The 71,057-nt window shown below is 45.6% G+C and overlaps 2 protein-coding genes and 2 long non-coding RNA genes across 4 annotated transcripts in view; 2 read left to right on the top strand and 2 right to left on the bottom strand.

The window, feature by feature from the left end:
- Nucleotides 1-9,953, bottom strand: part of LOC143659132 (cytochrome P450 2B4-like) — a 15,398-nt gene extending 5,445 nt beyond the window's left edge. Inside the window, exons 1-7 of the mRNA XM_077131777.1 lie at nt 9,699-9,953; nt 6,357-6,519; nt 6,069-6,218; nt 4,385-4,545; nt 2,636-2,812; nt 1,994-2,135; nt 406-593 (exon numbers count right to left, since the gene is read on the bottom strand). Of these exons, the coding sequence (XP_076987892.1) occupies nt 406-593; nt 1,994-2,135; nt 2,636-2,812; nt 4,385-4,545; nt 6,069-6,218; nt 6,357-6,519; nt 9,699-9,869 (1,152 nt within the window). The 5' untranslated portion in view covers nt 9,870-9,953. The remainder of the gene's footprint in view (nt 1-405; nt 594-1,993; nt 2,136-2,635; nt 2,813-4,384; nt 4,546-6,068; nt 6,219-6,356; nt 6,520-9,698) is intronic.
- Nucleotides 9,954-10,149: 196 nt separating this feature from the next.
- Nucleotides 10,150-11,389, top strand: LOC143659133 (uncharacterized). Its single transcript, XR_013163433.1, has 3 exons — nt 10,150-10,191; nt 11,007-11,052; nt 11,210-11,389. It is a non-coding gene; the product is annotated as an uncharacterized LOC143659133 (long non-coding RNA).
- A 10,386-nt stretch (nt 11,390-21,775) lies between these two features.
- Nucleotides 21,776-37,648, bottom strand: LOC143659130 (cytochrome P450 2B11-like). Its single transcript, XM_077131776.1, has 9 exons — nt 37,362-37,648; nt 34,009-34,171; nt 33,721-33,870; nt 31,936-32,096; nt 30,145-30,321; nt 29,502-29,643; nt 27,908-28,095; nt 26,009-26,150; nt 21,776-23,123 (listed from the first exon to the last, which is right to left on the bottom strand). The coding sequence occupies exons 1-9, from the start codon at nt 37,530-37,532 to the stop codon at nt 22,942-22,944; spliced, it is 1,476 nt and encodes a 491-aa protein (XP_076987891.1). The 5' UTR covers nt 37,533-37,648; the 3' UTR covers nt 21,776-22,941.
- A 41-nt stretch (nt 37,649-37,689) lies between these two features.
- LOC143659131 (uncharacterized) lies at nt 37,690-42,848 on the top strand. Its single transcript, XR_013163432.1, has 3 exons — nt 37,690-37,787; nt 38,599-39,124; nt 41,836-42,848. It is a non-coding gene; the product is annotated as an uncharacterized LOC143659131 (long non-coding RNA).
- The last annotated feature ends 28,209 nt before the right edge of the window (nt 42,849-71,057 follow it).

Here is a 71,057-nt window from a genome sequence, read left to right as displayed (position 1 = left end):
AATAATATCAACTCTCCTTTTCAACATGAAGAAGTTAGAATGGTCATTGCCCAAATATCCCTAAAGAACGGGAGAAGAATCAAAGGAGGACTTGTAATAGAGAAGATAGGATTTACCAAGTGAGTATGACTACTGAATCACTATATTAATATTTCTTTTAGTCTCCAGTGTATTAGAAGGAAATACCTGAAATGACTTTTTGGCATATATTTCACAATAAAAACTATTTTCAAAAGATAGATCCCCTCAAACCCTTCCCCCACCATCAAAAAAGAAAGAAAGAAAAGAAACACAATAACAACAACAAAACAAGTAAGCCCTACTGTTAAACCAACAAATGGTGGTTTTGGGATTAAGAGATCCCAGGATACCCAAACGGAGATGTGGGAACCTAAATAATCTCACCTTAGGGAAAATGTACCCTCGGAAGTGAGTGTCTTTGGTGACCATGCGGGGCAGGCTGAAGGGGAGGAGGTCAGAGAATCTCTGAATCTCCTGAATAACTGCATCCGTGTATGGCATTTTGGCTCGGTCATCCAGGGCTGGAGGGCGATGTGGGCCAATCACCTGATTGATTTCCTTGTAGACTTTCTCTGCACAAAAAAGAGGAACAGTGAACTCCATTGCAGCATGGGTGTGTTTTATGTAGGCCAGAGAGCCAGGAAAAATCTATAGTCACCTAGGGAGAGTGGTAGAGGGGAAGCAACGGGGACTCTCACTCTTTAAACCTAAGGAATGCTCTGGCTTCCCACCTCATATGCACAAAAGTGTGCACAGCACCGACGCACGCAGTGCTACAATTTTCTTTTTGCATGGGCAGGCACTGGGGAATGAACCCAGATCTCTGGCATGGCAGATGAGAATGTGGCCTGCTGAGCCACTGTCGCCCACCCATAGTGCTACAATTAGAACTCCAGGTGATGAACTTTGATTTATAGGGAACTCATGCTTGACTTTCTCCTGTGAGTAAAGTATTGCTGAGGATTCAAGGTTATCTGTAGAGCTTCAAGTTTTGTCAAAAGCCCCCTCTAAAATGAGGATGAAATAAACTAATATTACTGTGTGTGTTAAAAAATGTAAGGCACTTTGAAAATCCTCAGAAATGTAACAGTGAAATAGATTGATAGATTAATTCATGAACAAGTGGATAAATAAGTGAATAAATACATCAATCAATTAATGCATAGATCAATTCATGAATGGAAAGATTAATAAATGAATGGACACATCAATGAACAGATTGTGTATTTGTACATCAGTAAGTAGATCACTGAATAAATATTAGTAATAAATGATCCATAGGCAAAGAAATTTAATGAACATGATGAATGAATGAATGAATCAGAAAAATAATTAGATGGCTAGATCAATGAAGGAAAAAATAAATAATTAATTAGTGGATGGGTAAATGAAGGAACAGATGGATGAATGAACTAAATGATAGGGGAATAAATCAATGAATTCATGAAAAAACAAACAAGTGAGTTATTAAATGGATAGATGAAAAGAATGGGTGGAGAGATAGACCATTGGATGGAGGATGAATTGAAAGAATGATTGATGGAAGGATTAAGGAATCATGGATGAATGAGCCGATGAATCAGTGACAAATGATTCAAGGTATCACTGTTTCAGAGGACCACCAGGTGAATCGATCAATCCAAATAAATGAATGGAAGGGTAGATCCATCCATCATAGATGAAATCATCAATGATTGTAGAAAGCAATTAGTGAACTTAAGAATGGATGGGTGGATGGATGAGTCAGTCTTTACAAGAGGGAAAAAAACAGTGGGAGAACAAATGGAGAGATTCTTCATTCATCCATCCCTCAACAGGACTGGCTTAGTTGGGGACCAGTCCAAAGCCTGCAGTGGCCCAGGTGTCACAGGCCAGAAAGTCCTCTCTCGTCAGCGCAGACCCCTAACCCCACTTCTGAAGCCCAAAAGGGAGTAGACGGTCCCGGTGGAATTGGCTGCCTGGGCCTGCCCACCTGCGACTTGGGGGTACTTGAGAAAGATCAGGAATCCGTAGCGGATAGTGGTGCTGGTGGTCTCGGTGCCTCCGAAGAAGAGCGAGAGCCCGGTGAGGATGAGGTTGCGGTGGTGGAACTCGCTGTCCGGGTTGGATTTTTCCTGGGCGGAGGCGCGGGGTTCGCATCAGGCAGGCAGGCAGCTGCCAGGGCGCTCCGCTCCTGGCGCGGGGACCCTCACCCTAGCCCGCCCCCTTTTGCTTTTCTCTTCTGAGTACCCAACAGCTTCTCTGTCTCTATCTCAGTCAGTTTTCTCTCTCTTTCGCTGTTTCTATCTTGCCTTCTTTATGGCGAGTTGGTCTTTCTTTGCCTCCCAGCCTCTCTCTGCCCCTATTGGTCTTTTCTCTCATTCCTGGATTTTTGTCCGTTTCTCGGTTTTTCTTCCTCGACCACCCCTCCCCACGCCCCTTCTCTCTCTCTCTTTCTCTCTCTCTCTCTCTTCACTTCCATCTCAGTTTCTCCTTTCTACCTTTTCTTCCTTTCCACCTCTCCCTTCCTTCCCTCCCTATCTCCTCCCCAGCCTCAGTTCTTCCCCACTCACACCCCTCCCTTCTCACCTCCCCCCTTTTCCTCCCCCCGCCCTTCCCCCCTCCCGGGCCCCACTTTGTCCATGCGGAGCAGGTAGGTATCAATTAAGTCCCGGGGAGCGTTAGGGTCCAGGGTCTCCCGGTGCTTCTCCACGGTGTGGCCAATGAAGTCGTTGACTTCCTGCACATTTTTGTGGACTTTCCGGTGTGTACCCGGAAAGTGCTTCAGGAGACTGGAGTAGAGCTCAAACACCTGAGGGAGGGCCAGGGGTTATGAGGTCCTCACCGAGCCAGCGGTCCCGGGGAGTGCCATCTCCGGGCGATGCCGCTGCCCGAGAATTTTTCTGTATCTTTCTCTAGTCCTTGCCTCTCTGTCTCCCACATCCTGTCTCTTCTCTTCTTTGCCTTGACTAGGTAGGATTCTTTGCATCTAAGATTGCTCTCTCTCTCCCTCTCTCTCTGTCTCTCTGTCTCTCTCCCCCCTCTTCTGTTGTTTACTCCCTCCCTTGCAATGTCTGTGTGTGCACGTGTGCGTTCATTTATCTATCTGAGCCCCTCACTCTCTGCTTCTGTCTCCTTTGATCAGTTCTTCTCAACTTTTTCTCTTCCTACATCTTCCTCATCCTGGTGTTTCTTTGTCTCCACCCATCTCTGCCCTATTCTCTGTGTATCTTGGTTTCTTGTTGTATCTGTGACTCTCATCCTGTCCATCCCAGCCTGCTCATCTGTTTCTCCCACACTTCCCTTCCCCTACCTCTCTGGTCTCTCTTGCTGTCATACATCAATAAAATGATGCTAATACAAGATGAACCGACTAACTACTTGGAGACATTTTTTTTGGAACATTTTCCATTGCTTTGTCTGGTGACGAATGGAATGCCTAACTTATTGCAAATAATATTTTTATGTGGAGACGTGCAGAAGATGTACAATTCCTCCTTAATCCTTCCTACTAGAAATAGCCATAGTTAACTCTTTGGAGGCTCTCCTTCCAGACTTTTGTCTCTCTCTGTGGAGCACAGCATTGACATCACCGGTGGCACTTATCAAAAATCCTTGCCCTGATCCCAGACTTCGGGATCCAACCTCCACTAGGAAATCCTGGGAATCCGTATATGGCAATCCTATATGTGAATTTGATCTGTGACTTTGATATACCCCAGGTTAAAAGCTATGCATGTTGCGATACCATTTAATTTTTAAAAACTTAATTTCAGAGGAGAATGTTTTCAGGTGAAGAGACAAAATGAAACTATAACTTTGTATTAAAAGAGGAGCATATTAATTTATACTCCGGGAGAACTAAAAAAAAAAACAAAAAGAAGGAAACGGAGACATGGAAATAATGAAGAAATATGGATTCTTATGTCTCATGGAGTTTCTTCAGGTGAAGGGTTTTGCCTAATGCACAGGAGCAGAGACTCAGAGGAGGAAGGGGTCGGGAGAGTAGAGGCCCTGAAGGTCTAGTTCATCTCTCTCTCTCGCATGCTTTTCAACTTTTTCTCTCAAGCTCTCTCTGTTTTCTATCTTCTCTCTCCCTCTCTCTTCCATGTCTTTTTTTTTGCCTCTTCCTCTCTATTTCTGCCTCGCCCACTGCTCCCTTTTCTTTCTCCTGGTCTCCCAACGCCTGCCTTCCAGTCTCCCCCGCCCCAGCTCCCCATCACCCCATCTCTTTCAAACAGGGGCATATCACTTTCACATATAGGATTGCATCTGCCCTTCTTCCCGCCCTCAGCTGCATTTCTGGGCTCCCAAAGCAGGTCCTTCCATTCCCCACCCTGGCTGTTCACACCCCCCCAACCCCCCACCTCAGCTTTCCCCTGACCTGACTGGAGAAGGAGCTGACGAGCGCGAAGGACTGGTTGAACAAATGCAGCAGCCGCAGGAACTCCGGGTCTTTGTAGGCAAAACGTTCTCCAAAGATGATGGCACAGATGATGTTGGCAGTGATGGCATGGAAGAAGAAGGTAGGGTCCAGGAGGGCTCCTGGGGGAGGAGACAGGTCACAGCACCCAGGCTTGAGGGCCTGGGGAACACTTGGCTGCTGCCCCACCTCTGCCTGGCTGTCCTCTGTCCTCACTAATGATAAAGACGACACTAACAACAGCAGCTAACCCTTCCCGGTAGGCACTCACTACGTGCCAAGGACTTCCCGATTCTTTGATTTAATCCTCATCTCATCCTGTCAGGTGCACCTCTATCGTAATCCCCATTTTACACATGAGCAAATCGGTTGAGCAAGGTTACACAGCTACTAATTGCTGGGGCCAGGACTGAGACCCAGGCATCTGTCCGTGCTGGGTCCCCTCACCCTATGCAGCCTCTCGGATCTCAGCTCTGACTCAGTGAACAAGTAAAGTCCAAGGTGCAGAGGTGGGACCCAGCAAGGCTTCTGTCCATTCCTTGTGCAAATGAAAAGGCTCTGATCTCTCTATCCTTATCTGTCCCTCTTGTCTCCACATCTAGGGCTGTGTGGTCTCCCAGGACTCGTTCTGCATTTCTTCCTTGATACCTGTATGTGACAGGCTCTGCCCTGTCCTGCTGGAGGGAGGGCACCTGGAGACCCAGGAGCATCCGATCCACGCAGCCTCTCTCTCTGCGTCTCACCCTGTCTGTCTTCTCTCATCCCTCAGCAGATCTTCCCCGGAGCCCTGTCTGTCTCTCTCCTTTTTCTCTGTCTGTTTCTCTGCTTTCGTATCTTTCAGCCTCTCTGAGCTATGTTTCTGGCTCCTTTTCTCTGTCCCTACATCCCCATTGCTCCCTTCATCTCCGCCTCTCCTGTCTGTTCTCTTTGCCTCTCGCTCCCCTTCCTGGCCTCTACTTTATTCCTTGCAACCTCTTGAGACATTTTGATAGGGGAGAGGTCAAACACCTGGGACAAATGACATGGAGGTGCTAGCAAAGGACCTTGTTACCAATCTGTCCCAGCTCAACACTCAAGCTCCTCTGGAGAACTGGTAAACAACCAGTATAGGTTGTTGACTTGGCGACCCATCCAGCTGCTCGAAAACAAAACACTTGACTGCCTCTTGCCTCACTGTCAGCTCAACAGTTCACCAAGGAAAGGAAAACACAGTTTGCTTGTTCTCAAAATGTCTGCAGTTTTTACTTTTCTCTTGCCTTTCCTCTATATAAATCCTGTTGTTGCCTTTGATAGATAGAGTGAATCCATGCATTGGTCCCTTGAGTACAAGTAAATTGCATGCTAATAACTAAGTATACCTGTTTCCATTATTCTTTTACACTCTCCTCGGGCCCCCTCCCCAACCCATGTCTCTGACTCTGTGTCTCCTACCTATCTCTCTCTGTCCCAATTCCCCTGTTTCTCTGTCTCTTCTCTACATGCCTGTCTCAGTGTTTCTATCTTTATCTCTACTGCTCTTTCCTGTCCACTGTATGTCTCTCTCTAATGTTGTGCCCCCCACCACACACACACACACACACACACACACGCACACAATTCTGTCCTTCGGGGTTGCTTTCCTATCATCTCTCTGTGTCTGGCTCACCCTGGGATTTGTGCAGCTCCTCCACCAGACACCGAGCTTCCTCCTGGATGCGCTCTTCGATGCTCCGCTTTCCCATCCCAAAGTCCCTCATGGTGGTCAGAGAGAATCTCCGAAGCGCCTTCCAGCGCTCCCCATTGGCAAAGGCCACACCTTGGGGTGGGGGGTGGGGGGAAGGGGTCACAGAGGAGATTGGAAGGAGACTCTGGGCCCCCCTCCACCCCTATCCTTCCCCACCGGTGCCCATCCTCCACCCGCTCCCCTCACCCACAGTGCCTTTGCATGCCTCACCATAGCCCTGGAAGATCTGGTCAACGATAGCAATTGGCGCCCGGCCGGAAAAGTCCTCAGATTGGTCCAGCAGCGCCTCCCGTATGCTGTCTGTCCCACACAGCACGACCACGGGCCTCGGCCCCAGGTACACCGTGAATACATCCCCATATTTCTCTTGGAACTGCCAAGCATACCCATGCACAGGGTTGCTGATTAGTCATTCGGCACCTCTTACCCATACCACTTGCTAAACCATTAAACACTCAACTTATAGGCTAACAATTTAGGCACTGCCCCAAGGGCCTTTACCCCAGGAGGTTACAATTAAAGGACCCCCGCAGGGTCACATGTGATTGGTTGGTGTCCCAACTGGTATAGGTGGTTACATATTTTTAAGACCACCCCTCTTATACTCTTCAGTCTGGCCAGCTCTCCCTGGCATCTTCTGGTGACCCAGCTTTCACCTGCTATCTGCCTCCTTACAACTTCCTCAGAGAACTGTCCTGAGCAGCCTTCTCTGTAGGCATGAAGGAAGGTGATGGGCCACTGATGGTCAGCAAGAAATTTTAAAAATCAAAATATCAGCTCAGCACTTGGCAGCATTCACTGGTGCTGACCATACGTGTGCTCAATCGCCCAGCAATTTCACTCCTGATACAGATCTGATGAAAACATATCAGACCTGTATCTGGGAATGAAATGGCTATGTTCACCAAAGAGTAAAGGATGGTCATTGAGGCCTTATTAATAAAATAAAAAGGTGCTCATTGACACAGATACAGAATAAACAAACAGTGATGCATTCACGCAATGGAATACTATATAGCAATCAAAAGGATAAACTTCTGGCACATACAACCACATGGATGAATCCCCCAGGTATAATGCTGAGCAAGAGAATCCATGTTTCATAATCCGATGTATATGAAATTCAAAACCAGACAAAAGTATATATGGTGTCCGGATAGCACTGTCCCTTGAGGGATAATGACTATAAAGGGATGTGAAGGGAGTTTCGGGGACCGGTGGTACTCTGTTATTAAACCTGCATGTTAGTTCCATGGATGTTTTGGGGTTGTGAAAACTCATCGAGTGGTGTACTTATGCTTTGCACATTTGTTCAGATGAGGATGAAATTCAATAAAAGTTTACTTCAAAATCATAAGAATTCTTGCATTTAACTTAAAAATCTTTCCCTCTGATCTCTGCAAAGCCGAGCCTCTCTGCTTCCATTCTTGCCCCCTTTGCAAACGTTTCACTCACTGAAGCCAGAGTAATCCTATGAGAGAATTGATGAGTTACTCTCCCTAACCTGCTCCAAACCCTGCAGCGCTCCCACTAGCTGAAAATAAAACCTGGAGTCTTCATTATGGTTCCCACAGCCTTATATGACCTGGCCTCATGACCTCTCTGACTTCTTTTCCTTCCCCTACCCCTGGCTCCATCAGATCCGTGCTCCAGATGTTTCCCAAACATGCCAAGCTTGTCTCTGCTTCAGGATTTTTGCAATGGCAACTGCCTCTTTCCGGTGCCTTCCATAGGCATCATTCACTGACCCTGCCCAGTAGCAAATCAAAGGTTGAGTCTTTCCCTGACCGCTCAGTCTAGAGCCACTCCCGCCACCTTCCAAAATATCAGCCTGCTTTGCTTTAATCGTAGCGCCTTTCTACCTAATATTTTCTTGCTTATTTTTGCTTTCATGCATCTGTCTCTCCCAGAGGAACTTCCGTGAGCCTACCGACATTGTCCCATGAAGCCTTGCCAATGCTAGAATGTTCTCTGGTCCATAGAAGGCACTTGTTAAATTATTGTTGAATCACACAATAAATGAAAGAGAGGATCGAGATAGCTGCTATTTAATGAGCACTCACTGTACACCAGTCTCTATGCAATACCCCATTTAACCTCACAACACGTGAGAGCTATTTGCGCTTATAGTCACCATTTCATTTTGCAGAAGGGGAAAATGAGATTCAGTAAGAGTGAACCTGGAACCAGAGCCCATGTCTGTCGAACTCCAAAAGAGGGCTTGTCAGAGAATGGAGATGGCCAGTGCCACCCTTCTCAACTTGGCCCATCAACTGTCTCCTTCTTTCCCTCCCACTTCCTTTTCTCTCTTTTTCTCACTCTCTCAATAATCAATGATAATGGGGGTTTTTGATGCCTAGAGAAGCCCTGGATCCCTACAGGGTCCATGTAGGAGCTTTAGGGAGTCTGTGATCCCACAAAATTATATTCAGATATGTGCATATTGGGGGAAGAGAATTTAAATCAAATTCTCAAAAGATTTAGCACCCCAGATTTGTTAAACAGTTTTAGTCTATGAGGACATTAGCGGAACAGACCCCTCCATCCCCCGACCGGGTCCGAGCTCCACCTCCTGCAGGTCAAGCAACCTGGGCAAGTGTCCTCCCCAGGTGAGCCTCACTGCCCTTGTCCCCATCATGAGGACAGCACCTCACCCAGCCCACGGGGCCCTCGTAAACAAGATCTGACGAGCTGCCACCACCTTGGAGGCGAATCCTAGCTACCCAAAGCTGGGTGAAAATAGCCAAGCCTGGCAATACACTGAAAACAGCTAAAACTAATGAATGTGCACATGGGGCACCCACATATGTGATAAAGTGTTCTCTATAAAAGGCAAAGGGATGGTAAGCCCAAGACTCAGGAACAGGGTCCCCGTGGTGGGGGAGGGACTGCAGATGCGTGCAGCAGTTGGAAGGTACAGCTGTGTACTGGTTCTCCTGTTGGGTCATGGGTTTGTGGGTGTTGGATTACACTAATAATAAAGAAATCAATTTTAAATGAAATGGTGCACAGAAAACAGTGTCATCGCCTATGGCAGTGCATCATGTTTATCGTTGATAACCACCTGCTTCTGAGCTTCTGGCCTTCCCTTCCCTGCCTGCTCCCCCACTTTTTTCCCCCGACCACCACTCTGGCACTGGCATGGGCCAGGCTTTGCCTTCTCCTGCTGGCAGGGAAATCTAGTTAATTGATTCTTCATCTCCTCCTCTTTTTCTCTCTCTGCCAGCAGCAAGCAGGCACCAGGGGACTTGGGCACACAAGAACACAGAGGGTGGCAGAAGGGAGTGAAATTCTATACCTGCGATCCCCACCCAGATATTACGCCACCGGTCCGGGCCCCAAGGGCAATACCCACATACTTCCAGTTGAGCAAAACTTCCAATGGAGCAGAAATGCAACCCACCCTCCAGGCCTCAGCTCCCAGGCCCTTCCTCCCCAACCTTCGCCCACCCCAGCCCTGAGCCTGCAAGGCTGCCCCACTCTTTCTAGTGAGTGGTCCCCAAATAGGGGGCAGGGGTGCCCACCCTCTGACCCCGTCGGTCTCGGGCTCACCCTCAGGAAGGATCTGTGCAGACCTCTTCTGTCCATCTGCAGAAGGTTCCCCAAGAAGGGCAGGGGACGGGGCCCTGGCGGGAGGTGGCCCTTGGCCTTGGGGTGGCCCCTGGCCAGGAGAAGCAAGAAGCCTGTAAGGACAGCAAGAAAGAGCAGGACGCTGAGCTCCATGGTCCCACCTTGACCGTCTTCCACTCCCCTGCAGCCTTGAGCTACACCTTTTATGCTTGGTCTGCCTCATCACCCACTTATGTAACCTCATCCATTCCCCCGCCTCCTCTCTCATCATTTACAGGGAGGGTGAACTTGGGCAAGAAGTGCGGAGGGACCCACACTTCCTGCTTGGACAGAGCTGGCAACTTGTCTTCTTACTCACCCTCCCTGTGCTTTGGCACAGGTTCCAATGTCCACGTGGGTGCTGTGTGGGTGCGTGGGATGTGGGCATGGCCGAGCGTGCTCTCATCCGCTTGGTTTGGGCTGCGCTTGTGTGACTGTGTGTCCATGTTTGCTCACTTCTGCGTGTGTGCTTGTGTGGTTTTTGTATGTGAAGAGGTATTTGTATGCTAGTGATCAACGAAAGGAAGTGGTAAGGGGTATGGAAAAGAATAGGAGAAACAAAGGCTAAAATATGTTGGGTAGATGGCAGCATTAGCAGCCAAAGAGAGGGAGGGGTAAGGGATATGATGTGTATGAGTTTTCTTTTTTCTTTTAATTTCTTTTTCTGAATTGATGTAAATGTTCTAAGAAACGGTCATGGTGATGATATTGTGAGTTTTTGATATATGCTAAGAATGGAATGATCATATGGTAAGAATGTGTGGGTCTGTATGTTTTACATTCAAAAAAAATTTTTTAATTGTAAAAATAAAAGAGGTATTTGTAGGTATGCCAATAATGTGCTGATATGTGTTTATGTGTCTGAGCCTGAGTGTGCCCATGTGTGCTTCTTGCATGTGTGTGGGCTCACACGCATTTGCAGTGACTGCACGTGGGAAGGTGTGTTTGGACCTGCGTGATGGCCGTGGTGGTTGTGCAGTCTGCCGTCTCGGGGCGAGTCTGGATCCGTGTGCGTGTGCGTGTGCATGCTGCTTGCAGCTGTGTGGGCGTTCCTCCGTGCTCATGTGGCTTCACATGGGAGGGTGCGTGTGTGTGTGATTCTGTAGTGGTGTGTTGGTTCCCGTGTGCGAGTCTGCATGTGCTTGGGTTTCTGCTTGTGTGCGCGCATACCTTCTCACCTGGTCTTTTGCCGCCCTGAGGTGCTCTTTGCCTCTGGCGTCAGCTTTCACTACCCCTCCCCCCACCCCCTAGGAGTGTCTCGGGCACGGCTGAGGGCCAAGGGCCGAGAAGGTGAGAGGTGAGAGACTCGGAGGTGGAGGGGGTGCCTCTCGGGCTCTCCCCTCTCTGGCTCTGTCTTCCCAGTACAGGACTATTTCCTTGGCCCTGTCTCACAATCTGTGTGTCTCTCTCTCACTGCCTGCATTTGCCTCAGTGCCTCTGCTTTCCCCCTTCAGACTCTGAGCTCCAGGGACAGAGATTGAGTCCAGGTTGAATTGACACCCACCGGGCTGGAGTCTGCCTTCATCATCACTGGGATGCAGCACCCACCCAGCCTTGGCAGGGACCAGTTCATATTTGCTGGATATTTAAATGAATGCGCCCAGGTCTGCCTTTCTCTGCCCGGGTCTACCTTTTGATCCCCTCTGTTCTCTCCTTTAAGGGACTGGGGATGGGCCGTAGCTTTTGTGCAATGTTAAGTAACTGCTTGCTGGACCCAAGACACTGACCTCAGGCAACTGGGACCCCTGGTATTCCTTTGACCCAAAGAGAGGGGACAGAGGAGCCTATGCTTTTTAAGGGGTGGAGCCTGCACTTCCTGACCTTGGAGAAGTGCCACCACGGACATTCTTGACCCCTATGTCTGGCTCCAGCTGTGTGATTTAGGATTGAATTGCATCCTTATTACAGCCTGACAACTCACCAATGTGAGAAGCATGAAGTCTTTACATAGAGCACTCATTTAATCCTCACCCGTTGAGGTAAGTGTGGTTATCATCCCCATTTTACAGTGGATGAAAATGAGACACAGAGAGGTTGAGCAGTTTGTGCAAGGTCACACAGTGGGTTAGAGCTCCATGTCAAATGCAGTAAGCATTTGTCATATGAGGCTATTAAGCTCTCCAGATGTGGCTAGAAAAACTAATGGACTAGATGTTTACTTTCTTTATTTTTAAATAACTTTTTATTGTAATGACATATATTCAAGTCAAAATATCTCATTTTTACTACTTTCAGTGTACAATTCAGAGGCGTTAATTAGCCACAATAGTCTGCTACCATCACCACCATCCATGACCCAAACTTCTCATCTCCTCAGCAGAAACGGCACCCTTAGGCAATAACTCCCCATTTCGCTCATCCCGGTCTCTGCTAAATTGTAATCTACTTTCTATCTCCATTAATTTGCTCATTCTAGGTATTTCATATCAGTGTCTTGCGTCTGGCTCATTTCATTCAACATGGTGTCTTCCAGATTCATCAATGTTAAAGCATGTAACAGAATTTCGCTCCTTTTACTACTACTTTCCTTCGATTTTAACTAATTTAAATGCAAAGATTGAAACATAATTCCATTATTGAAAACCCTTCAAGGATGTTGGGGGCAACTTGAGTATGTGAATCTACCTTTACAGGTGTAAGTTTTGTGAAATCTCAATTCAGATCAAAAGTTTCTGAGGGAAATTTAGTGTCCTGATGGAGAGGAGCTATGAGTATAAAATACACCCTGGATTTCAAAGATTTAGTCTGAAAAAAAAAGCGATGATGCAGAAACGTAAAGCAATGCAGAGGCAGGTGGAAACCAAGAGCTGGACAAGGGGATGTAGATATAGAGACAGGGGCAGAGGCAGGGACGGGGTAAGAGTCACAGAGAGGGAGAGGGTAGGAGAGCAAGCGAGTAAGGCACAGGCCCAAAGGCGTGGGGACAGAGGCCGGGAGGGGGACACGCTGCCCACCCGGTCCCTGCAGCCGAGGAGCCCACGACTGCCAACCCAGAGCGTCGTGATCCTGAGGTGCAGGTGGGACCCGCACCTGGGAAAGTACTTGTTTTTATACAAGAAGGTGTGTTTGGGCTATTATTAGTTTTTCTTTTAAACCGCTTTACTGAGGTGTCATTAACATGAAGTAAACTGTGTCATACTGAGAGTGGACGATTTGATAAATTTGACACACGAAATACCCATGAAGCTGTCACCACCTCAAGATAACGAATAGATCCACCATACGCAAAGGCTTCCTCGGCCTTTTAGTAGTATCTCTCTCCCCCTCCCCTCACCCCCTCCCCAGGCAACCGCGGATCTGCTATTGTCACTAGGGATTAGGTGGCATTTTCTAGAATTCTGTACAAATGGAATCGCACAGGATGGACTCTTCCTTTTTCTGCCTTCTGTCATTCGCATAACTCTTTTGAGGTTTTTCGCGTTGTTGCCTGTTTCAATAGCCCATTCCTTTACACATCTGAATATTCCCCTGCATAGATGCACCACAGTTTAACATTCACCTTTTAGGTGGTTTCCAGTTTGAGGCTATTACAAATGAAGCTGCTGGGAGTGTTTATGTGCAAGTCTTTGCGTGGGCACATCCTCTAGTTCATCTTGGGTAAATAATCTGGGTGTCAATAGCTGGGTGATAATGTAGATACATGTTGTTTCTTTGTAAGAAATTGCCAAACTTTTCCAAAATTGTTCTACAGTTTTACATTGTGTGGAAGTTCCAGTTGCTCCATATTCTCACCAGCCCTTGGAATAGCCAGTCTTTTATAAATCTAGCCATTCTGATAGGTATATAGTGGTGTCTCTTTCTGGGTTTTTTTTTGGTTTTGGAAACAGGCAGGCTCTGGGACTCAAACCCGGGTCTCCCACATGACAGGCAAGAATCCTACCACTGAGCCACCGTTGCACTGCCCCGTCATTGTGGTTTTAAATTGCATTTTTATGATGGCTAATTATGCTGAGCATCTTTTTGTGTGCTCGTTTTCCATATGTATCCTTCTTTAGTGAAGAGTCTGTTCAAATCATTTGTCAATGTTTTTCAATTAGGGTTGTTCATTTTCTTTTAATTGAGTTTTAAAAGTTCTTTACAAACAAAAGAATGTCATTACTGCAGTGTGCTGAAAATAGATGGTAATTAATATTTTTAATTTTCAACTTATGTGTGAGACTAAAGCAAAAAATGTTTCTTTGGTACAAATTTATATTTTGGCTAGTGCATCTCCTATTATAACTTATGTAGATAGTTGGTTGAGCACCTTAAATACATGGAACTTTCGGTAGGATGTGAGATTTTGTTGTTTTGTCCAGGTGATGCCTTGATGAATCCCAGAGTGATCTGATCAGTGAGTGGAAAAGTATTTGCAAAGTCCCCTTCAGGGAATGGTGAGAATGAGGGAAAACTCAACTTCCCCAAGTTGAATTCTTGATATTCTCATAAGCAGTATGGACAACCAAAGCTATAGGCTGAGCCCTCAGTCTTGGGGTTTGTTCATATGAAACTTAACCACACTGCAGATAGGTCAAGCCTACTTAAAATTAGGCCTAAGAGTCACCCCTGAGAGAACCTCTTTTGTTGCTCAGATGTGGCCTCTCTCTCCAGTCAACACAGCAAGCAAACTCACCACCCTCGCCCTGTCTACATTGGACATGACTCCCAAGGGTGTGGATCTTCCTGGCAACATGGGACAGAAATCCCAGCATGAGCTGAGATTCAGCATCAAGGGATTGAGAAAAACCCTAGAATGAGTTGGGAATCAGCATCAAGGGATTGAGAAAACCTTCTCGACCAAAAGGGGAAAGAGTGAAATGAGACAAAGTGGCAATGACTGAGAGATTCCAAACAGAGTCACGACGTTATCCTGGAGGTTATTCTTATGCATTAAGTAGATATCACCTTGTTATTCAAGATATAATGGAGAGGCTGGAGGGAACTGCCTGAAAATGTAGAGCTGTGTTCCAGTAGCCATGTTTCTTGATGATGATTGAACAATGATATAGCTTTCACAATGTGACTGTGTGATTGTGAAAACCTTGTGTCTGATGCTCCTTTTCTTTACCTTGTCAACAGACGAGTAGAACATATGGAATAAAAATAAATAATAGGGGGAACAAATTTTAAAATAAATTTAGTTTCAAATGCTAGTTATCAATGAAAGGGAGGGGTATGGGGTAGGTATGTATAATTTATTTTCTGTTTTCGTTTTATTTCTTTTTCTGAATATATGCAAATGTTCCAAGAAATTATCGTGATGATGAATATGCAACTATGTGATGATATTCTGAATTACTGATTATATATATAGAATGGAATGATCAAAATAGGAATGTTTGCGTTTATATGGTGTTTTTTAGTATTAAACATATATATATATATATATATATATATATATATATATATATATATATATATATATATATATATATATATAAAATTAAAAAAAAATAAACATGTAGTGGAGAGGCTGGAGGGAACTGCCTGAAAATGTACAGCCCTGTTCCAGTAGCCATGTTTCTTGAAGATGATTGTATAATGATATAGATTTCACAATGTGAGGGTGTGATTATGAAAACCTTGTGTCTGATGCTCCTTTTATCTACTTATCAAAAGATGAGTAAAACGTATGGAACAAAAATAAATAATAGGGGCAACAAATGTTAAAATAAATTTAGAGTGAAATGCTGGTTCTTGGTGAGGGGTAATGCTACCTCTTTCCTGGTAGAGGAGTGGGGAGACGGAGGGAGGGTGGGGGCCGGTATGGGGAGGCTTGGGCCCGTGGCTCTTTTTTCAATCCGCAAGGAAGAGCAACATATACGTATTTAAGCAATGCATACAGCGTACCCAAACATACCACCTCAGTGTCAGTACCGTGTTCATCGCTCTCTTTCCCACCCCACCCCCACCCCCACCCCAATCCAGCCTGGCCCTCGCCTTGTCCATTCCGGGTAGGAAGGAATCGATGAAGTCTGAGGTGGGGGGCCGGGGTCCATGGTATTCCGGGGCCTCTCAATGTTCTCAGTGACAAAACCTTTCAGCTCTTGAATATGTGTGTGCAAACATGTACTTCAATAGTTTTCAAATACTTGAAAAAAGTATTTCAAGATGCCAGAGACGAGCTCAAACACCTAAGGAAGCAGGGAAGGTCCTAGAACCTGTTCTAGCCTCTTTGGGCCAGGGCAGGGGGCCCAGGGCTTCCACTGTGGGTGTTGAGGTTGGGCACTGTGCAATGGAGCAACATCTCACGGGGCCCAATCACCCTGTGGCCTTAGGGACCGAGCCTCCCAGCTGAGCTTACACACACCACACACACTAACACACACTCACACACACACAGTGGTACATGCACCGCTGCGCCCTGTCCCAAGTCACATGCTTACATCTGCTGAGGGTCCTCCCGGTTCATCTGCACACAGGGGTGCAGTGTGTGCTCAGCTGGTGGCGTGTGGACCCAGGGATCCAGAGATGTGTGTGTGTACGTATGTGTGTGTGTGTGTGTGTGTGTGTGTAAAAAATAAAAGTGAGAGTGGATTTGTTATGTAACCAGGACTTGAAATACTTCCCCGTACAGAACTATTCAGATTGAGCAATGGTAAACTAATCTAAACAATGTTTTTCCTTGAGGAAGGGCACCCGATTTCTAATTTGCACAAAGGCACCATGTACCAGCAGCCTGTGGGGGTTACTGACCCCAGAAGCAAGGAAGAGACTAAAGTAAGCTCCTTCCCTTCCAGAAACGGAACTGTCCAGACATTCAGGTGTCCACGCTCAGGACCCGAAGACCTTGTCTCTTCCGAGGGGCAAACCACCCCCATTCCTGACCCACTGTAGATTCTTTGGCTCATCGGGCTATAGAAAGAGCTGAGGATGACGAAGATTTGGTTCGGTACATTCAGCAGCCTTAAGAACTTAGGGTCCTCGTAGTTAAAGCTCCCACCAAGACGGTGGAGCAGATGACGTTGGCAGCAGTGGAGTGAAAGAGAAGTGTGAGGGCCAAATATGCCCCTGGGGAGGAGAGGCCTGTCATGGGGGGCTGGGGGGGGAGGTCCTGTGGTGTCCTTTGGAGTGACCCTGACCTGGCTGCTGCCAACTTATCTTGTTTTGCTGGTTTCTCTGTCCCGCAGGTCTTTCATGAGGCCACTGTATCCCAGCTTTTCTCTCTGGGCGTCTCCTTCACTAAGTCTCTTGTGTTTTGTTGGGTTTGTGACTTGGTCGGATATTCTTTGTGCCTGGCTCTCTCTTTGATTCTGAGTCCCTTCTTTTCATTATTGCCTCTCTCTTTATGCCCCCAACTGTTCTGTAAACCCCTGTCTTCTGTCTTACTGACACTTTCTCTCTTCCCCGGGCTTTACGTTTTTATTTCATCTTCTTCTTGATGTTTCTGCTTCTGGATCTCCTTTAGCAGTGTCCTCGGTTCTTTCTCTGCCTTACTTTTTCTGTTTCTCCTTTTTCTGTCTCCCTATCTGCTTTCTCTGCCTCTCCCTCCCTCCCAGTCTCTCTCTTTATCTGCTTCATTCTCTATCTCTTTTTCTGTCTGTCTCTCCTCTCTCTCTCTCCCTGAATGTGTTTCTTCATCTCCTTATCTCTGTCTCTGTGTCTACCTCTGTCAGTCATGTTCTCTCTCCCTCTCTCTGTCCCCATCTCACCTGCCCTCCTCCAGCCCCCTGCCCCAGCCCCAAGCCCTCTCCCCATCAGGCTCACACTGGGATTTCCACAGCTCCTCCACCAGACACTGAGCCTCCTCCTGATACACTCTTGGTCTCCTCTTCTCCATCCCAAAGCCCATCATGGTGGGCAGCGAGAACTGCCGGTGGACTTTCCAAGACTTTCCATTGGTGAAGACCACACCGGTTGGGACGGTGTGGGAGGGGGTGGCATGCAGGGAAGGTTGGGAGGATGCCTTGGAGGCTCCCTCGTTCTCCCCGCGGTCCCCACACAGTCCTTCACTCACCAGACCCCTGGAAGATTAGGTCAGGCATGATGGCATGCCCTCGACCTGACAGAATCTCAGTCTGACCCACCAGGGCCTCCCGCACCACCTGGTTCCCGCATAGGAGGACGACCGGCCGGGGCCCCAGGTGGGTGGTGAACACATCCGCACATTTTTCCCCCAGCTGTGTGGGCAAGGCCCAGGTGTCAGTCTCTAACACAAGAGATGGGTCATCCGCTCTCACACCTGGATCACACCTTCCGGTTTAGCCCAAACCTGGCGGGCTGCAGCCCCATCAGGAAGGAATGGGGACTTGCACCCCGTGGCTTCTGCCAAGCCCTCCACCCCACGCCCGAGGCCCAAGGATTCTATCACTCAGCTTGTGTAAGAACCCTCCCACCTCTGAACTTAAAGAAACGCAGGAGCTCTCCAAATCCGACCTTCAGCACCTCCAGCCTCCTCCCAGGACCTCAACTCAAAGCCTCAAGTCTATCGGAATTTCTCTCTCCCTTCCATCTGCCCTCCATCCTATCTCATAAGAATTCCAGAGGCTTCATTAAGCTAGCGCATGGCCGGAGGACGCGAGCTCCAAGCTTCGATGTGAGGTCCCACCCCAAGGTTGACCTGGACCCACCTGCCATCTCTGAGCTCTGCTCCCCATTCACCCACCTCCTGCCTTTCCACACCCTTCCCTGCCCTCCGACCTCTCCTCCCACCCTCCTCACCTCATATCACCATCTGGAAGGATTTGGGCAAGCCCTTGGGGTCTATTTGCAAAACGTTTCCCAGATGGCAGAGGCTGGGGCCCAGTAGAGCAGTGGTCCTGGGATTGGGCAGCAAGAGGTCAATGACAGCAAAGAGGAGTGAGAAGTCCAAGAGTGCTCGGTGCCCATGGTACCTGCTTCCATTTCGTTGTCCCTTTTAAAAGGCAATTGCTCTGGCGCTTCCGGAGAAGATGGCGGCTTAGTAAGACGCGCGGGTCTTAGTTCCTCCTCCAGAAAAGCAACTAAAGAAACAGAAACAATACAAAACAGCTCCCAGAGCCACGACAGAGACCAAAAAGACAGCGTACCCCATTCTGGAACGGCTGAATGGGCAGGGAGAATCCACTGCGGTGAGATACCCAAGGGGCGCGCGTTTTCCCGGCCGGGCCGGCTGGCGACTGGGGTCCCCTCCACGCACGTGGCTACCTGGTCTGACTGGGAACGTTGGATAGTGGGGCCCTCCCGCCACACTTGGCGTCTTGGGCCAGCTGGGCAATTTGGACCGGCACTCCCCCAAGCCGCGGTGGCCGGCGACCCCCACCCCCTCCACGCGCGGTTTCCCGGGCCGACTGCGAGATTCGGATTGGCAAGTTAAAGGAGCCACAGCATCTTTTACTGGTGGGCCCCGCAGACAGACGAGCGCCACGAGCTCCACCTACTGGGCAGGAAAAGAAAAACAGAGCCCAGAGATTTCACAGAAAAAGCTTTCAACCAACCGGGTCCCACACCCAAGGAAATCTGATCAAATGCCCAGACACCAGCAGAAAATAATGGATGACGCTCGGAAAACTGAAGATATGGCCCAGTCAAAGGAACAAACCAATAGTTCAAATGAGATACAGGAGCTGAGACAACTAATGCTGAATATACGAACAGAAATGGAAAAACTCTTCAAAAACCAAATCAATAAATTGAGGGAGGACATGAAGAAGACATGGGCTGAACAAAAAGAAGAAATAGAAAATCTGAAAAAACAAATCACAGAACTTATGGGAGTGAAGGACAAAGAAGAAAAAATGGAAAAAACAATGGATACCTACAATGGTAGATCTAAAGAGACAGAAGCTACAATTAGTGAACTGGAGGATGGAACATCTGAATTCCAAAAAGAAACAGAAACTATAGGGAAAAGAATGGAAAAACTTGAGCAGGGGATCAGGGAACTGAATGACAATATGAAGCGCACAAATATACGTGTTGTGGGTGTCCCAGAAGGAGAAGAGAAGGGAAAAGGAGGAGAAAAACTAATGGAAGAAATTATCACTGAAAATTTCCCTACTTTTATGAAAGACCTAAATTTACAGATCCAAGAAGTGCAGCGCACCCCAAAGAGAATAGACCCAAATAGGCGTTCTCCAAGACACTTACTAGTTAGAATGTCAGAGGTCAAAGAGAAAGAGAGGATCTTGAAAGCAGCAAGAGAAAAACAATCCATCACATACAAGGGAAACCCAATAAGACTATGTGTAGATTTCTCAGCAGAAACCATGGAAGCTAGAAGACAGTGGGATGATATATTTAAATTACTAAAAGAGAAGAACTGCCAACCAAGACTTCTATATCCAGCAAAATTGTCCTTCAAAAACGAAGGAGAAATTAAAACATTTATAGACAAAAAGTCACTGAGAGAATTTGTGACCAAGAGACCAGCTCTGCAAGAAATACTAAAGGGAGCACTAGAGTCATATGCGAAAAGACAGAAGAGAGAGGTATGGAATAAAGTGTAGAAAGAAGGAAAATCAGATATGATATATATAATACAAAAGCCAAAATGGTAGAGGAAAATATTATCCAAACAGTAATAACACTAAAAGTTAATGGACTGAATTTCCCAATCAAAAGACATAGAATGGCAGAATGGATTATGACCCAGCAATACCACTGCTAGGTATCTACTCAAAGGACTTAAGGGCAAAGACACAGACGGACATTTGCACACCAGTGTTTATAGCAGCATTATCTACAATTGCAAAGAGATGGAAACAGCCAAAATGTCCATCAACAGACGAGTGGCTAAACAAACTGTGGCGTATACCTACGATGGAATATTATGCAGCTTTAAGACAGACTAAACTTATGAAGCATGTAATAACATGGATGGACCTAGAGAACATTATGCTGAGTGAGTCTAGCCAAAAACTAAAGGACAAATACTGTATGGTCCCACTGATGTGAACCGACATTCGAGAATCAACTTGGGATATATCATTGGTAACAGAGACCAGCAGGAGTTAGAAACAGGGTAAGATAATGGGTAACTGGAGCTGAAGGGATACAGACTGTGCAACAGGACTAGATACAAAAACTCAAAAATGGACAGCACAATAATACCTAAGTGTGATGTAACTATGTTGGAACACTGAATGAAGCTGCACCTGAAATATGGTTTTTTGTTTGTTTGTTTCTTTTGTTTTTATTATTTTTATTTTTCCTTTTTTTATACATATGTATTTTTTATTATTATAGTTATTTTAATTCTCTTCTCTATATTAACATTCTATATCTTTTTCTGCTGTTTTGCTAGTTCTTTTCCTAAATCGATGCAAATGTACTAAGAAATGATGATCATACATCTATGTGATGATACTAAGAATTACTGAGTGCATGTGTAGAATGGAATGATTTCTAAATGTTGTGTTAATTTCTTTTCTTTTTTTTGATTAATAAAAAAAAATTAAAAAAAAAAAAGGCAATTGCTCTGTCCATTGTTTCGTTTCTGTAATGGGTAGGGGAGGCTGTGCCAGGCAGCTACCTTGGTAGAGCTCCTGGGAACTCTCCAGAGGCCACCAGTTGTGCTGTCAGTGTGGCAGGTACTGTAGCGGTCAGAAAGCCGGTTACCCATTGACCACTGGGATAGCAAAAGATATCTTAGTGGGCAAGGCCGTTGAACAGAGAGCACCTCCTTCCAGGAAGGGCTGCAATGCCAGCTGGTGAAAGGTGTGGAGGTGTGGTTGGGTAATTCTCCTTCAAAAGTGGCTCTCGGCCAGGTCAGGGGGTGTCATTGCAACATGAGGGATCAAGAGGAGCTGGCGGGCAGATTTTGGGGGCATTCTGTGCCCACTGGGCGTGAGAAGAGCGTGAGATATAGAGAAGACAAGGTCTGATGGGGAGGCCTAGCTCCATTTTGGGGGGATGGGAGGTATTGGAATAGCCATTCATTCATTCATTCATTCCTCGGCAGATATTCTGAACACCTGCCATGTGTGTCACATCTCAATCCATGTACTCACATGAACGAGACAATGGGTTGGTCTTCATGAAGCTGGTTCAAGGTGAGCCAGAGGGTCTCTGGGGAAGATCCCAGGGGACCCAATAATAAGTGGGTCACACTCAAAGTGGCATGGATTTCAGGCCAGTGGTGTCAGGCTTTGGGTATTTATTTGACTCTCAGGGACTCTAGAGGGAAATCTATCAGGGAGGCCAGTTTAGAATCACAACTCAGGGGGCACGGGCTGAAGAGGCCTTTTCATAGAAGAAAGAAGCAGGTGAAAGGCAGCTAAGAGTGCAGATAAGGGAGGATTGTTGCTGATCTTGGGGTGTACAACGTGGATGCACCTCGAAAACATCCTGCTAAGCGAAAGAAGCCAGGCACCAAAGGTCGCATATTGACTGAGTCCATTTATATGAACTATCCAAGCATGTAAATCCATAGAGACCAAAAGCAAGTTGGTGGCTGCCAGGGGCTGCGGGCAAGGGGAAATAAAGACGAATTGCTTAATGACTACGGGGTTTTACTTGGGGTTGATAAAAATGTTTGGGACTAGGTAGCACAACATCACGAATGCAGTAAATGCTACTGAGATTTACACTTGAAAATGCTCAATTTCGTTATGTGAATTTCATCTCAATTTTTCAAAAGGAGTCAAGAAGCTGTGGTGAAGAGCTTTGGTGCTAGAATCGAACAGGTTTAAATCTTGCTTCTCCACTCGCTAGTCATGGGATCTTGGATAATGACTGCCACTGCCCGCTCTCTGTTTCACTCATCTGTAAATTGGGTATGATCATTTTACCCACTGCCTGGGGGTACTGGAAGAAGGAGTCAAGTGGGATTATGAATGCAGAGCCCTTTGGCACAGATCTGGAGCAGAAGGAGTTGAAATATAAAGGTTGGGGTTCTGTGCAAAGAGCGAGGTCGTTCAACATGAACTATGGCCTTGGAGGTGGAACTGCAGAGAGGCCAAGCCGAGTTTTCCCTTTTAGGTGCCAGTTTCTTTATCTATACCAAGGAAGGTGTTGGACTGTCTATGAGGTTGCTTACAAATTTTGAATTTCTACTTCTAGGGGGAAGAAAACAACCTCTTAGAGTCCAGAAGAACTGCAGCATGATGGAAGGAGGTGAGACTGCAGAAAGGACATCCCACTGGAGGTTGCAACCAAGGAGGAGAAAGATACTGGCTTACAGCAGGTCTCTCAGAAGCTGGAAGACTCGGAGAGATCAGGGACTATTAACTACAGGATGGAGACACTAAATGATGCTGGAAGCCTTGGATTCCTTCCCTTGCCCCCCTCAGCGGGTCAGGAAGCGGAGCTTGTAGACTGGGGGCAGTTTGCCCACCCCACACTCCCGAGGTGTCAGGTCAATGTCCTCAGGAGCCACAGGGGAGGCCACAGAGAAGTGCTGGAGAATGGTGGTGAAGAAAAGGAACAGTTCCATGCGGGCGATACCTTCTCCAAGACAATTCCGCTTCCCTGCAGGGAGAGGAGGAGGAATCACCAAGGCCACATATTTGATGGAGCTGGCCCTTGAACCTGCACTTCCTGGTGCATTTTAAGGGGTTTCCCGAACCCTCTGAAAAGGACAACAAATCTTTAGGTGGATGGAACAGGTACACTTTTCCAGGAGAGCATTTTTAGTTTCTATTTGATTCCCAAATGGGTCAGTGGTCCCTTGAGTATAAGAAACCACTTCTGCTTTAGTGTGTGTTTGTCTGTCTTTCTCCATGTGTGTAGGTATGTATATGTTTCAGACCTAACCTCTTTAAGACTCTTCATCGCTACTATGTGGCTAGTGGTACTCATTTCACAGGGTTGTTGGGAGGCTGGAGGAGTTGATATTTGTCCAAAGTCTTAGAATAATGCCAGACCCATATTCAGAACCCTGTAGGTGTAGCTGTTGCTTTGTGTTTACTTCTGACTCTGTGTATGGCCTGTTTCCCCGGTGCTGTGTGTGTGTCCCCGTCTCTGGATTGTCTTGTTCCCACCTGAGAACGCTGAGCTTCAAAAGTTATGGTAAAAAAATTGTACATGAAATTGCGAATGGGGGTGGTTCGCACGAGGCCAGGGTCCACGGCTTCCGTGGGCCTCTTGGAGGTATAAAGAGCTCCCAGGAGTTTATAAACCATAGCTCAGACAGACATGAGGACAGAGGGAGCTGGAAAATGAGCCTAGAGTCAGAGAGCCTCTCCCTTTGTTTCAGTGGTTCTTCATTTGCTAACTGATGACCTTCGCAGAGTCATTTCAAGGACGGGCTTTCAGGAATTTCCAAGGCCTTTCAAGTTGGTGTCTGCATGGAAGGATCTGGGAGGAGGTACACAGGTACACTTTTCTTTTTGGCAGGTTCTTCAAAAAGATCCTAGAAAGGGACGGTCTCCAGGCCGCAGCTGCAATGTAACCCAGCTTTCCCCAGGACAGCGAAGGCCTCTGACCTCCCAGCATGCTTTCCCCATCCCTGAGGCTGTCCATTGGCCACCCTTTGGTCCCCCTTTGCCTCCAACATCTTTCACTTGCTTTATCTTTCTTTCTGCCCGTGGCATCTGTCTCTCAGTCTTTTTCTTTGTCTATATCTGTCAGGCCCTCTCTGTTTCTCTTCTCACTTCAGCTTTCTTCTTCCACCATATTTAACTCCCTATCTTTCTTTGGCTCTCTCATTCCCAACTCCACTTCACCCCATCTCTCATTTCCAGGACCCTCTACAGGTCTCTTGTTCTCATTCCCTCTCTGTCTCTTTTTCTCTACTTATGTCACCTTTTATAACTCTTATTCCGCCTTTCTTCCTCTCCCTCCTTCTCCCTTTCTTCTCTCCCTTCCTCTCTGTCCTCTGCCTCTCTCTCTCTTTCCCTCCTCCTCTCTTTCTCTCTCTGTGTGTCTCATTCTTCATGAGAAAGGAAGACCATCCACCTCACCCCAAGAAACAAGTCCCCAGTCTTGAGTTTCATCAGAGACTGCAGTGACCCGGGGGCCTGACCCAGCCTATGGCCATGCCTGGTGCTGTGGCCGCTTCTCTCATTTCATCTCATTTCATATGAGGCGTCATATGGACTCTGTCTCTTTCTGCCTTTACCTTGCTCTGCTCTGCCTCTTTGCAACTCTCTCTGTTTTCTCACCCTGTCTTTTCCTATCCGTATTTCTCCATGTCACCTCTCTCTAAACTTAGGATGGGACTATGACATCCCATCGCCCTACATGCACCCCAACTCTTCCCTGAAGATGAAATGAGAGAAGCGGCCACAGCACCAGGCATGGCCAAAGGCTGGGCCAGGACCCCAGGTCACTGCAGTCTCTGATGAAACTCAAGACTGATGACTTGTTTCTTGGGGTGGGACGGATGGTCTTCCTTTCTCCCCAAAATTGAGGACCCTGGACATGGGGCCTTTCTCTGGGTGGGGCCAAAGACAAAGACTGACTTGTCTGACAGAGACAAGTCAGAGAAGTAAAGGCTTTCTCCGGCTCCCCAGTGACCTCAGAATGAATCCAAACCTCTCCCCACCACCTTCCAGGCTTTGCCCTGCTGAGTTCTTCACTCTTATCCCCTTATGTCACCTGCACTCCACGCTAAATGGATTTCTTATAGCTTCTTAAATCAGCTATGACGTCTGTTCCTTCAGGCCTCCAAACTTGCTGATCTTTGGGCCCAGAATGCTCTTTCCAGAGGCTGGTTGGTATTTGCCCATGTGGTCTTATCTTAGAAGCCAATTCCTCAGATAAAGCTTTCCTCACCAATGCCCCAAGATTAGTCAGTCCTCCCGTTCGGTGCTCCTGTAGTCCCTGTCCAACATTTCTCATAGTCAGGAATAAGTACTAGTAATAATAAATGTCACTGACAAGCTCTTACCTTGTACTGGATGGTTCTGAGAATGTGGCAGGTATTAATTCATTTAATTAAAGAGTTATGTGGTAACTATCTGGTGAATGCCCATCTCCCCCGCTGGACTGTGACCTCCTCCGGGTGGGGGACTGGGTCTCTTGTGATTTGTCCGACACTTGGACTTCAGCCCCCAACAGACCCCTGGGCTCAGAGAGGTACTCAATTGCGTTTTTTGTCTGTTTTTTTTTTAACAGAAATACACTGAGGTTGGAAAGGTTAAAATACTTTCCCAAGGTGCTGCTTACCAGGATGTACCTTGGGATATTTGGAAGAGGTAAAAATACTTCCCCAAAGTCCTGCTTACCAGGATGTACCTTTGGGATATGATTACACTGTTCAAGTCCCCTTGCAGAGTCGTAGTGAAGAGGGAAGGCGATAATGCAGAGAATGCAACTGCCATATACAAAGTGCTCAAGAAAGGAGACTGTCGTTGAGCAGGGGATCGGATTTGCACTGTGGTGTCTGGGGAAAGGGGGTGAGTCCGGCTTACCTAAGGAGAAGGGAAAGAAAGCTTCATTCTTCTTCAGGGCTCCATTGGCATCCAGGAAGTGTTCGGGGTAGAAGTCATCTGGTTTTTCAAAGTAGCGTGGATCATGGAGGGCAGAGCTCAGGATGGGGTACACTTCAGTGCCCTGAGGGAGGGTCATGAGAAACGCATCAAAAGATGTACCTCCCAAGCTGATACCTCCTATGTACGGAATTGTTAATGAGGTTGAACTTAATTGTTGGGGAATGAATAGAAGTGATGGTGGTTTCTTAGTGGGATTTTAAGTAATAGTGCCATGTTGAAGGTGAATATGATTGAAAGGGGTTGTTTAGAGCACCACAAATATAAATAAGTTCTTGAATGAACTACTTCAGAGGTATGATACTTGTACAAAGAGTTAATAGAGGGGTATATGGGGCCACTGCATGCTCTGGTCTGTATTTAATAGGAATACAGCCCTATGACCACAACCATACTAGGGGCAAATAATTGGGGGCGGAAGGGAACAGTTAAGGGAGTTTGGGATTTTCGCTTTGGTGTGTGTGTGTCTATCTGTTCTCTTTCTATTTGGAGAAATGGAAATTCTTTAAAATTGACGGTGATGATGATTTTACAACTAAGTGAGGATACTGTGAGACACTGATTGTTTATTTGGGATAGAATGTATGCTGTATGAACACATCTCTACAGAATCTTCAGATTCAAAATAAATGAATAGGGCAGGCCACGGTGGCTCAGTGGCAGAGTTCTCGCCTGCCATGCCAGGGACCTGGGTTTGGTTCCTGGTGCCTGCTCATGCAAAGTATAAAAATAAAAAATAAATGAATAAAGAGAAAGAGTCGAGTGTAAGAGAAAATGTGCAGAGAGAGGTAGACCTGTTCAATACTGAAGGGCAGCAGAATGGTGCAGCCCCTCTGGAGAGTAATGCAGCAGATCTACAGAAAGCTAGATATATGGTTGCCGTATGATTCAGCATTCCTGTTACAAGGAATATTCTCAGGAAAATTGAAACCAGGGACTAGAATAGACACTTGCCCACTGATGTTTATGGTGGCACTTTCACCGATGGATGCAGGTGGCCAAAGGGTACATCCACTGAGGAGCTGAAAGCAAACCTTGGTGTATACATACAATGCAATATTGTGCAGCTAAAGAAAGGAAGGAAGTCTATGAGGCATGAAACAAGGTGAAAGAACCCTGAGGACAGTAGGTTGAACAAAATAAGCCAGAAACAAAAGGATAGATATTGTATAATCTCATGTAGAAAATACTTCTAAGAATACTAGGCCTTAGATTGCAAGCTGTTATAGCAGTCATATTTATTGCTGAGTTTTAAGTCTTATTTCTAAATTCGGAGATGCTGTGCTCAATGTGTAAACCTGGTATTTTCCTGGAACTTTAGCTACCTGTGTGGCAACTAAGGCTCAGAGTTAGAGTTCTGCAGTTCTGAAAGTCAGCATTACTCCATACAGCAACTGTTAAAGAAGCCCCATACCCGATAATATCAACTCTCCTTTTCAACATGAAGAAGTTAGAATGGTCATTGCCCAAACATCCCTAAAGAATGGGAGAAGAATCAAAGGAGGACTTGTAATAGAGAAGATAGGATTTAACAAGTGAGTATGACTACTGAATCACTATATTAATATTTCTTTAAGTCTCCAGTGTATTAGAAGGAAATACCTGAAATGGCTTTTTGGCATATATTTCACAATAAAAACTATTTTCAAAGGGAATAGCCCCTCAAACCCTTCCCCCACCATCCAAAAAAACAGAAAGAAAAAAAAAACAATAACAACAACAAAACAAGAGAGCCCTACTGTTAAACCAACACATGGTGGTTTGGGGATTAAGAGAACCCAGGATACCCAAACAGAGATGTGGGAACCTAAACAATCTCACCTTGGGGAAAAAGTACCCTCGGAAGTGAGTGTCTTTGGTGACCATGCGGGGCAGGCTGAAGGGGAGGAGGTCAGAGAATCTCTGAATCTCCTGAATGACTGCATCCGTGTATGGCATTTTGGCTCGGTCATCCAGGGCTGGAGGGCGATGTGGGCCAATCACCTGATTGATTTCCTTGTAGACTTTCTCTGCACAAAAAAGAGGAACAGTGAACTCCATTGCAGCAGGCGTGTGTTTTATGCAGGCCAGAGAGCCAGGAAAAATCCATAGTCACCTAGGGAGAGTGGTAGAGGGGAAGCAACGGGGACTCTCACTCTTTAAACCTAAGGAATGCTTTGGTTTCCCTCCTCATATGCACAAAAGTGCACACAACACAGAGCACACACAGTGCTACAATTCTTTTCTTTTTGCATGGGCAGGCACTGGGGAATGAACCCAGATCTCTGGCATGGCAGATGAGAATGTGCCCTGCTGAGCCACTGTCGCCCACCCATAGTGCTACAATTAGAACTCTAGGTGATGAACTTTTGATTTAGAGGGAACTCATGCTTGACTTTCTCCTGTGAGTAAAATATTGCTGAGGATTCAAGATTATCTGCAGAGCTTCAAGTTTTGTCAAAAGCCCCCTCTAAGATGAGTATGAAATAAACTAATATTATTGTGTGTGTTAAAAAATGTAAGGCACTTCGATAAATATTCAGAAATATAACAGTGAAATAGACTGATAGATTAATTCATGAACAACTGGATAAATAAGTGAATAAATACATCAATCAATTAACGCATAGATCAATTCATGAATGGAAAGATTAATAAATGAATGGACACATCAATGAACAGATCATGTATTTGTACATCAGTAAGTAGATCACTGAATAAATATAAGTAATAAATGATCCATAGCCAAAGAAATTTAATGAACATGATGAATGAATGAATGAATCAGAAAAATAATTAGATGGCTAGATTAATGAAGGAAAAAATAAATAATTAATTAGTGGATGGGTAAACGAAGGAACAGATGGATGAATGAACTAAATGATAGAGGAATAAATCAATGAATTCATGAAAAAACAAACAAGTGAGTTATTAAATGGATAGATGAAAAGAATGGGTGGAGAGATAGACCATTGGATGGAGGATGCATTGAAAGAATGATTGATGGAAGGATTAAGGAATCATGGATGAATGAGCCGATGAATCAGTGACAAATGATTCAAGGTGTCACTGATTCAGAGGACCACCAGGTGAATCGATCAATCGAAATAAATGAATGGAAGGGTAGATCCATCCATCATAGATGAAGTCATCAATGATTGTAGAAAGCAATTAGTGAACTTAAGGATGGATGGGTGGATGGATGAGTCAGTCTTTACAAGAGGGAAAAAAACAGTGGGAGAACAAATGGAGAGATTCTTCATTCATCCATCCCTCAACAGGACTGGCTTAGTTGGGGACCAGTCCAAAGCCTGCAGTGGCCCAGGTGTCACAGGACAGAAAGTCCTCTCTCGTCCGCGCAGACCCCTAACCCCACTTCTGAAGCCCAAAAGGGAGTAGACGGTCCCGGTGGAATTGGCTGCCTGGGCCTGCCCACCTGCGACTTGGGGGTACTTGAGAAAGATCAGGAATCCGTAGCGGATAGTGGTGCTGGTGGTCTCGGTGCCTCCGAAGAAGAGCGAGAGCCCGGTGAGGATGAGGTTGCGGTGGTGGAACTCGCTGTCCGGGTTGGATTTTTCCTGGGCGGAGGCGCGGGGTTCGCATCAGGCAGGCGGACAGCTGCCTGGGCGCTCCGCTCCTGGCGCGGGGCCCTCACCCTAGCCCGTCCCCTTTTGCTTTTCTCTTCTGGGTATCCAACAGCTTCTCTGTCTCTATCTCAGTCCGTTTTCCCTCTCTTTCGCTGTTTCTATCTTGCCTTCTTTATGGCGAGTTGGTCTTTCTTTGCCTCCCAGCCTCTCTCTGCCCCTATTGGTCTTTTCTCTCATTCCTGGATTTTTGTCCGTTTCTCGGTTTTTCTTCCTCGACCACCCCTCCCCACGCCCCTTCTCTCTCTCTCTTTCTCTCTCTCTCTCTCTCTTCACTTCCATCTCAGTTTCTCCTTTCTACCTTTTCTTCCTTTCCACCTCTCCCTTCCTTCCCTCCCTATCTCCTCCCCAGCCTCAGTTCTTCCCCACTCACACCCCTCCCTTCTCACCTCCCCCCTTTTCCTCCCCCCGCCCTTCCCCCCTCCCGGGCCCCACTTTGTCCATGCGGAGCAGGTAGGTATCAATTAAGTCCCGGGGAGCGTTAGGGTCCAGGGTCTCCCGGTGCTTCTCCACGGTGTGGCCAATGAAGTCGTTGACTTCCTGCAGGTTTTTGTGGACTTTCCGGTGTGTACCCGGAAAGTGCTTCAGGAGACTGGAGTAGAGCTCGAACACCTGAGGGAGGGCCAGGGGCTGTGAGGTCTTCACCGAGCCAGCGGTCCCGGGGAGTGCCGCCTCCGGGCGATGCCGCCGCCCAGAATTTTTCTGTATCTTTCTCTAGTCCTTTCCTCTCTGTCTCCCACATCCTGTCTCTTCTCTTCTTTGACTTGACTAGGATTCTTTGCATCCAAGATTGCTCTCTCTCTCTCTCTCTCTCTCTCTCTCTCTCTCTCTCTCTCTCTCTCTCTCTCTCTCTCCCTCCCTCCCCCTTCTGTTGTTTACTCCCTCCCTTGCAATGTCTGTGTGTGCATGTGTGCGTTCATTTATCTATCTGAGCCCCTCACTCTCTGCTTCTGTCTCCTTTGATCAGTTCTTCTCAACTTTTTCTCTTCCTGCATCTTCCTCATCCTGGTGTTTCTTTGTCTCCACCCCTGTCTCTGCCCTATTCTCTGTGTATCTTGGTTTCTTGTTGTATCTGTGACTCTCATCCTGTCCATCCCAGCCTGCTCATCTGTTTCTCCCACACTTCCCTTCCCCTACCTCTCTGGTCTCTCTTGCTGTCAGACATCAATAAAATGATGCTAATACAAGATGAACCGACTAACTACTTGGAGACATTTTTTTTTGGAACATTTTCCATTGCTTTGTCTGGTGACGAATGGAATGCCTAACTTATTGCAAATAATATTTTTATGCGGAGACATGTAGAAGATGTACAATTCCTCCTTAATCCTTCCTACTAGAAATAGCCATAGTTAACTGTTTGACGGCTCTCCTTCCAGACTTTTCTCTCTCTCTGTGGAGCAAAGCATTGACATCACCCGTGGCACTTATCAAAATTCCTTGCCCTGATCCCAGACTTCGGGATCCAACCTGCACTAAGAAATCCTGGGAATCTGTATATGGCAATCCTATATGTGAATTTGATATGTGACTTTGATATACCCCTGGTTAAAAGCTATACATGTTGCGATACCATTTAATTTCTAAAAACTTAATTTCAAAGGAGAATGTTTCCAGGTGAGGAGACAAAGAGAAACTATAATTTTGTATGAAAAGAGGAGCATATTAATTTATATTCTGGGAGAACTAAAAGAAAAACAGAAAGAAAGAAATGGAGACATGGAAATAATGAAAAAATATGGATTCTTATTTGTATGTCTCATGGAGTTTCTTCAGGTGAAGGGTTTTGCCTAATGCACAGGAGCAAAGACTCAGAGGAGGAAGGGGTCAGGAGAGTAGAGACCCTGAAGGTCTAGTTTATCTCTCTCTCTCTCTCTCTCTCGCATTCTTTTCAACTTTTTCTCTCAAGCTCTCTCTGTTTTCTATCTTCTCTCTCCCTCTCTCTTCCATGTCTTTTTTTTTTGCCTCTTCCTCTCTATTTCTGCCTCGCCCACTGCTCCCTTTTCTTTCTCCTGGTCTCCCAACGCCTGCCTTCCAGTCTCTCCTTCCCCAGCTCCCCATCACCCCATCTCTTTCAACCAGGGGCATATCACTTTCACATATAGGATTGCATCTGCCCTTCTTCCCGCCCTCAGCTGCGTTTCTGGGCTCCCAAAGCAGGTCCTTCCATTCCCCACCCTGGCTGTTCACCACTCCCCCAACCCCCCACCTCAGCTTTCCCCTGACCTGACTGGAGAAGGAGCTGACGAGCGCGAAGGACTGGTTGAACAAATGCAGCAGCCGCAGGAACTCCGGGTCTTTGTAGGCAAAACGTTCTCCAAAGATGATGGCACAGATGATGTTGGCAGTGATGGCATGGAAGAAGAAGGTAGGGTCCAGGAGGGCTCCTGGGGGAGGAGACAGGTCACAGCACCCAGGCTTGAGGACCTGGGGAACACTTGGCTGCTGCCCCACCTCTGCCTGGCTGTCCTCTGTCCTCACTAATGATAAAGATGACAATAACAACCGCAGCTAACCCTTCCCGGTAGGCACTCACTATGTGCCAAGGACCTCCCGATTCTTTGATTTAATCCTCACCTCATCCTGTCAGGTGCACCTCTATCGTAATCCCCATTTTACACATGAGCAAATCGGTTGAGCAAGGTTACACAGCTACTAATTGCTGGGGCCAGGACTGAGACCCAGGCATCTGTCCATGCTGGGTCCCCTCACCCTATGCAGCCTCTCGGGTCTCAGCTCTGACTCAGTGAACAAGTAAAGTCCAAGGTGCAGAGGTGGGACCCAGCAAGGCTTCTGTCCATTCCTTGTGCAAATGAAAAGGCTCTGATCTCTCTATCCTTATCTGTCCCTCTTGTCTCCACCTCTAGGGTTGTGTGGTCTCCCAGGACTCGTTCTGCATTTCTTCCTTGATGCCTGTATGCGACAGGCTCTGCCCTGTCCTGCTGGAGGGAGGGCACCTGGAGACCCAGGAGCATCCGATCCACGCAGCCTCTCTCTCTGCGTCTCACCCTGTCTGTCTTCTCTCATCCCTCAGCAGATCTTCCCCGGAGCCCTGTCTGTCTCTCTCCTATTTCTCTGTCTGTTTCTCTGCATTCGTATCTTTCAGCCTCTCTGAGCCACTTCCACGACCTCTCTCTGTCTCTGCATTTGTTTCTCTCTGTCTTTGCCTTGGCCTCCAGCTTCTCTGTCCATGCTACTCTGCTTGTTTACCCCTATGTTTCTGGCTCCTTTTCTCTGTCCCTACATCCCCATTGCTCCCTTCATCTCCGCCTCTCCTGTCCGTTCTCTTTGCCTCTCGCTCCCTTTCCTGGCCTCTACTTTATTCCTTGCAACCTCTTGAGGCATTTTGATAAGGGAGAGGGCAAAGACCTGGTACAAATGACATGGAGGTGCTGGCAAAGGACCTTGTCACCAATCTGTCCCAGCTCAACACTCAAGCTCCTCTGGAGAACTGGTAAACAACCAGTATAGGTTGTTGACTTGGCGACCCATCCAGCTGCCCGAAAACAAAACACTTGACTGCCTCTTGCCTCACTGTCAGCTCTACAGTTCACCAAGGAAAGGAAAACACAGTTTGCATGTTCTCAAAATGTCTGCAGATTTTCCTTTTCTCTTGCCTTTCCTCTATATAAATCCTATTGTTACCTTTGATAGATAGAATGAATCCATGCATTGGTTACCCTTGAGTACAAGTAAATTGCATGCTAATAACTAAGTATACCTGTTTCCATTATTCTTTTACACTCTCCTCAGACCCCCCCACCCCATATCTCTGACTCTGTGTGTCTCCTACCTATCTCTCTCTGTCCCAATTCCGCTGTTTCTCTGTCTCTTCTCTATCTGGTGGTCTTTGTGTCTCTATCTTTATATCTACTGCTCTTTCCTGTCCACCGTATATCTCTCTCTAAGGTTATGCCCCCCACCACACACACACACACACACACACACACACACGCACACAATTCTGTCTCTCGGGGTTGCTTTCCTATCATCTCTCTGTGTCTGGCTCACCCTGGGATTTGCGCAGCTCCTCCACCAGACACCGAGCTTCCTCCTGGATGCGCTCTTCGATGCTCCGCTTTCCCATCCCAAAGTCCCTCATGGTGGTCAGAGAGAATCTCCGAAGCTCCTTCCAGCGCTCCCCATTGGCAAAGGCCACACCTTGGGGTGGGGGGTGGGTGGGAGGGGTCACAGAGGAGATTGGAAGGAAACACTGGGTCCCCCTCCACCCCTATCCTTCCCCACCGGTGCCCATCCTCCACCCACTCCCCCCACCCACAGTGCCTTTGCATGCCTCACCATATCCCTGGAAGGTTTGGTCAAAGGTAGCAATTGGCGCCCGGCCGGAAAAGTTCTCAGATTGGTCCAGCAGCGCCTCCCGTATGCTGTCTGTTCCACACAGCACGACCACGGGCCTCGGCCCCAGGTACACCGTGAATACATCCCCATATTTCTCTTGGAACTGCCAAGCATACCCATGCACAGGGTTGCTGATTAGTCATTAGGCACCTCTTACCCATACCACTTGCTAAACCATTCAACACTAAACTTATAGGCTAACAATTTAGGTACTGCCCCAAGGCCCTTTACCCCAGGAGCCTACAATTAAAGGACCCAGGCAGGTTCACATGTGATTGGTTGGTGTCCCAACTGGTATAGGTGGTTACATATTTCTAAGACCACCCCTCTTATACTCTTCAGTCTGGCCAGCTCTCATTGGCATCCTCGTGGTGACACAACTTTAACCTGCTATCTGCTTCCTTACAACTTCCTCAGAGAACTGCCCTGAGCAGCCTTCTCTATAGGCATGAAGGAAGGTGATGGGCCACTGATGGTCATCAAGCAATTTTAAAAATCAAAATATCAGCTCAGCACTTGGCAGCATTTACGGGTGCTGACCGTATGTGTGCTCAATGGCCCAGCAATTTCACTCCTGATACAGATCTGACGAAAACATATCAGGCCTATAACTGGGAATGAAATTGCTATGTTCACCAAAGAGTAAAGGATGGACATTGAGGCCTTATTAATAAAATAATAAGGTGCTCATCGACACAGATACAGAATAAACAAATAGTGATGCATTCACTCAATGGAATACTATACAGCAATGAAAAGGATAAACTTCTGGCACATACAACCACATGGATGAATTTCACAGGTATAATGTTGAGCCTGAGAATCCATGTTTCATAATCCTATGTATATGAAATCCAAAACCATAGAAAAGTATATATGGTGTCCGGATAGCACTGTCCCTTGAGGGATAATGACTAGGAAGGGATGCGAAGGGGACTTCGGGGACAGGTGATACTCTGTTATCTAGTCTGCATGTTAATTGTATGGATGTTTTAGGTTTGTGAAAACTCATTGAGTGGTGTACTTATGCTTTGCACATTTGTTCAGGTGAGGATGAAATTCAATAAAAGTTTACTTCAAAATCATAAGAATTCTTGCATTTAACTTAAAAATCTTTCCCTCTGATCTCTGCAAAGCCGGGCATCTCTGCTTCCATTCTTGCCCCCTTTGCAAACGTTTCACTCACTGAAGCCAGAGTAATCCTATGAGAGAATTGATGAGTTACTCTCCCTCACCTGCTCCAAACCCTCCAGTGTTCCCACTGAGCTGAACATAAAACCTGGTGTCTTCATTATGGTTCCCACACCTTATATGACCTGGCCTCATGACCTCTCTGACTTCTTTTCCTTCCCCTACCCCTGGCTCCATCAGATCTATGCTCCAGATGTTTCCCAAACATGCCAAGCTTGTCTCTGCTTCAGGATTTTTGCAATGGCAACTGCCTCTTTCTGGTGCCTTCAATAGGCATCATTCACTGACCCTGACCAGTAGCAAATCAAAGGTTGAGTCTTTCCCTGACCACTCAGTCTAGAGCCACTCCCGCCACCTTCCAAAATGTCATCCTGCTTTCTTTGAACCATAACTCTTTTCTACCTAATATTTTCTTGCTTATTTTTGCGTTAATGCGTCTGTCTTTCCCAGAGGAACTTCCATGAGCCTACTGACATTGTCCCATGATGCCTTGCCAATGCTAGAATGTTCTCTGGCTCGTAGAAGGCACTTGTTAAATTATTGTTGAATCAAAGAAGAAATGAAAGAGAGGATCAAGATAGCTGCTATTTAATGAGCACTTACTATAAACCAGTCTCTATGCAATACCCCATTTAACCTCACAACACGTGAAAGGCATTTGTGCTTATTGTCACAATTTCATTTTGCAGAAGGGGAAACTGAGATTCAGTAAGAGTTAACCTGGAACCAGATCCCATGTCTGTCGAACTCCAAAAAAGGGCTTATCAGGGGATGGAGATGGCCAGTGCCACCCTTCTCAACTTGGCCCATCAACTGTCTCCTTCTTTCCCTCCCACTCCCTTTTCTCTCTCTTTCTCCCTTTCTCTCTCTCTCAATAATCAATGATAATGAGGGGGGGGGGGTTGATGCCTAGAGAAACCCTGCTTCCCTACAGGGTCCATGGAAGAACTTTAGGGAGTGTGTGATCCCTCAAAATTATATTCAGAAATGTGCATATTGGGGGAAGAGAATTTAAATCAAGTTCTCAAATAATTTAGCATCCCAGATTTGTGAAACAGCTTTAGTCTATGAAGACATTAGCGGAACAGACCCTTCCATCCACCCACCGGGTCCCAGCTCCATCTTCTGCAGGCCAAGCAACCCTGGGCAAGTGTCCTCCCCAGGTGAGCCTCACTGCCCTTGTCCCCATGATGGGGCAGCACCTCACCCAGCCCACGGGGCCCTCGTAAACAAGATCTGACGAGCTACCACCACCTTGGAGGCAAATCCTAGCTACCCAAAGCTGGGTAAAAATAGCGAAGCCTGACAATACACTGAAAACAGCTAAAATTAATGAATGTGCACATGGGGCACCCACATATGTGATAAAGTGTTGTCTATAAAAGGCAAAGGGGTGGTAAGCCAAAGACTCAGGAGCAGGGTCACCATGGCGGGGGAGGGACTGAAGACACGTGCAGCAGTTGGAAGGTACAGCTGTGTACTGGTTCTCCTGTTGGGTCATGGGTTTGTGGGTGTTGGATTATACTAACAATAAAGAAATCAATTTTAAACGAAATGGTGCACAGAAAACAATGTCATCGCCTATGGCAGTGCATCATGTTTATCGTTGATAACCACCTGCTTCTGAGCTTCTGGCCTTCCCTTCCCTGCCTGCTCCCCCACTTTTGCCCCCGACCACCACTCTGGCACTGGCATAGGCCACGCTTTGCCTTCTGTTGCTGGCAGGGAAATCTAGTTAATTGATTGTTCCTTCTCCTCCTCTTTTTCTCTCTCTGCCAACAGCAGGCAGGCACCAGGGTCTTGAACACACAAGAACACAGAGGGTGGCAGAAGGGAGTGAAATTCTATACCTGTGGCCCCCACCCAGATATTATACCACAGGTCCGGCCCCAAGGGCAATGCCCACATACTTCCAGTTGAGCAAAACTTCCAATGGAGCAGAAATGCAACCCACCCTCCAGGCCTCAGCTCCCAGGCCCTGCTCCCCAACCTTCACCCACCCCAGCCCTGAGCCTGCAAGGCTGCCCCACTCTTTCTAGTGAGTGGTCCCCAAATAGGGGGCAGGGGTGCCCACCCTCTGACCCCGTCGGTCTCGGGCTCACCCTCAGGAAGGATCTGTGCAGACCTCTTCTGTCCATCTGCAGAAGGTTCCCCAAGAAAGGCAGGGGACGGGGCCCTGGCGGGAGGTGGCCCGTGGCCTTGGGGTGGCCCCTGGTCAGGAGAAGCAAGAAGCCTGTAAGGACAGCAAGAAAGAGCAGGACGCTGAGCTCCATGGTCCCACCTTGACCGTCTTCCACTCCCCTGCAGCCTTGAGCTGGACCTTTTATGCTTGGTCTGCCTCATCACCCACTTATGTAACCTCATCCATTCCCCCGCCTCCTCTCTCATCATTTACAGGGAGGGTGAACTTGGGAGAGTAGTGCTGAGGGACCTATGTTTCCTGCTTGGACGGAGCTGGCAACCTGTCTTCTCACTCACCCTCCCTGTGCTTTGGCACAGGTGGCAAAGTCCACGTGGGTGCTGTGCGGGTGCGTGGGATGTGGGCATGGCCGAGCGTGCTCTCATCCGCTTGGTTTGGGCTGCGCTTGTGTGACTGTGTGTCCATGCTTGCTCGCTTCTGTGTGTGTGCTTGTGTGGTTTTTGTATGTGAAGAGGTATTTGTATGCTAGTGATCAACGAAAGGAAGTGGTAAGGGGTATGGAAAAGAATAGGGGAAACAAAGGCTAAAATATGTTGGGTAGATGGCAGTATTAGCAGCCAAAGAGAGGGAGGCCTAAGGGGTATGGTATGCATGGGTTTTCTTCTTTCTTTTAATTTCTTTTTCTGAATTGATGCAAATGTTCTAAGAAACGGTCATGGTGATTATATTGTGAGTTTCTGATTATATACTAAGAATGGAATGATCATACGGTAAGAATGTGTGGGTCTGTATGGTTTATATTCAAAAAAAATTTTTTTTAATTGTAAAAATAAAATAGGTATGTAGGTATGCCAATAATGTCCTGATATGTGTTTATGTGTCTGACCCTGAGTGTGCCCGTGTGTGCTTCTTGCATGTGTGTGGGCTCACACGCATTTGCAGTGATTGCAAGTGGAAAGGTGTGTTTGGACCTGCGTGATGGCCGTGGTGGTTGTGCAGTCTGCCGTCCTCGGGGCGAGTCTGGATGCGTGTGTGTGTGCGTGTGCGTGCTGCTTGCAGCGGTGTGGGCACTCCTCCGTGCTCATGTGGCTTCACATGGGAAGGTGCGTGTGTGTGTGCTCCTTGGCCCTGTCTCACAATCTGTGTGTCTCTCTCTCACTGCCTGCATCTACCTCAGTGCCTCTGCTTTCCCCCTTCAGACTCTGAGCTCCAGGGACAGAGACTGAGTCCAGTTTGAATTGACACCCACCGGGCTGGAGTCTGCCTTCATCATCACTGGGATGTGGCACCCACTCACCCTTGGCAGGGACCAGTTCATATTTGCTGGATATTTAAATGAATGCACCTAGGTCTGCCTTTCTCTGCCCAGGTCTGCCTTTTGATCCCCTCTGTTCTCTCCTTTAAGGGACTGGGGATGGGCAGTAGCTTTTGTGCAATGTTAAGTAACCCCCTTGCTGGACCCACGACACTGACCCCAGGCAACTGGGACCCCTGGTATTCCTTTGACCCAAAGAGAGGGGACAGAGGAGCCTATGCTCTTTAAGGGGTGGAGCCTGCACTTCCTGACCTTGGAGAAGTGCCACCGTGGACTTTCTTGACCCCTATGTCTGGCTCCAGCTGTGTGATTTAGGATTGATTTGCATCCTTATTCCAGCCTGACAACTCACCAATATGGGAAGCATGAAGTCTTTACATACAGCACTCATTTAATCCTCACCCACTGAGGTAAGTGTGGTTATCATCCCCATTTTACAGTGAATGAAAATGAGGCACAGAGAGGTTGAGCAGTTTGTGCAAGGTCACACAGTGGGTTAGAGCTCCATGTCAAATGCAGTAACCATTTGTAATATGAGGCTATTAAGCTCTCCAGATGTGGCTAGAGAAACTAATGAACTAAATGTTTACTTTCCTTTAATGTTTTAAACTTTTTATTGTAATAACATATATTCAACTCAAAATATCCCATTTTTACCACTTCCAGTGTACAATCCAGAGGCATAATTATATGCACAATAGTCTGCTACCATCACCACCATCCGTGACCCAAACTTCTCATCTCCTCAACAGAAACGGCACCCTTAGGCAATAACTCCCCATTTCATCATCCCGGTCTCTGCTAAATCGTAATCTACTTTCTATCTCTATTAATTTGCTTATTCTAGGTATTTCATATCAGTGTCTTGCGTCTGGCTCATTTCATTCAACATGGTGTCTTCCAGATTCATCAATGTTAAAGCATGTAACAGAATTTCACTCCTTTTGCTACTACTTTTCTTTGATTTTAACTAATTTAAATGCAAAGGTTGAAACATAATTCCATTATTGAAAAGCCTTCAAGGATGTTGGGGGCAACTTGAGTATGTGAATCTACCTTTACAGGTGTAAGTTTTGTGAAATCTCAATTCAGATCAAAAGTTTCTGAGGGAAATTTAGTGTCCTGATGGAGAGGAGCTATGAGTATAAAATACACCCTGGATTTCAAAGATTTAGTCTGAAAAAGAAAGTGATGATGCAGAAACGTAAAGCAAACCAGAGGCAGGTGGAAACCAAGAGGTGGACAAGGGGATGTAGATATAGAGACAGGGGCAGAGGCAGGGACGGGGCAAGAGTCACAGAGAGGGAGAGGGCAGGAGAGTAAGCGAGTAAGGCACAGGCCCAAAGGCGCGGGGATAGAGGCCGGGAGGGGGACACGCTGCCCACCCGGTCCCTGCTGCCGAGGAGCCCACGCCTGCCAACCCAGAGCGTCGTGATCCTGAGGTGCAGGTGGGACCCGCACCTGGGAAAGTACTTGTTTTTATACATGACGGTGTGTTTGGGCTATTATTAGTTTTTCTTTTAAACAGCTTTACTCAGGTGTAATTGACATGAAGTAAACTGTGCCATACTGAGAGTGGACGATTTGGTCAATTTGACACCTGAAATACCCATGAAGCTGTCACCACCTCAAGATAACGAATAGATCCACCATACCCAAAGGCTTCCTTGGCCCTTTAGTAGTTCCTCTCTCCCCCTCCCCTCACCCCCTCCCCAGGCAACCGCGGATCTGCTATTGTCACTAGGGATTAGGTGGCATTTTCTAGAATTCTGTACAAATGGAATCGCACAGGATGGACTCTTCCTTTTTCTGCCTTTTGTCATTCACATAATTCTTTTGAGGTTTTTCATGTTGTTGCCTGTTTCAATAGCCCATTCCTTTACATTTCTGAATATTCCCCTGCATAGATGCACCACAGTTTAACATTCACCTTTTAGGTGTTTTCCACTTTGAGGCTATTACAAATGAAACTGCTGGGAGTGTTTATGTGCAAGTTTTTGTGTGGACATATCCTCTCATTTATCTTGGGTAAATAATCTGGTCATCAATAGTTGGGTCACAATGTAGGTACATGTTGTTTCTTTGTAAGAAACTGCCAAACTTTTCCAAAATGGTTCTACAGTTTAACACTGTGTGGAAGTTCCAATTGCTCCATATTCTCACCAGCCCTTGGAATATCCAGTCCTTTATGAATCTAGCCATTCTGATAGGTATATAGTGATGTCTCATTGTGTTTTTTTGTTGGTTTTGGAAACCTGCGGCTCTGGGACTCGAACCCGGGTCTCCCACATGGCAGGCAAGAATTCTACCACTGAGCCCCTGTTGCACTGCCCCATCATTGCGGTTTTAAATTGCATTTTCATGATGACTAATTATGCTGAGCATCTTTTTGTGTGCTCATTTTCCATATGTATTCTTCTTTAGGGAAGTGTCTATTCAAATCATCTGTCAATGTTTTTCAATTGGGTTGTTCATTTTCTTTTAATTGAGTTTTAAAAGTTCTTTACGCTGAGACTTAGCATCAAGGAATTGAGAAAACCTTCTCCACCAAAAAGGGGAAGAGTGAAATAAGACAAAGTGTCAATGGCTGAGAGATTCCAAACAGAATGGAGAGGTTATCCTGGAGGTTATTCTTATGCATTAAGTAGATATCATCTTGTTAATCAAGATTTAATGGAGAGGCTGGAGGGAACTGCCTGAAAATGTAGAGCTGCGTTCCAGTAGCCATGTTTCTTGATGATGATTGAACAATGATATAGCTTTTACAATGTGACTGTGTGATTGTGAAAACCTTGTGTTTGATGCTCCTTTTATCTACCTTGTCAACAAACGAGAACATATGGAATAAAAATAAATAATAGGGGAAACAAATGCTAAAATAAAAAAAAAGTTCTTTACGAACAAAAGAATGTCATTACTGCAGTGTGCTGAAAATAGATGGTAATTGATATTTTAAAATTTCAACTTATGTGTGAGACTAAAGCAAAAAAAAAACGTTTATTTGGTACAAATTTATTTTTTGACTACTGTATCTCCTAATATAACTTATGTAAATAGTTGGTTGAACTCCTTAAGTACATGGAACTTTGGGTAGGTAATGAGATTTTGTTGGTTTGTCCAGGTGATGCCCTGATGAATCCCAGAGTGATTTGATCAGTGAGTGGAAAAGTATTTGCGAAGTCCCCTTCGGGGAATGGTGAGAATGGGGGAAAACTCATCTTCTTCAGGTTGAATTCTTGATATTCTCACAAGCAGTGTGGACAACCAAAGCTATAGGCTGAGCCCTCAGTCTTGGGGTTTGTTCATATGAAATTTAACCACACAGGGAATAGGTCAAACCTACTTAAAATTAGGCCTAAGAGTCACCCCCAAGAGAACCTCTTTTGTTGCTCAAATGTGGCCTCTCTGTCCAGCCAACACAGCAAGCAAACTCAACACCCTTCCCCTGTCTACGTGGGACATGACTCCCAGGGGTGTGGATCTTCCTGGCAACATGGGACAGAAATCCCAGAATGAGCTGAGATTCAGCATCGAGGGATTGATAAAAACCCTAGAATGAGCTGAGACCCAGCATCAAAGGATTGAGAAAACCTTCTCGACCAAAAGGGGAAAGAGTGAAATGAGACAAAGCAGCAATGGCTGAGAGATTACAAACAGAGTTCAGAGGTTATCCTGGAAGTTATTCTTACGTATTAAATAGATATCACCTGTTATTCAAGATGTAATGGAGAGGCTGGAGGGAACTGCCTGAAAATGTAGAGCTGTGTTCCAGTAGCCATGTTTCTTGAAGATGATTGTATAATGATACAGCTTTCACAATGTGACTGTGTGATTGTGAAAACTTTGTGTCTGATGCTCCTTTTGTCTACCTTGTGGACAGATAAGTAGAACATATGGAATAAAACTAAATAATAGGGGGAGCAAATGTTAAAATAAATTTAGTTTGAAATGCTAGTGATCAATGAAAGGGAGGGGTAAGGGGTTTGGTATGTAAAATTTTTTTTTCTGTTTTTGTTTTTTTTCTGTTGTCTTTTTTTTATTTCTTTTTCTGAATTGATGCAAATATTCTGGGAAATGATCATGATGATGAATATGCAACTATGTGATGATATTGTGAATTGCTGAATGTATGTGTTGGGAATGTTTGTGTTTCTTCTTGTAATTTTTTTTAATTAATAAAAAATTAAAACAAAGAAATACATAGAAAAAAAGTTCTTTACATATTCTGTACACAAGTCCTTTGTAAGACATGTGATTTACAAATATTTTCCCCCAGTCTATGGCCTGTGTTTTTTTTTTCCCTTAACAGTACCTTTTGAAGAGCAAACATCTTTGATTATGGTGAAGTTCAAGCTATTTTTTAATGCAATGTGCTTTTAGTCTCATAGCTAAAAAAATATTTGTCCAACCCAAGGTCAGAAAAGTTTGTTGCTATATCTTCTTCTAGAAGGTTATTAGCTTGAGTTTTTACACTTTGGTCTATGATCCATTTTGAGTTAACTTTTGTACGAGGTGATAGGTAAGAGTCAAAGTTGCTTCTTGGCATATGAATATCCAATTTTTCCAGCACTATTTATTGAAAATACTATTTCTCCACTGAATTGCCTTTGCGCTTTTGTTAAAAATTAATTGAACATATATGTGGGTTGATTTCTGGAGTCTCCATTATGTTCCATTGATCTATTCACTCATCTTGATCCCAACACTATATTTCCTTGATTACTACAGATTTACAATAACCCTGGAGATCTGGTAGTGTCACTCATACAGCTTTGGTCTTCTATTTCAAAGTTTTGGTCATTATTTGAGAGTTTTTTTGCATTTCTATATGAATTGTAGATTCAATTTGTCAATTTCTTCCCCCAAAAAAGCCTGCTAGGATTTTGACTGGGATTGCTCTGAATCAATAGAGAACTGACATCTTAACTATATGCATCTTCTGACTCTTAAGAATAATATCTCTCTTCATTTATTTAGGTCTTTGTGGTAGGCAGAATAATGGTCCCTTAAAAATGTCCACATCCTCATCCCCAGAACCTGTGAATATGTTGGGTCACATGGCAAAGGAGAATTAAGGTTGCTGATCAGCAAAATTCAAGATAGGGAGGTTATCCTAAATTATCCAGGTGGGCCGGATGTAATCAAAATGGTCCTTAACAGTGAAAGAGAAGGGTCAAAGGGAGAAGTGACTATGGAAGAATGGCCAGAGAGATAAGTGTTGATGGCTTCAAACTCGAAGAAAGGGGCCCACGAACCAAGGAATGCAGGCATCCTCCAAAAGTTGGAAAAGGCAAGGAAACAGATGATCCCCTAGAGCCTCCAGGAAGAATGCAAGCCCTGCTGACACTTTGATTTTAGTGAATTAAGATTCATGTCATGAGAATTGAAGTTAAGAACACAGGTAATCAAAAGATAGAAATAGGGTAGAGACTGGGCAATTGTGATGAAGGAATACAAATTGTGCAATAGACTGATGGTAAAAATTCAGAAACAGATAGCACAATACCACCTCATTGGAGCACAATAATATAAGTACATTGAATGAAGCTGAATGTGAGTATGATAGAGGGAAAAGGGCTGGGGGCACATATGAAATGAGAAGGAAAGTTAGAAGATAAAGACTGAGATGGTAAACCTTAGAAATGCCTAGAGTGGACAATGATTAAATGTATAAATTAAAAAAAAATTTTTTTTGCATGAGGGAGAACAAATGACTGTCAACATGGCAGGGTATTGAAAATAGATGGCATATGGAAAAAAGTACAATCAATGCAAGTCAGGGTCTATAGTCAACAGTAACACTGTAATGTGCTTCAAATGAATGTACCAAAGGTATTATGCCAAAAATAAATGTCAACAGGCAGGGGGCATGGGAGAGGGGTTTGGATTTTTTGTGGAAGAAAAGGAAATGTCTTCAGATAGAGTATGGTGGTGAAGGCATGTCTATACACTTAGGCTGGATTGTATGATGTGTGAATAAAATGGCTTTAAAATGAACCAAGAGAAACAAGTGTTAGAAAAATAAGGAAAAAGAGGTGTACCTATTCTCTGTCGGTAGGGAAATGAGAGGTGCAGCCCCATGGAGGGCAGTGGTTCCACAGGAGGTGAGGGGTGGGTTTGCTTTATGATCCTGAAACCCCATTGCTCAGTATATACCTGGAGAAACTGAGTGCGGGACAAGAACGGACATTTCCACACTGGTGTTTATGGTGGCAGCATTCTCAATCCACAATGAATGGAGGTGGCCTATTGTTGTTTGCTACCTGCCGGAATGCAACACACCAGAGACGACTTGGCTTTTAATAAAAGGGAATTTATTTCATTAGTTCTTCAGAGGAAAGGCAGCTAACTTTCCACTGAGGTTCTTGCTTATGTGGGAAGGTACAGGGTGATCTCTGCTGGCCTTCTCTCCAGGCCTCTGGATTCCAACAGCCTTCCCCAGGGTCATTTCTTTCTGCATCTCCAAAGGCCTGATCAGAGCTGCGAGTGCTGAGATGAGGTGTGCTGAGTTGCTTGAGCTGTGCTACATTGAGCTCTCTCATTTAAGCACCAGCCGATTAACTCAAACATCATTCATTGCAGCAGGCATGTCTCCTAGCCGACTGCAGATGTAATCAGCAACAGATGAGGTTCATGTACCATTGGCTCATGGCCACAGCAACAGAACTAAGCACCTTCACCTGGCCAAGTTGACACCTGAATCTAATTACCACATGGCCTAAGGGTACAATGATGAGGCATAGAAGGGGAACTACGGTGTATACATACAATGGACTGCTGAGGTGTGGCATGAAGGAATGAAGTTGTGAGGCATGCATCTAGGTGAATGAAACTTAAGAGCTATATGTTAACTGAAATGTCAGGAACAAAAAGACAAATATTATCGTACCTCAATCATATGGACTAACTATAATATAAATATTTGGTGGAGTAAGGTAGAGAGCCTGGGTTATCAGGTTGGGGCCTATTGTAAAGGATCCAAAACTATAAGCTCTTACAGCAGTCACATATATTCAGGAGGTGTAACTGTTAATCCTAAATTCTGAGATACTGAGCTGTCTGTATAGAACATGGCTGTTCCCAGAAACCTCAGGTATTTATGTGACACCTGAGACTCAGTGTTCGAGCTCTGAAACTATGAAAGTCAGCAGTATCCCATAGAGGAATTGTTTAAAAAGTTGAAAAAGTGATCAGGCATCGAATAGAGATATGAATAAAGCTGGATGGACAGGACTAAGGTATATCAGAAGACTGGGTAAAGAATAATATCATCCATATTTTAAAACTTCAACTTCCATTTGAGAGTAAAAGGAGAGATGTTTATCGGGTGCAAAATTTATATTTTGGTAGTGCATTTCCTAATTTAACTTGTATGGTCAGTTTAGTTGATGCCATAAGTACATGGAATCTTGAATAGGGTGTGAGACTTTGTTGGTTGGTCCAGATTAGTGTGATGCCCTGATACATTCCAGAGTAATTTGGACGGAGGGCAAAAAAGTATTTGCAAAGTCCCCTTGGGAGACTGGAGGAAATATTCAACTTCCCCATTTGGAGAATTTCTGATATTCTTGCAAGCAGTGGGGACACCAAATCAATAGGCTGAGCCCTTGATCTTGGGGTTCACCCCTATGAAGCTTATACCAGCAAAGGATCAGCTAAGCCTACTTAAAATTGGGCCTAAGAGTCACCCCCAGAGAACCTCATTTGTTGCTCAGATGTGGACTTTCTCTCTAAACCAGCTTGGCAGATGAACTCACTGCCTTCTCCCAGGGGTGTAAATCATCCTGACAATGTGGGGCAGAAATCCCAGGGTAAGCTGGGACCCAGCATCAAGGGATTGAGAAAGTTTTCTTGACCAAAAGGGGGAAGAAAGAAATGAGACAAAATCAAGTGTCAGTGACAGAGATTTCAAACCGATTCAAGAGGTTATCCCGGAGGTTATTCTTATGCGTTATATAGATATTCCTTTTTAGTTTATGGTGTATTGGAGTGGCTAAACCAAAGTGCTTGAAACTATTGAGTTGTGTTCCAGTAGCCTCGATTCTTGAAGACTATTGTATAATGATATAATGTTTATAATGAAAAGAAAAGATCCATGTCATACTTCAGACCTACAGAACTGTAAGATAAATGTTTAAGTCACTCTATTTGTGGAAGTTTGTTACAGCAGCAGAAGAAAATAAATACAGTCTTCCTTAATTTCTCTCAGCATCATTTTGTCATTTTCAGTGTACAAACCTTTGACATATTTTGTCAGACTCATCCCTAAGTACTTCATATTTTTGAAGACAGCAACATTCCTTTTTAATTTCAATTGCTGATTGGTCATTGCTGGTTGTCATAGTTTTCCATGCCGCTGTAAGAGATACCACACAATGGGTTGGCTTAAACGATGAAAATTTATTGTCTCATGGTTTCAGGGGATGGAAGGCTTCTTACTTCCTGGAGACTTTAGCATTCTGGCAGGCTGGCAGTCCTTGGGTTCCCTGGCTTTCCTGTTGCATCATGATGCTCTCTCCTTTCTCTTCTGGGTTCCATTGACTCCGAGCTTCAGCATCTCCCCATGACACTCTCTTTGTTGTTGTTGTTGATGCTGGTTTGCTATTCTTTTTCTAACTTTTTATTGTATAGTATAACATATATACAAAGCAAAGAAATAAAAAAGCAATAGTTTTCAAAGCACTTTTCAAAAAGTAGTTACAAACAAGGTTTGATTTGGTTTTCTAGTATTTTGTTGAGGGTTTGTGTAATTATATCAGAAGAGATATTGCTCTCTATTTTCTTGTTATGTCTTTGGCTTGCTATCACAGCAAAACTGAACTTATAAAATGTATAGGGAGGTTACCTCTTATTTTATCTTTTGAGGAAGTTTGATGCTAATTATTCTTAAAATTATTTAATGGAATCAGCAGTGAATCCACCTGGTCCTGGGATTTATTTATCAAAACTTTTTCTTTCTTTTTCAAATTTAATCATGTACTTATTGCAAATATATTCACATTTTCAATTTCTTAATAATCTGAGTAATATTCTGTATGTTTCTGAGAATTGGTCCATTTAATTTTGGTTATCTAATTTGCTGACCTGCAATTACATATGGTATTCTCTTAAAATTGTTATTTCTGTGTGTCAGTGGCAATGTCCCCACTTTTGCTGCTGATTTTAGTAACTCGAGTTTTCATTTTTTTTCTCTTGCCATTCTACCAAAAATATTTGTCAATTTTGTCAAGTAACAGAATTGTTTTTGTTGATTCTGCTTTCCTTCTATTTTCTATTTTGCTTATCTTTCCTCTAGTATTTTTTTACTTCTGTATGTTTTATTTTAATTGTGTACATACTTTCTCTTGTTCCTTGCAGCATAATGTTAGGATATTGCATTTCAAAATTTCTTGTTTTTCAGTGAATTTATTTGAAGCTATAAAATTTCCTCTGAGACCTTCTTTTCTGCATCATAGCTTACTGATATGTGGCATTTTCATTTCAGATTTCCTAAAATATTTTCTCATAGTTCTTTGTTCTCTTCTTTAACTAATTGATTGTAAAGAGTCTTTGTTTAGTTTCCACATATTTGTGAGTTTTTCAGTTCTTATTTTTTTATTGGTTTCTAATTTCATTCCATTGGGTTGAAATATGTTTTGTATGATGTCAGTCTTTTTAAATACATTGTGCTTTGTTTAGTGGCCTAATGTATGGTCTATTTGGGGGATCATCCTACCTGTAATTGAGCACAGGTCTTATTCTTCTCCTTTGGTGCAGAGTGCTCTTCAAGTACTCTCTTTTCTCATTAATCACTTTCTACTTGTTCTATATATTAATGGAAGTGGGATACCAGTGCCTTCATGTATAATCATAGAACTGTCTATTTCTACCTTTAATATTACCAGTTTTGGGGTTATGTATCCTGGTGCTCTGTGTCATGTTCACCTAATTTTATAATTGTTACATCTTCTTGATGAATTAATGCTTTATTGTAATGTTGTCCTACTTATGCCATAACTTTTTTTGTCTTAAATTCTAATTTGTAAGATATTGTAGACAATCCATGTCTTTTTCTGTTACCATTTTGGTATTATGATTTCTGAATCATGTAAGAATAAAAAAGAGTTACAACTACAAAGTAAAAAAAAAAAAAGTAGTTACAAGACAAATCCCGGAGTTTGTCATGGGCTATGATACACCCTCTCAGATTTTTTCCTTCTAGCTGCTCCAGAATATAGGAGGCTAGAAGGCTTAAATACTTTTTTATCACCACAATCAACTTTTTTCCTTCTTTTTTGTGAAAAATAACCATATATACAAAAAAGCAAGAAATTTCAAAGCACAGCACCACAATTAGTTGTAGAACATATTTCAGACTTTGGCATGGGTTACAATTCCACAATTTTAGGTTTTTACTTCTAGCTGCTCTAGATACCGGAGACTAAAAGAGACACCAATTTGATGATTCAGCAATCATATTCATTTGTTAAATCCTGTCTTCGCTGTATAACTCCACCATCACCTTTGAACTTTCTATCCCTCTCTTTAGAGGTGTTTGGACTATGGCCATTCTAACTTATTCAGTCCTGCCCGGGTACCATGGAAGCAACAATTCCATCCTGACCAAAAGGGGGAAAAGAAGTGTAATTAATAAAGTATCAGTGGCAGAGAGAGTTCAAGTAGAGTCGAGAGGCTACTCCGGAGGTTGCTCTTATGCAAGCTTCAGGTAAACCTTGCTACCTATCATAACCTGCCAACCCCCAGACTATTCCAGCCAATCCTAAAGAACGACTAGGACAATATATAAGATTCCACAAGGGTTCCTTGCAGTAGAGTAACTTTCCAGAAACCTACAATCTCCAGAGGGCTCCCTGGTCCAGATAAGTCTTGAAACCTAGAGGGCCCAGCCTCTCCATAACATGAGATAATTCCATCTCTCTACCCCATATTAGTGACAGACCCTTCCAATATGAAAAAATTAGAATGGCCATAGCCTGCGGCTTTCTCTTTATAAGCTTTTGGTAATAGGAATAAAGATCCATCCTGGTTCAGTTGGCCAGAACTTCACATCTTCTAAAGGTTCTGTTTACAATGGATTCACACCTATAGAAATGGATTAAGATTAAGCACATGTTTTTATCTGGGGTACATAACTCAATCTGCCACACTAGTACATAAAATATAATTGATGTTATATATCAATCCTGTATCCTGCATCCTTGTTACATTCACTTATTAATTCTAGTAGATTTTTTGTAGATTCCTTCAGATTTTCTACCTAGACAGTTATGTCATCTGTGAATAAAAGAGTTGTACTTCTTAGTTTCAATTCTGGATGCTTTTTATTCCTTTTCCTTGCTTTATTGCACAAGCCACAACCTGCAGCACAATGTTGAATAGAAATGGTAGGACAAACATCTTGACTTGTTCCCAATCTTAGAGGGAAAGGTCTCAATCTTTCATCCTTAAGTATGATGTTAGCTGGAGGTTTTTTGTATACACCTTTTATCAGATTGAGGAAGTTTCCTTTTATTCCTAGTTTGCTGATAATTTTCCATCAGAAATGGTTGTTGGATTTTTGTCAGATGCTTTCTATGTGTCTATTGCAATAACCATATGAAGAGCAAATTACTTTAATTGATTATCAAATGTTCAACCATCCTAGCATTCTTGGGTAAACCCACCTTGGTAATGAGGGTAAACCATGGAATTTGACCCATGCTGTATTATCCTTTTATATATTATTGGATTTGATTCCCTAAAATTTTGTTTAGAATTGTTACATCTATCTTCATGAGGGTATCGGTCTGTAGTTTTCTTCCCACAATGTGTTTGTCTGCTTTGGGTATTAGCGCAATAGTAGATTCAAAGAATAATAGGAAATTATGCTCCTCATCAAATTTCTGCAAAAGTTTATGTAGAATAGCTAATGTTTCTTTCTTAGACATTTGATACGATTCACAAATGAAGCCATATAGGCCTGAAGTTTTCTTTGTAGGAAAGTTTGTAGCTACAAATTCAATTTCGTTAATAACTATGGGGTGGTTAGGTGATTTATTTCTCCTTTAGTGAGCTTTGGTGATTTGCATCCTTTGGGAATTTGTTCATTTCATCTAGGTTGCTGAATTTGTTGGTAATATGTTCACAATAGTTACTTATTAACCTGTAATATCTATAGAATCTATACTGAGGACACCTCTCTTTTCCTGAGATTGGCAAAATGTATCCTTCTCTTCTTTTCCTGATCAATATGGCTAAAGGTTTATCCATTTTATTGATTGTTATGTCCTCTTGACAAATCAACCTTTCATCATTATAAAAGTCTTTATCCCTGGTAAGATTTTTTCTCTAAATTCTACTTTTTCTGATATTAAAATAATGATATTAAGTCTTCTTCTAATAAAAATAAAAGGATTTTTTTCATCCTTTTATTTTTAGCTTATTGGTGTCTTTGTATTTAACTTGGTCATTAGGCAGGGCTATATCTGTCTGCATTGTGATATGCTTAGTGATCTTCTGCTGTCTTCATCGCATGTAGATATCTTGATTGATTGATTTTGGGAGTTGATTTCTTTCAGTGTTTAAGGCCTTGTGTTTGAGGGATGGTTGTACAGCAGGGAGCAGGGCACGGGGTGGGACACTCAATGTGGTGATTTGCTTCTGGGCAGGTATGGGCGCAGGTTGGGGATGTTACACTGATGCTTGTAAATGTGGGTGACCAGTGGCCAGGGAGGATGTAGCTGTGCGGGTGCACCGATCTGGGGGATGTAACCCTGGTGTGCACTGGTCTAAGACACGGGGCCCTTTGTGCACATGTGTAGAGCTGTGGCAGCAGGTCAGTGTTACACCTTCATGGATTGGGGGCAGATGTGACCCAGCTGTGCATGTCAGCACTTTCTCAGAGCTGGGAAGTGAGGCTGAGGGCCGTGCACATGTGCAGTTCTAGGACTGCTGTAAAGTGTGGTTCCCAGAGCTGAATGACTTGATTGGGGGCCAAGTGCATGGGTGGGCCTGGGAGTGCCATAAATGGATGCACTGAGCTCAGGGAGGATGGGGTGAGGAGAGGGTAGCCTAAGTATGGAGGGTAGTGCCTGCAAACTTTATGCACTGGTAACAGCCTGCAGCAAACAGGAAGGGGAAGGTATCCTTGGGAGGGGTGCAGGAGTTGGGGGTTGGGCTGCACTTGGGGTGGGGGTGGGGGGCAGGTACGTGCACTGGGTGCTGGTGGGGTGGGGGCACCTGGAGCATGGGAAATGGGAGCCGGTGATGGGGTTCAGGTGTGTGGGGTGTGGGGTGAGTCACTGGTCAAGAGGCTGTGCCATGAGGGTAGCGCACCCAAGGAACGTGGCCTGGCTTACTTCCTAGTCCCGTGTACCCATCAGTGCAGTCCCGTTTGCTCCACCACTCTGTGCCTCTGCATGAGACTCCAGTCCTCTGCCTCTCAGTTCCTCAGCCTCTGCAACCAGGGCTGCCACAGGCGGTGCAGAAGGCTCTCCCAGGTCAGCCGCACTCCCAAATTACTGCCTCAGTCGCCCTCCTGTCCCTTCTCTAACTTTTCTGTGAAGCAGGGCTGATTTCAAGCTGCTCTAGTTGGCCATCTTCCCCTCTTAGATCTGTGTGTTTGTATTTAAAGTGTGTTTTCTGTAGCAACATATAGTCTTATTTTTTTTTTATAATCCAATCTATCAGTCTCTGTCTTTTCATTTGGATATTTAGACAATTTACATTTAATGTAATTATTGATTGCCTTAGTTTGCCAGGCTACTATGTCAAATGCCACACAATGAGTTGGCTTAACAATAGGAATTTATTGGCTCATGGTTTGGAAGGTCCGAAATCAAGGCACCAGCAAGGCCATGTTTTCTCCCTAAAGTCTGTTGTGTTCCGATGCTGCTGCAATCCTTGGTGTACCTTAGCATCTCTGCCTCCCACTGCATGACAGTCTCTCTCTCTCCCCTTCTGTCTACTCCTCTCTGCTGACTTCCGCATCTTGCTGCTCCCCGTGACTTTCTTTTTATAAGTAATGTGGGTTAAGAGCCACCATGATTCACTTGGCCACAACTTAACTACATATAACATCTTCAAAATGTCCTATTTGCAGATAATTTCACACCTGCGAGAACATGAATTAAGATTAAGAACATACCTTTTGTTGGGGTACATCATTCAGTCTACCACATTAATGTTATGAGGCGTGAATCTAGCAACGTACTTGTCCTATCTGTTCTCCGTTCCCTTTTTCCTCCATTTATGACTACTTTGGGATTAATTAACTATGTTTATGATGCCATTCTATCTCCTGTCTTGCAAGCTATCACTGTTGTCTTGTTTTGTTGCGGTAGCTTTAGGGTTCATAGTACCCACCTTTAACTTATCACAGTCCACCTTCAACTGATATCATAGCACTTTGGGTGCAGTATCAGATCCTAATTACAGTATATCACTGACCTTTAGAATATTATTGTCATACATTTTGCTATATGCTATAAACGCCAAACTACATTGTCATTATTCTTGCTGTGAACCCCAAAATACATTGTCATTATTTTTGTTTAATCAGTCAATTATCCTTTTAAAAGGTTTAAATAACAGGATGGGGATGGGTTGGGAATCTGATCTACTTATCCATATAGTTACTGTATCTGGTGCTCTCCATTCCTTTGGGTAGATCCACATTTCTATCTGGTATAATTTTCCTTCTGCCTGAAAGACTCAACATTTCTTGTACTGCAGTTCTGCTCGTGACAAAGTCTTAAACTTGTATACATCTGTAAATGTCTTTATTTTTGCCTATGTGTTTGCAAGACACTTTTGCTATATAGAGTATTTGAGATGGATAGATTTATTTCAATATTTTAAAGATGCTGCTCCACTACCTTCTTACCTGCTATTGCCTTTACCTTTATTTTGCTGTACGTGGGCCTTTTAATTCTACCTGCTTTTTTTTTCTTTAATATTTTTGTTGTAAAACCTTAACAAACATGCAAACATTCCATACATGGTGTGCAATCAATGGCTCACAATATCATCACATAGTTATGTATGTATCACCATGATCATTTCTTTGAACATTTGCATCACTCCAGCAAAAGAAAGAAAAAAGAAAAAGCTCATACATCCCATACCCCTTACCTTCCCTCTCATTGACCACTAGTATTTCCATCTACCCAATTTATTTTAACCTTTGACACCCCTATTATTTATTTTATCCATGTTTTTTACTCATCTGTCCATACCCTAGATAAAAAAAAGCATCAGACGCAAGAGTTTCACAATCACGCAGTCACATTGTAAAATATCCTTACACAATCATCCTCAAGAATCTAGGCTACTGGAACACAACTCAGCAGTTTCAGAAACTTCCATCTAGCCACTCCAATGCACCATAAACTAAAAAAGGATAGATGATATGTCCTGGTGTAGTTTTTCATGTTTCTTATACTTATTTTTCCTTGAAATTAAATGATTTTAATCAAATTTGGAAACTTTTTCAGTCATTATTTCTTCAAATATTTTTTTTCTGTCTGTCCCCACCTCTCTCTCCTATTTTTGGGGGGATTCCAATTACACATGCGTTAGACCACCTGATGCTATCCCAAAGCTCACTGATGCTCTGTTTTTGTTTTCGCTTTTTTTAATTCTCATTTTGAATGGCTTCTATTGCTTTGACTTCATATTCTTTTCTTCAGCAAGGTCTAATCTGTCATCAATTCCTTCCAGTGTATTTTTCATCTCACTTCTTGTAGTTTTCATATCTAGAAGTTTGGTTTGAGTCTTTTTTTATATTCATCTTATCTCTACTCAGGTTTTTGAACATATGGAATGCAGTTATAGTAACTGTTTTAATGTCTTTGTTGACTAATTCTAACATCTGCGTCAGTTTTGGATCAGTTCATACTAACTGACTTTTTTCTCCTATTATGGGTCATATTTTCTGCTTCTAAAAAAATTATTAGATTTCTTGTTAGATTACAGACACTGTAAAATTTACCTTGTTAGGTACTGGATGTTTGTATGCTTGCAAATATTCTTGAACTTTGTTCTGGAATGCAATTAAATCACTTGGGAAGTTTGACCCTTTCAGGTCTTGTATTTCGTTTTGCTCAGTGGGTCCTGAGCCGTGTTCAGGTTTAGGGCTACTCAAGACCTTCCTGAGTCTCAATGCCACTGAGTTAGGAACTTTTTTCAGTCTAGCTAGGGGGATAAAAGCACTCTCCTGGCCCTGTGTGAGCAACTGACACTATTTCCTCTAATTCTTCTAGATGCTTCTTTCCTCAGCCCCAGGTGATTCCTAACAACATGTGCTGATCAGTATTACGCTGAATACCCGGAGATTGAAGCTCTCCAGGATTCCCTGACTGTGCAGAGCCTACCTTTACTCTTGCGTGTGCGTTGTAGGTACCCGGATCCCCCCATATTCTCGGTTCTGTTTCCTCAACTCAGAGAGTCCATTGGGATCTGCTTGGGTTCCCCTTTCCTGCACTTCAGCTTGGAAATTCTCTTAAGGTCATAAACTTGGGGAATCATTTAGCTCCCCTCTTTTATTTCCCATCTCTCCAGGATCACTGCCCTTCATTGCCTGCTGTCCTGTGTCTTGAAAACTATTTTATCATATACGCTCTGTATTTTGTGGTTGTTTCTGGTGGGAGGGTTGGTCTGTTTCCCTTACATCCTCTTGACCCTAAGTGGAACCCATGTGTTTGTATTTATGTGGAGGTGTAGGACTATGTTTCTGAAGCTGAACTTCCTCACAGCTGTGTGTGTGTGTGCTCACCTATGCCTGCATGGTTGTTTTGTGGGTTTTTTTGTTTGTTTGTTTTTTGCATGGGCAGGCACCAGGAATCAAACCCGGGTCTCTGGCATGACAGGCAAGAACTCTGCCACTGAGCCACTGTGGCCTGCATGGTTTTATAGAGGAAGGTGTGTTTGTACTTTTGTGGTGGTGAATGTTCCTATGTGGGGCGGGGTGTGCTTGCTGTGTTTGTGTGTGCATGTGTGTGTGTCCCTGTCCCTGCCTTTGTATGACCTGCAGATACTGGGCATCTAACTCCTTTCCTGTGACACCCACAGAGACAGAGACAGTGAGGGAGACAGCAAGAGGGGATGAGAAAGACAGCATTGGTGACACCCCGAGGCACGGGTGGGCCAAGTGGAGAAGCGCAGAGAGGCTGAGGTCTGGGGACATAAGGACAGACGGCTATGAGACCTTTCCCTTGTTGAGTCTCGTGTCTTTCTGACTGAGCTGGACAGTTCTCTCCCATCTTTCTCTCTGTTTTGACTGTCACCGTGTAGGTGCTTTTCTCTGACCCTATGATCTCTGTGTCTCTCTTTTATCTCTCTCTTCCTGAAAGTCTCTGTGTCTCTAGACTCGGAGTTCCAGGAGCTCAGGGACTGGGTCCGATTTGATTTAATGCCCAATTGGCACAGGCCCGGCTCCCTCATCACATGAGCCTGCACCTGGCCCACCCCAGACAAGGGTCATCCCTGTATGCTGACTATGCGAATGGATGTGTCCATGTCTGCCATCTCTGTGTGGCTATCCACCTCTCTCTATCTCCTTTAAAAGCTGGAACCAGGGCGGGCCACATTGGCTCAGTGGCAGAGTTCTCGCCTGCCGTGCCAGAGACACGGGTTCAATTCTCACTGCCTGCCCATGCAAAAAAAAAACCTCTAAAAGCTGGAGACACAAACAAAAAAAGAAGAGAGAAAAAAAAAAAAAGCCAGAGCCAGCAAACCACTTGCTACCACCAAGGTGGCCTAGAGCATGGGGGCAGCTGCATTACACCATGTGCAGAGGGGTGAGGGGTGTTTTTTCTGGGTCTAAAACTCAAAGCTGCCTGTCTTTATCTGGGCCTCAGCATCAAAGCCTCGCCCACAAAACCTCTGACCCAAAAGCATATCCCTGATCTCTCAAAGAGATACACGTGCACTTTTCTAACCTTGGAAAGGTGCCGCTGTGGACTTTCGTGACCTCAGGCCCTGCTGCCACTGTGCCAGCTCCCGCACTGAACTTGGGACCTCATTCCAGCCTCAGGAATCAAGCAGGGGGGTGGTGTGAAGTGTTTTACATACAGCAGCTAATTTACTCCTCATTCTTGGAGGTAGGTGTTGTTTTCATCCTTATTCACAGATGGGAAGAAAAAAGCACAGAGAAGCTGAGACCTTGCTCTAGGCCACACAGCAGGTTAGAGATAGAGTCAGGCTTCAAACCCAGGCAATCTAGTTCCAGAGCCTACTATTTTAACCATTCCATTAATATGCCTCTCTGAGACACAGAGAGAGATAGCCAAGAGTGAGAGTCAAAGAGGAAAGCAGATAGAGAGTTTGAGAGGCAGAGGAGGTGCAGGGAAAAGGGTTCCATGGACAAATGAATAAGAGAGAGCCTGGGTCAACCAAAGGTTTCTTTCCTGCAGAACGTCTTAGGACCTTCAGAATGTGACTGTGCATTGTCAATGCCTCTCCAGCAGGGGAGGGGGGTTGATAGCAGGCTTTCCAGTCTTTCTGACTTTTCAGACTGTTTTCCCTTGGTACACACCTCACCATCTCCAGGCCCGGAGCTCTGAGTGGCACATTCTGGAAAGTGCCAGCGTGGCAGGTAAAAGAACTTAGTATTAGGGTCAGACTTGGGTTTAAATCCCAGCTTTATTGTTTATTTGTCATTCCAGCTTGGGCAAGTGTCTGCTCCTCTTTCCACCCCCCAAACACACCCCCCAACCTTTGGACCCTCAAGGGACTCTACCAATACTTTTTCAAAAAATATTTTTATTGAGAAATCTTCTTCACACACATATACATTCCATAACATGGTGTACAATATCACAATATAGTTGTGTGTCACCACCACGATAATTTTTTTAGAACATTTACATCTCTCCAGAAAAAGAAGTAAAAAGAAAAAAGAAAAAAACTCATACATATCATACACCTTACCCCTCCCTCTCATTGACTACTAATATTTCCATCTACCCAATTTATTTTACCCTTTGTCCCCCCATTTTCTTTTACATATCCATATTTTTTAACTCATCTGTCCATACCCTGGATAAAAGGAGCATCAAACACAAGGTTTCACAATCACACAGTCACATTGTAAATGCTATATCTTTATACAATCGTCTTCAAGAAACATGGCTACTGGAACACAGCCCAGTAGCTTCAGGTACTTCCCTCCAGCCACTCCACTACACCATAAACTAAAAAGGGATATCTATATAATGCGTAAGAATAACTTTCAGGATACCCTCTCAACTCTGAAATCTCTCAGCCACTGAAACTTTATTTTGTCTCATTTATCTCTTTCCCCTTTTGGTCAAGAAGAATTTCTCAATCCCGTGATATCAGGTCCCGGCTCATCCCAGGATTTCTGTCCCACATTGCCAGGGAGATTTATATCTCTGGGAGTCATGTCCCACATGGCGGGGAGGACAATGAGTTCACCTGCTGAGTTGGCTTAGAGAGAGAGGCCACATCTGAACAACAAAAGAGGTTCTCTGGAATGACCCTTTTGCCTAATTTTAAGTAGGCTTAGCCTATCCTTTGCAAGAGTAGGTTTCATAGGGATGAACCCCAAGATCAAGGGCTCAACCTATTGATTTGGTTGTCCCCACTGCTTGCGAGAATATCAGAAATTCTCCAAATAGAGAAGTTGAATCTTTCCCCCTTTCTCCAAATTCCCCTAAGGGGACTTTGCAAATACTTGTTTGTTTACTGTCCAAATTACTCTGAGATTTATCGAGGCATCACACTAACCTGGACAGACCAACAAAATCTCACGCTCTATTCAAGATTCCATATGATTATGGTGTTCAACTAAACTGACCACACAAATTAGGAAATGCACTACTCAAATTATAAATTTTGCACCAAATAAACATCTCTCTTTTAGTCTCACACAGAAGTTGAAGTTTTAAAATATGGACCATATCATCCTTTACCCTGTATTCTGATTTACCTGAATCCTATCCATCCAGCTTCATTCATGTCTCTACTTAATGTCTGATCACTTTTCAAACTTTTTAAACAATTCCTATATGGGGCACTGCTGAGTTTCACCACTTCAGAGCTCTAACTCTGAGTCTCAGGTGTCTCATAAGTACCCGAAGTTTCTGGGAACGACCATGTTATATACAAACAGCTCAGTATCTGAGAATTTAGAATTAGCAGTTATATCTCCTGAATATATGTGACTGCTGTAAGAGCTTACAATCTACGCCCCAACCTGATAACCCAGGCTCTCGACTTCGATTCACTGAGCTTTTATGTTATAGTTAATCCACATGATTGAGGCATGATAATATTTGTCTTTTTGTTCCTGACATTTCATTCAACATACAGTCCTTAAGTTTCATTCACCTAAGTTGCCTGCCTTGTCTGTTCCTCTTTGATGCTCACTTTTCCACAACTGGAAAGCCTGGATATTGACTTTGGATTTCCCATTGTTGCTTGTTAAAAACGACCATTGGGCGGGCCACCGTGGCTCAGCAGGCAAGAATGCTCGCCTGCCATGCCAGAGGACGTGGGTTCGATTCCCGGTGCCTGCCCATGTAAAATAAATAAATAAATAAAAAATAAAAAACGACCATAAACTTAATGGCTGAAAACAATGCAGATTTATTAGCTACGAGGTCTGGAGGTCACAGGTCCGAAATGAGTGGCACAGGCTAAAATCAAGGAGCCTGCAGAGCTGCGTTGTTCTGGACGCCCCAGGGGAGACTCGGTCTCCCTGCCTTCCCCGGCCTCTAGGGACCACCTGTACTCCTTGGCTCCTGGCCTCTTCCTCCATCTTCAAAGCCAGCCAGTCGGCGTCTCCCCTCCCCTCTGAGCCTCGCTTCCACCCTCCTGTCTTCTCACTCTGCCAGTGACTTGCCTGCTTCCCCTCCCAAGGACCCTTCCGATGATCTGGGCCCACCAGGATAATTTCCCCATCTCAAAATTCTTAGTTTACTCCTGTTTGCAAAGCCCCTTGGCCCTTGAGGGGAGGTGGTCACAGGATGGGGGACTGCTGGGGACGCCTTGGGGGTGGGGTGTCACTGTCCACACGCTGACCCAATGGGGTGGCAGCGAGAACCAGCGTGCAAGGGGCTGGTGGGGCCACCGCAAACCCTCGGTGAGCGCAGAGCTGCTCGGGGAGAGACCCAGGGACTCGGACAGGGAAACCGTCAGAGCAGAGAGACCAGAAAGACAGACGCGTGGTGCATCCGAGGGGCAGCCGGAGTGTGAGAAGCCCCCGGTGATGCTCAACGGTGACACGGCCAGAGCCCGGCAACAAGGCATTCGGGTGTTATCTGTGGAGCCCACCCCCCTGCCCCGCCCCCCATGTGCCAATCCCCATCGTAAGCCCTGGAGACCCAGAAGGGAGCAAAACGCGTTAAGGACCGGCCCTGATGGAGCTGCGTTCCAGTGGCAGCACACGTGACACCAGAAGACAAACACGGCGACACGGTCACAAGGCAGGATGCAGGCGGTGAGCCCGCTTTGGCCTTCCCCTGGCTTCCTGCCAGCCTCGGTGTGGTTGGTGGCGCCCCTGCGTGTTGTGAGTGTGATGCACGTGGGTCGTTACCTTTGGAACGTGACAAAGCGGTGATTATCAGGGCTGCAGCTCGGAGATGCCGATTGTGAGCAACCCCTGAGGGGGTGAGAAGAAAACCTATCCGAGACGGCAGGTGGAGAGATGCTGAGAAAGAGTGAGGGGAACACAGGAGCTCAGAGACTGAGCTCAGGACAGAGATGTGGACACAGAGCAAAAGAATGCAGACTGACGGACGGAAAGGGTCTGAGAGCGTTGCTGAGGAAGCCAGCGGCCGCGGGGGCGGGGGCGGGGGCGGGGGGTGGGGGCGCCCGGGGCCAGGTGGGGGCTGGGGGCAGAACAGTGCGAGGGTTCGAGGCTAGACCCGGCCGCGCCCCTTGCTGCCTCCCTCACACTGGTTACTCCCTGTTCCCGCTGTGCCTGGCGGGGGCTCGCAGCCCCTATCCTTCTCATCATCATGGGCCCTGCCCTCTGGAGCTGGGGTCCTCCTCCCCCCCCCCACCCCCCGTCCCCAAATGGCCCACCCATCTCCTGCAGGGAGGAGAGAGCTCTTCTTAGTAAGTCCCGAGGGCCTGGGAGCCGCCTCCCCCTACTGGGACACAAAGGAGAGGGCCAGGGCAGGGTTGGGAGGGGGTGGAGGCAATTTCTGATCAGAAATACCCAGAGGCAGAGACCTGGAGAATCCTTGAGACCGGGAGAAGAGAGAGAGAGACTTACACAACAAGGCTTGAAAATAACAGAAAGAGTTAAAGGGAAATGCAGAGACTTGAAGGAGGGAGCGAGAGACTATGACAGAGAAGGGAAGAGGGCACGAGACCCAGGGAGGCGGAGAACAGGAAAGAAGAGAGCCAGAGACACCAACAGGCAGGATCATTGAGTGACACAGAAGCAGAGGCAGAGGGACAGACCTTGGGGGAGTGACCAAAAAGGGGAGAAATACAGAGACAGGGGAGGCTGGAGAGAGTGAGGCGGAAAGGAGCAGCAGACCAGAGAGAGAGCACAGGCTGTGGGCCAGTCCCTCAGAAGCAGATTCAGATGCACAGAGAGACAGACAGATGAGAGAGCTGGGAACCAGAGGGAGACAACTACTTCCCAAAAGACACACAGACGCAGCTGGACAGACAGGCTGTTGGCGCTGCCGGGGATTCAAAGCTACCTGCCCTGTTCCCGGGGCTGCAGGCTGCCAACTGGAGGAGGGCCAGGCAGCCATTTCTGAAAAGACTGACAGGGCTCTGACGAGGCAGGGGGCGGTGAAGGGCACAGTCTCTGGGCCATTCACTCCGAAGAAGTTCCCCACAAGACCATTGCCACATAGTGGTTAAGTACACAAATGCTAGAGCCAGAAGGCTTGGGGTCAAATCCCAACCTGCCACTTTCTGTGTGAACTCTGGCAGGTTACCTAACCTCTCTGAGCCTCATTCCTCATCTATAGAATGGAACTAACTATGCCCACTCCCTATACCAGGGATATTGGAGAATTCATTCAATATATACAAAGTTCTGCAGTGAGACCCTGGCACAGAACATGTGTTCAGTAAGCGCCCGTCCCACATCCGGGCCCACAGGCACTCCTTTCCCACCCCTTTCCCCTCAAACTCTTACTCCAACCTGAGTTTCTGGTTAGTGGCCACCTCCCCTGCAGAGCCCAGATTGGAAAATTCCACCCGCTGTATGATCCCTGAGTCCCTCTCTGCAAACATTGACTCCAGCCCGGGCCAGAGAGGACGTTTCCCCTGACCACTGTCCAGGACCCGGCCTGGGAGGGTGGAGCCTGGAGAAGCAGATCTGAGGAAGGTATCTGCTGAGAGCGAGGGTCTAGGAACAGGAGTGTGTGTGAGCGTCCACCTGTGTGTGCGTAAGTGTGAGTCTGTGCCTGAGTGTGTGTGCCCTGTGTTCATGTGTGCATTGCATGCATATGTGCACTGCACTGTGAGCACGCATGTGTGGCCGTGTGCATGCATGCATGTTCATGAGTGTGCTCATGTGTGTATGTGCCTTGTGTGTGCGCACGTATGTGCACATGTGTGTGGTCATGTGTGTTTGTGTGCATGTGTGGCCGTGTGTGTGTTCATGTGCCGTGTGTGCACATGCGTGTGTGGTCATATATGTGTGCGTGTGCCTTGTGTGTGTGCGCGCATGTGTGTGGCTGCATGTGGATGCTTGTGCATGGACCAAGCTCAGATTAGCCCAAGCCCAGCTCTTTTCCTCTCGCAACCTCAGACAGCCCCTTTCCCTCCCGGAGCCTTCACTAGCATCACTCTCAAGGGCAGCTGAACTCAACTGCATTTTCCTACTGGTGATTTCTAACCCCCAGGAGCTCTGGAAAATGCCCCAGGGTGGGTCTATCCTTAAAGGTAGTCCTGACCTTTGCTTCCATTTCTTTTCCTTCATCAATCTATGTAATCATAAATTACACGCATTAGTAGTAACATCAGGTGACTTTGAGAGCCGCTGAGGACAGGGCTTCACCAACCCTCCTGGCACCTTCTGTGAACTAGAGGCCATGGCCTGTCTCACACCCTAGACCTTCATCTTCCAGAAAGTTTTGTTTTAATAAACATGTAAATCCAGGATTGAGGCAGGTTAAAAAGGGGAGGAGGAGGGGAAGTGACCCTAAAACCCTTAACAAAAGTTCCTTTGGCACACACACATACCTGGCCTCCCGCACATCCAGCCCTCACTCAGGTCAGCACCTGGAAAGAACCCAGGAAAAACGCAGCTCATCAACCCCATATTAGCACAGCCAGAGGGGAAGGGCCCATCCATGTCCTCATTATGCAAGGATACCGACCTCAGGCTGCTTCTCCTCCTCTGGAGAAGGCCCTCCGCTCATCTGCCTTCAAGCTAATGTTTTGAGCTGTACACACTGGCTAGACTTTGGATTCTTTGGCTATATTCACTGACTAGTCCTCGAGTTCTTTCCTGGGACTGAATCAAGAACCCTCACGGCCCAGCCCTTGGTTGAGGTCTCAGTTTCTCCAAGAACCCCCAGGGCTGTCCGGCTTCAGGATGTTTACCATGCGTTTTGTCCTGTTACTGGACAAAGGCCGTGGATTCTTTTGCCCGACGCACTCAGTAACCAACTCCTGAGACACTGGGGTTGCAAAGAGAGAAAGAGTTTATTCCAAGGTATGTAGTAGGAGAGCAAATGTCTCCCCGAACTATAGTTGCTCTGATAGTTTATTAGAGAAAAGATGGGCAAGGTTTAGGTTAATGAACACAATAGCGCCAAATGATGTCATCGACGTGATCTGATTACTGAGCATGCGCAGACTGATTACATGCTCAGTCACAGCACCTAGGTAAGAAAACGGTGGAATGAGGTATAGGTGATTGTAGGTTGAAGTCTAAGCTACTGGACATGTCAGGCGGGCCCATTTTGGTTAGATCCAGTCTCAGTTATCAAGATAACTTTGGACTTGGGTGGGTTAGTTCTGGGCTGACCCAAGACCCTTCACTAATAAGCATTAGGCTCATTCTCTCTAAGCCCAGTTCTGCAAGTGAAACCATTACCCTCCCTGCAACATGGGACATGACATCCACCAGTGAAAGTCTCCCTGGTGGCATGAGAGATGACTCCCAGGGATGAGTCTGGCCCTGGCACTGAAAGATCAACAATGCCATCTTGACCAAAAGGGGGAAAAGTAGTGTAACAAATAAGGTATCAGTGGCTGACAGAGTTCAAGTTAGAGTCCAGAGGCTACTCTGGAGGTTGCTCTTATGCAAACTTCAGTTAGACATTGCTACCTATCATAACTTGTGAAACCCCAACCAAAATCTTTCCAGTCAATTCTAAAGAACACCTAGGGCAATATACAAGATTCTACAAAAGTTCCATGCACTTTTGCTAGGGTAACTTTCCAGAATCCTATAACCTCCAGATGGGTCTCTAGACCAGATAAGTCTTGAAATCTAGAGGGCCCAGCCTTTCCAGAACATCAGCTAGTTCCATCTCCCTACCCCTTATTATTGACAACCTTTCCAACATGAAAAAGTTAGAATGGCCATAGCCCCAAACACCCCTAAAGAGTGGGAAAAATATCAAAGTTGACAGTGAAGTTATACAGAGAAGGTAGGGTTTAACAAACGAGTATGATTGCTGAATCATTATATTGATATTTCTATTAATCTCCAATATCTTAGAACAACTAGAAGCAAACACCTAAAATTGTGGAATTGTGACCCATACCGAACTCTGAAATCTGTTCCACAATGAATTAGTGGGCTATGCTTTGAAATTTATTGCTTTTTTCTTGTATATATGTTGTTTTTGGAAAAAAATGATGATAAAAAAATATATTTATTCCTTCTAGCCTCCAGTGTTCTGGAGCAGCTAGAAGGAAAAAGTCTGAGATGATGGTATGGTAGCCCATGACAAACTCTGGGATCTGTCCTGTAACTTCTTGTTGAAGAGTGCTTTGAAAACTATTGCTTTTTTCCTTTCTTTGCTTGTGCATATGTTATATTATACAACAACAACAAAAAAAAATTTTTTAATAAGCATTACGGGCTGTCTTTAGTGATTATAAGTTTAAAAACTGGATAACTGGGTACAAATGAAAATTAGTCACACAAGGCTTTTACAGTCACAGGGGCAAAAGGCTATACAGCCACGATCAGAGATCAAGGCAACTGGATTACAATTTAGAGATTTCAGGAATTCCCCTCTGTCTACTCCATTGTACCAGAAAGCAAAAAAGGAATATCTATATGACTCAGTAATCAAAACCATCCCTTAAATCTTGATTTCTGGTTTGCAGTAGCCTTAGAGGCGGCACCTTTGTGCAGTGCACAGCCATACACCCTTCCTGACCAGGACCTCACATGGGCTGAACCCCCAGCCTGGAACGTGGGAATGTGCTCCCCCTTTTCATAACTTGGCTACTACTCCAGCCTCGGGTGGCGGTTCAGATGTGCACTCTTCCATGAAGGCTTGGCTGACCGCCCCCCAGCTCGGGATGGAGCAGGGGCCTCCTCTGGGTTCCCAAAGGCGCTGTGCCTCCCTCAGCCTCCACCCCCTGCCTGGGCCTCCCATGTTCCAACCCTCATCCTTCAGATCTCCTTTCCCCATCACAGGCCAACGTGCTCCGGACTCTGAGCAGGAAAGCCCCAAGGAGGCTTCTGACCAGGAGGAGATGGCCAAGTAGACTGTCATGGACGAATAGAAGTTAGTCAGTCTGGGGAGAGAAGAGCAAGGGCAGAGGAAGAGGGGTGAGCCAAGAGCCAGAGATGAGAGGAAGTGCCTGACGCAGGCTGGAGGTGAGGGAAGGCTTTCTGGAGGATATTAGATCTGAGCTGAGACCTGAGCGATGACAGGAATAAGCCAGCAAAAGTGAGAGGAAGAATGAAGAGTGGTGGTTAAGGCAGAGGGAGTGACAGGACCAGGACGCTTGCTCTCAGGACCCCCGTCCCCCCGCCCCCAGTTACGTGGCCTTTCTCCCCCTCTGCTGGGGCATCTTCCTGGGACACACAACCAGCCCTTTGAAGTTTTTGAGAAGCAGAAAGAGCTTGTGGCATGCATTGCAATGGAGCAGGAATTCTCCCTGCATGCAATTCTTGGAGCAAGATTCCATCCCGTCCTGGGATCTATGGGGCCTGCAGGTCTTGGAGCATCTTTGGGAAGGGAATCGAGTGACGGAGTCCTGATCTGCATCTCAGTTCACTCTGCAACCAGGAACACTTTTCTCCACGTCTCTGGGTCTCACTTTTGATACCAAACAAAAGCGGTAGGTTCTCTGCCCAATGCATATAACAGCCAAACCATGACACCAAGAGAGAGAGTTTATTGCTAGGCATGAAGCAGGCCATCAGACTGGCCTATTGGCCTAAAAATCTGTTCCTCTGAACCGCAGTGGTGATGGTTTTGTAGTACCAAAGATGGGCAGATTTTAAGAGAATGAGCACAATGGCCGGAGATGATTTGATGATTTGAAATTGGGGTGGGTTAGCTCTGGGCTGACCCAAAGCCCTTCATTAATAAATATTAGGGGCTATCTTTAGTGATCGTAAGACTCTAAAGTTGAAAAACAGGATAAGGGGTACAAGGAGGGGTCAGTCACAAGGTTTCTACAATCATAGGTTTAAAGTTATATGGTTACACAATCATTATCAGAGATAAGGAAGCTGGACTACAGTTCCAAGCAGTTTCAGATGTTTCTCTCCATCTATTCTAATATACCAGAAGTAAAAAAGGAATATCTACATAATTGTTCAGTAATCATAATCATCCCCTATGTCCTAACTTCTTGGTTACCGTTTTTCTATCAGAAAAATTAATGTACTAATGATGGACACACGGCATTAGATCTGGGACTATAAATAGACTTCAGCTTTTATGTCAACTTTGCTGATCCTGAGAAAGTTCCAGAGGTTTAGTCCAAATGATGATGGTGATGCCTGCTGTGGGCAAAGAATAAGGAAGTGGTGTAGGAGCAAGGGTTGAAACAAGACCTGCAGAATTTGTTGGGAGCAGCTGGCTTCAGGGTGGTGGCGGCAGTAAACTGTGGAGATTGTTATGTAGAGCAGTCTGGGAGGAAGAGAATGTTTACCCCAAATGGTTATGTTAGGTATGAAGGAAGAGGGGACTGAAAAATGAGCACTCTGTTCCTTCAGGAAATGCATGCATGCCTTTTGTCACCCTGCAGTATATAGGCAGGATCTGGTTAAGAATAAAGTTGTCTGTTGTTTGTTATTGCTGATCTTCAGACCCCCTGATCCCATCCATCTCTTTGTCTGTCTCTTTCTCATCATTCCTTAATACCCTTCGGGCTCCGGTCCGTAGGGAGCAACAAAGCGAGTGTACGAGCACCGTGTATTTGCCAACCCTGATCTAGGTGGCTTCTTTGAGTTTCCTATAGCTAAAACAAATGCCATGCAATGGGTTGGCTTCAACAGTGGGAATTTATTTGCTCATAGTTTTGAGGCTGGGAGACATCTGAATCAAGGCATCATCAAGGGGGTGCTTTTGTCCTGAAAACTTAATATTCTAGGGCTGGTTGCTGGTGGTCCTTGGTCCGGCCCCCATGTCACATGGTGTTCTAGTTTGCCAGCTGCCTGAATGCAATACACCAAAAACAAAACGGCTTTTAAAAGGGGGGAATTAATTAAGTTGCAAGTTTACAGTCTAAGGCCGTGAAAATGTCCCAGTTAGAGCAAAGCTATAGAAATGCCCAGGCTAAGGCATCCAGGGAAAAGATACCTTGGTTCAAGAATGTCGATGATTTCAACTGGAAAGGCTCATGGCGACATCGTGAAGTCTGCTAACTTTCTCTTCAGGCTTCTCGTTTCATGCAACTCCGCCAGGGGGCGTATTCCTTCTTCGTCTCCGAAGGTGTCTGGCTGCGTGGGCTCTCCGGGTTCTTGTGGCTGTTTCTCTCTCCAAAATGTTTCCTCTTCTAAAGGATTCCAATAAAAACTAATCAAGACACACCTGGAATAGGTGGAGTCACATCTCCCTCTAATCAAAGGTTAATACCGGCATGTCACATCTTTGTGGAGATAATCTAATCACATTTCCAATCTACAGTGTTAAAAAAAAATTGGCTGCCTCTACAAGATGGATCAGGAGTAAAACATGGCTTTTCTAGGCTGCGTAATCCCTTTTTTTTTTTTTCTCATGGGCAGGAACTGGGAATGGAACCCCGGTCTCTGACATGGCAGGCGAGAACGTTGCCTGCTGAGCCACCGTGGCCTGCCCAACATAATCCATTCAAGGCGGCACACATGCAAAGCACCTGGCAGCCGCTCCTGCCCCCTCCCTTCTCTTCCAGGTTCCGCTGACCTTCAGCTTCTGGCTGCTCCCTCTGTGACTTTTTTCTCTGTAACCTTCCTTAAAAGGGCCTGAGTAACAGGATTAAGACCCAGCCTTGGGCGCACTTCATCTGAAACAATTTCATCAAAAGGTCCTATTTACATGGGTTCATACCCACAGGAATGCATTAAGTCTAGAACATGTTTTTCTGGGGTACTACGGCTTCCAATGTATGTATCTGGGGTACATACGGCTCTTCTGTAACGCGCTCTCTGCTTCTGCATGTAGCAGCAAGTGGATCACCCCACAGAATCTGACTAAAGGAATTTGCTTAATTCCAGTCTCGACATCTTCGTTGCTGGGACAGAGACAGCCAGCACCAGGCTCAGATATGGGCCCCTGGTCCTCTTGAAGTACCCCCAGTCACAGGTTCGGACCAGCCCTTTCCCTCCTCAGCCTGACGCTGTCCAGCTGGGTCTGGCTGGGCACAAGGACCAAGAGCTCCTCACACATGGATGTAGAGAGGGACCCATTGGAGGATGGAGGGTGACTCCGGTTAATGCAAGTCTGAGTTTGAAGTTTGGGAAGTTGGGGGTAGGGGTAGGTGCCCAGGGCAATAAGGCTTCCCACGGTCAGGACTTGCCTTTTCCTATCTCTCTCCAGATGGAGCAGAACTGGGGCCAGAGAGATGGCCCTGCCTGAGGGACAGGGCCTGAATGCCACGCAGAGGTTTGCAGACAAACCCATGCTGCCACCCCCCAGTTCCAAGGGTACTGCATCCCCAAGGTACAGGCTAAGTGTGGGCCCCTTTGGCTCAGCTGCAGTGATAAGGCCCCCCAGGTAGAGCTGCAAAACTGGGCCTGTCAGTTTTAGGTTCCTGAGCTCTTCTAGAGTCTGACCCCCACCCCACCACCTTCAACCTCAACTCACATAGGGCTGGATTGCTGGCTCCCTGGAGGAGAACTGTAGTACACTAATTACAAACTATATCTCTGGAGTTATTTGGAATCTCAACTTCTCCACACACCAGCTATGTGACCTTGGGCAAGTGGCTCAGCCTCTCTGAATATCGGTCTCATTTTCTACACAACAGAAATAATAGTCCTTATGCTATGTAGTTGCAAGGATACAGTGGATTAATGGTATGCAGTAAATGCTCAGAAATTGTGGCTATTTTGATTATTATCACAACCAGATGTCTATTCCATTATCACAACCAGATGTCTATTCCTAATACCTATGCCAGAGTAGTCTCATAAAACCTGTAAGATTGCAACCTTCCTCTACTCAAAACTCCATCATGGCTCCCATTACACTCTGAGTAAAAGTCAAATGGCCCTCGAGGCCCTACATGATCTGCCCTCCAGCTCACTTCTGGACCCATCTCTTACACTCTCATCCACATTCAGTCCAATCATGCTTGGCTTCCTCATTATTCCTTGATTGCAGGGTTTCTCCCACCTCAGAGCCCTTGCACGTGCTCTTCTCTCTGCCTGAAATGCTGTTCCCTCTGAACTTCCTTCAGAACTTGCTCAGAAGCCACCTTCTCAAGGAGGCCTTCCCTAGCCCCAAATGAACAACTGGTTGCACAGTTTATGGGGAAGCATCTTCCTGGTTTGTTCCAAGTAGGATACCTGTATCAGTTGGGAGAGGGGTGGTAGAGAGCTGGGGTGTCACCGTGCAGAAAAGGGAGCAATAGTTTGTATTGTCCATGCAAAAGAAATGGGGTTTATGGAGAGACAAGTCCCGGGTCTGTCCTGCTGGGGAAGTCACAGGCACACACTCAGTCCTCTCCTCTTCCTCCCCACCCCCACCTCCTCTTCTATTGTGGTGTTTCCATCCCATGACCAGAACTTAAACCTGGAAACCAGCAACAAGCAGCCTCAGATGCTAACCAAGCCAGGAATCCTCAGCTGCAGAGCTCCTGCCCTCAGGGTGAATAAATACTACACTCAAACAGCACAGACTTGTCCTTCTTCAATGTGAAGTGGGGCATACAGACCTGCCGCCAACCAACTGCGCCCTGAGCAGTTTGGACCACCCTAGGAGACTGGCCACTGCGAGATCTCTTCCCCTGCTCTCTTGGACCCCTTGGGCTGGGTAAGTAATAAAGTTGTCATTTGCTGAAAGTTTCTCTTGTGCCCCGAGCCCATGTTCCCACAACACACCATGGAGCAATCCTGTGGATTTGAGGGCAGCAGCTGCTTGCACAGGAAGCAAACGTGAACCTAAATATGAATGTACCTATTTAGTTTGTAGAAATAGTCATCTTGTGTATTCCATGATGGGCTTTTTTTTTTCCATTTAACCATCCATTTCGGACACTTCCATTGCATTATGTACAGTTCAACTCATTCTTCCTGATGGCTGCATGGCATTCTGTGTTTGATGTGCCATAATGCTGATGGGCATTTAGATTGTTTCTAAAGCTCTTCACTTAGCTCTGGAGTACACTGTTCCACACAGGTCTCGGACCGGACCTGGTAACACTTCTGTAGGAGCAAGTCCTAGAAGTAAACTTCTGGGTCACTTAAATTCATTTGAGAAGCTACTGGCTGAATTTACAGGCTATTAAGGAAAGATGACCCAAAGGAGGGATGCTCCACAGCTGTCCCACCCGACTTCTCAGTGTATTTGCAACCTGGTGGATTCCAGGGTCTTTGAAAGCCACAGCACTCAACCGTGGTCACTCAGGGAAGATGTCACGGGTGCTGCCATCGATCTCCCCCTGGCCGAGATGGGTGACTTCATTTCTCCGATGGAGCAGTTCTTACTCTCTAAGGCAGTTGTGGTAGATTGAATCTGGGATGGCTGAGTGTGGACCCATCATCGATCATCTCTTTAAAGATATTACTTCGGTTAAGGTGTGGTGTCACTGCATCGAGTTGGGCTTGAATCTGGATTACAGGAGTCCTTTACAGGCAGAGCGTCAGATGGAGAGAGAAATCAATGGAAACGGGAGGAGAAAGGAGAAGACGCTGCCATGTGCCTTGGCAGGTGACAAAAAAGCCAAGGAACTCTGAAGATTTGCTGGTCAGCCAGAATCAGACAGAATCAGACAGGAGGTACCCACCCTGGAAGGAAACAA

The sequence above is a fragment of the Tamandua tetradactyla genome, chromosome 16, assembly GCF_023851605.1.
Source record: "Tamandua tetradactyla isolate mTamTet1 chromosome 16, mTamTet1.pri, whole genome shotgun sequence".
Taxonomy (NCBI): domain Eukaryota; kingdom Metazoa; phylum Chordata; class Mammalia; order Pilosa; family Myrmecophagidae; genus Tamandua; species Tamandua tetradactyla.
This window is presented reverse-complemented; position numbering and strand designations above follow the sequence as displayed.

What these genes read in the sequence shown, in the direction of transcription:
- LOC143659130 (XM_077131776.1), bottom strand. Translation starts at nt 37,532, where the DNA reads ATGGAGCTCAGCGTCCTGCTCTTTCTTGCTGTCCTTACAGGCTTCTTG. An exon ending in TCAGCTCCTTCTCCAGTCAG is followed by an intron (nt 30,322 to 31,935) that starts GTCAGGGGAAAG and finishes GCCCTCCCTCAG; the next exon opens with GTGTTCGAGCTCTACTCCAG. An exon ending in GAGGGTACTTTTTCCCCAAG is followed by an intron (nt 26,151 to 27,907) that starts GTGAGATTGTTT and finishes ACCCTCCCTCAG; the next exon opens with GGCACTGAAGTGTACCCCAT.